Below are 72,089 nucleotides of genomic sequence, written 5' to 3'. Positions count from 1 at the left end.
TATATCTCTCTGTCTAATAGTAGGACAAGCTCTGGGGATCCTCCCATCTTGAGGCATACCTATTTGGACCCAGACCTGTTCTAGGTGAGAAGCGGGCTGGGAAGACTCTGCCTCATGACCATAGCTTGAACCAGGACCAGGAGCCACCACATTTCCTGATAAGAGTCAAAGAATTTAGAAGAAAATAACCAACCCTTCTTTCAAGAGCTTCTGTGTATACATTTCATATGTATTGGTAAAGTCAAAACATACACACTGGGACAATATTGATCTTGCCTTAAACTATTAATTTTGTCAAGTTCAGGATGTGGAGGGTTTCTGCCTCTGAGGAAATGATTTCAGGAGGATTGGGTGCTTCCAATTAGTTTATGAGCATTCATGGAGAGAGGGGAATTTACAATGACAGCCAGTGAAACCACATTTTTGTTGGGTTGTTGCTGCTGGAACCAAGTTTTTTTCTATCTTATTTCCTCTCTACTCCAGGATGTCTCTCTGGTAATAGTAGCAAATTCAGTGGTGAACTGGAAAGCAATATTTCGAGTTACTCCTAGTAAAAATTAAATGAGGGCAGCTAAATAACTAACTAACTAACTAACTAACTAACTAACTAACTAACTAACTGGGGGGGCACTCTTGCTTTCTGAGAGTGAACATCTTTTTTAAATATATGAATCAATTTTTGCCTTGTTCCATTAAACATCTTTGACATATTTAGAGATACTATATAAACACAGCTAGTAATCTTGAATAAGAAAATAATATCCCGAGCCAGGGAGTTTTGTGATTAGGTATTGCTGCGAGGGACAAGTGGGTGGTACCCACATTACTCTTTTTAAAATGCAGCTGCCCTTGACTTTAACAATATGAATGCTTATATTTCAAACCTAAAATTACAATTAAACACTCACCCACACTGCTTTCTAAATTCTTAAATAGTGAATTCAACACTATACATGGGATAGGGCATTTTTATTGGCCTTTTTGTTACAACTCTGTCAAATAATTGTAGATGGTTCTCTCTGTTTATCTTACAAAGAAAAATGGCTTCAAGTTACCTGATAACAAAAGAAAATTAGCCAGTTCTAAATGTTAGAAACGCTTCAGGGATTCAGCATTGGCCTATCTGTCTATCAAACTAACAACCCACTCAATCACTCGCCCACCTTAACCACTATCTGTTATCTTCTGGAAAGGTTTTCATGGCAAATTATGATTTATAAAAAGAATAGTGGGAAAAGATGAAAAAGAATGGATCACAGACAGTTAATATATACAGTGTAACCATAGAAGGGTAATGGGAATATGTGCTCTTGCCTTCACAGAGAGGGAGTTTTGAGAAATGAACATGTTTAAAATTCCATGCTAAGGTCAACATATCACAACTCTTGGATTTGTTTATGAAATCACACTTCTGTCCTAGCTTCAGTATCTTGCCCTGCACCCACATGGGACAGAAGTTCAATGTGACATTTGAGGTATTTGATCAAAGGGGAAGTTACACAGACATGCTACTCATTACACAAGCCATTCTTTGTTGTCAATTCTGGGAAAGGCTCTGGCATCTTTTCTGGCAGGTGGGATTTGAGAATTTTGTCTTTAAAAACATTGGGTTAAATACAAAAGACAAAGTAGCTCCATAGATGAAAAACTAATCTCCCAGTTCCTAATAAATGGTCCATTTATAGATAGTGAAGGAAGGAACCAAGGAAAAGAGAAGTGGCATTGTATACAATATTTAAGAATAAGTAATTAATCATTCCTTGGCAATATTACTCAATATAATCTGAGAAGAGGTTGATCGTAAAATCACTATTGTGGGAGATAACAAGAAAAGAGAAAAGTCAGGAAGAGGGTGAGAAAAGAGAGAAGTGTAATTCTCATGTGGGTGCCACCTGTGGTAGTTTCATTATTAAATCAATCTAGTGCTAATTATTTGTTAGGCATTTATCCAAGAAAGTAAACATGTTGAGTTACCCTGTCAGGCATTATGTTTTCTCAGTTAGCTGGGCCTCTGGCAAACAAAGGATCTTAAAGAAGCATTTTCATCCCACCTTCTGCAGTCATCAGACACACCTTTTATAGGACGTCAGCAGATTCAGGAGTCAGGACGAGGGCATGTAAAGCTCATCGCAAGTGAGGTAAATATGAGTAGGTGAGTACAACCCAACCCTGCCTTTCAAAATACAACAAGTACAGTTAATAGTGACTGTTTAACATTTCTACAAACTAATTGCATTCTAAAGTGGGCCTCCCTTGGGACTTAGGGACAAGTGGAGTCCTTGGGGTTCTCTGAGCTTGGTTGTTTTCTTGCAAACATCTATACACTATTCAAAAGAGACAATAGAAAGGAAAGCAAAAGACCAGAACATCTCCTCACCAGCAATCATCACCCAGATAAACAGAGATTAACACCAAGATTATCACCAGACATACAATCAAGCAGTAAACAATGCCCTAATCAAAGAACTACCAGAGGGAACAAAACAAAACAAAACAAAACCCCCACCCCCACCCCCACCCCCACCCACACTGGCAGGGCATGCCTCCATATATAAACAGAGAGCAAACCCCATTCCATTCTAGCACTGAAGACGTTACCTAGCTGGGTAATGAAATGTTTGCAAGAAAACAACCAAGCTCAGAGAACCCCAAGAACTCTACAGTTCAACCCTGAGCTACACATATTCACTTCTATTAGGGACAAGTAGCACAACAAGCTAATGCACTCTGAAGCAGAGCAACAAGTAGCACCCATGTCAAGATGCTTACTACTGAAAGCGAGGTAAGGTTATTTTGGTACAGGAGATGGAAAATCCCATGAGAACCTTGCCCTAACTCTGGCAGTTAAGATGCAATCATAACAAATGAAATAATAGGGTTGTGCAAAGCAGCCAAGATCTGACTCAAATTTGCAATTCAAAGAGTCAACTCAATTTGAATCCACAATTTGATTAAAAAAGCCAAGTCAGTTTGATTTGAATACACAACTCACATATTTGATTTGATAAATGTGTGCAAGTGTGCATATGCAAAAGTTCACTGAATCTTCAAATTGCTTCAAAAACATCTTCTTCAGTCTGACATACTAAGTTAATTCCATTATTGTATCTGAAGATTCAGTAAGAAAGGGTAAATTGTCTTCAAATCAAATCTTTGCATTATCCAATTAAATAACTAATGATTTGCTGCCCTTTTTAGGTCATCCAGATTTTGCTGCTTAAGGCAATTGCTTTCCCAGCTAGCTCTTCCCCCAACTCCCCTCTTATGTGTGTGGACTGGCAGTCCCTTGTTTAGATCAATTTCTGTCTGATAAGTGCTGTACAGACATTGTTGGGTGTCCCGCCCATCTTTTGACTGTGAGTGAGTAGGGCAAGCATTTAGGCTTTCAGAACTTCTCAGTCTTTCATCTAAACACAATATATTTATCCAAGCAGCCCTACTTTCCCTGTTTTCTTTGATCTGCTTGCTTGTGGAATAAAAACACACATGTGTACTTGACACAGTCTGCTTTTGTTTGGTCATGCACTCTTGGGGAGGCTTTGCTAGATGTTTTCTCAATTTACGGAAGTTCACTGTAATAAAACTTGAGAACTCCCTGTTCCAGAAGTTCAAGACAAGTGGATGTGTGTTATAAGGGGCTTAGAAGGCAGGGAAGCAAAGTAGCAAAACTAGGAGACCCTCCAGAAATAGGAGGAGGCAGACCTTTGCATAAGGCTTATAAAGGCAGGCAGCCAATCCCAAGCCTCTTTGTCTAGCATTTTGTTATTATCCCATTTACCTTTACATTAAAAACTGACTTATAGATTACTCTAAGAGCCGGATGGCTTAATTGCAATCCAGGAAATAGCATGACGTATCCCAGGAATTACAGTCTAACGTTCTCACTCCCCAACTCCTGCTGATTCTATATGGAGTAATCTCTACTAGTTCTGATGGATTGCTATTCTGATTGGAAAGGGGCAAACCAAGACCATAAGTATTCACAAACTGTACACTGAGTTATCAGTTTGCTTGGATCTGGTAAAATTGCAGAGTCTTTCCCTTATCTTATTAAGATAAGTTAATTTTATGCACACGCATCACTGAATGCATATTCAAAAAAAGAGTGTGCATTGTGGAGTGCTTTTTCACCTTATGCTTCACAATGCCATGCAACATGACAAATTCTCTGGCATGAGTTTTGTTTACAATAAGAGAATCTCATGCACTCACAGCAGAAGGCAATAGCTACAAAATATAGGATGCCAAAGCAGCAATAAAAATGCCTCTTTAAACAGCTTGCTCTGTTGCTAATTCCAGCAGGTAAGAAATAGTCAAGTTTGGCTACTGAAGGATCATCTACACTGAGTCCTCTTGACTTTGATCTGTTCCATTCTAATTTGCCATGATAAGAATTACTTAAACTTGACTTTCCTCTTTCCTTCCCTCACCTTTCTTCTTTTATGCTAGATCTTTTGGATTGTAAGTATGAGCTATCTTGTTTTTATTGATCATATGTACACTGCTGAAGGTTTGTATTAAATAACAAAAATAAATCCTGCATACTACGTAATCCATCTAAAAATACAGCTGTTGATAAGTTCTGATCCACAGGCCAAAAACAGAAAATGATCCTGAAGTTGGCATTGCTTATGGAGGATGCCATGTTGTTACTATAACAGGTATTTGAACCAGCTTATCAACCAAACTGAGCTGGAATAAATGTAGAGTAGAGCTAATAGATCTGGGCTACAAAAAATGGCACCAAAGAGGTAACTTTGCTAGTGGTCATTCAGATTTTTTGCAGCGCAGATCTGGTAGCTTTAAGACAGAGTTAACTTGCTGCTCTCTTGGTAACTAGGGTCTCCCACAAATATAGACAAACATGATACAGTTTGATTTCCCAATTTATGGAAGCCTACACTTGAGAGATCTAGGTCTATAGGTTTTGTATTGCAAAATCCACAAATCATGTTGCTTAGAGTGGAATGAGAGATGCAATTTCACTAATGTTCAACACAAGACCTCCCCTCCCATCATGGATAATATGTAGAAGTGCTTATGAGGAGTAGGTTGACATAAAGATTCTGCAGTAACTTTGGGACATCTTTTGTCTTGGAGATAGAACTATTAAAGGCTGCAAATTACATCTGGGGTACAACTCAGAGAGGTGAGGTTTAGTGAACATATGAGGCTCCCTAGAGGAGCTTTGACCAAAGGGTAAGCGCTAAATGTCACAGACTAATTTGAAATCAATATTCAACATTTCAGCATCTGGAATCTACTTGCTAAACGCCAACATTTCCACATTTCTGTTTCCAAACTTGAGATGTCCCCATCTATATTTCATACATTTATAGGATGATAAATGTCTCCTTAGGTTACCTTTTCCTGTAAGGAGAGCTGAGCTTGTCTAGACTAATAAAAGAACTGAAAGGTAAATTAATAGAAGGATAGGCCCATTCCCCTCAGCCACTCCCTGGCCCCTGCTCTTCTACAAAGAAGAAGTGTGAAATTCAACATCTACATGAAGCTGTTAAGTGAGATTATCCATTGGCATAGGGAAAAGTATCATCAGTAAGTACTTCTTTGTTCCAGACTGATAAGTAATGCTGAGATTCTTTCTCAGTGTTTGGAGGTTATGAGGGTCTTGATGGGGAAGAAAAGGTTGTGGGTCAACTTTGGTAAATCCCAGTGGCTATGGGTTTTGAGCTGCACTGGCTCCCAATAGGCTTCTGGGTGCATTTCAAGGTGCTCATCATTACTTATAAAACTCTACATAGCACAGGGCCAGGTAATTTGTAGGACCACCTGCCTCTGATAATTTCTGCTCATCCCATCAGAACCACAGAGTGGGCATGCTCTAGGTCCCTTCTTTGAAACAGTGTCATCTAGAGTGATCTGGAAGATTTGCCTTCTCTGTTGTTGTAGCACTGGATTTGATAGCTCTTAAAAGCTCTTAAAACTTAGTTATTCCCTCAGGAATTGGCCAGGATGTTAGTAGGTGTGTTTGTTTGTTTGTTTGTTTTAGGACCTTGGCTGCATTGTATCAGTTTTATTGTTGTGGTTATTTTTATTTGAATGTTTAGGTTTGATTGTCATGGGTTTAATTATTGTTAGTCATCCAGAGTTGCAGAAGCAAGATGGGCAGCCATATAAATCAAATCAATCAATTAATACATTTTGGGATTCTGAGGACAAACTCACTTGAATGTCTCTTCTTCCAAGCTGAGATATGAAAACTGGACTCTGGGCCTGCTTTTCTAACTTGCTGGCAGAATCTGTATGTGTGTGGAAGGAAGAGATTGAACCAAGAAGAGGACCTGCTCATAACTATTGAACAAGACTATAGCTCCAGAAACTAACAAGGAACCCATGTTAACATCACCATTGCTACTTTGTTAAAGAATTGCATGGATAGGAAAAAATGGAGGGACTACTTTTTCTCCCACTTCTTCGCCCTTCAGCTTTCTAACCCTGTTTCTGGTCTGAGGGTGGAGAAAGGTTAGGACCCAGCTATACCAGTGGTGTCTCTCCACCCTTCCTCTTTTCCCTATTAAACATTGCCTAGGCTACCAGAAAATCTCTAAGAACAGTTATGCCCTCCCGCCCCTCACATTCACTATTCAAACACTTTGGATTGTGAAGAGTGAATAATTGTTTGGCTTTTCATCTGAGATGAGAATGTGATGTTCTGGCCTGATTTCCTGCCCAAAGTATTTCAAATCCTTCCTGAATGAATCTGTCAGCTTTTGCTGAGGTCCCACCAACTTTGGCTAAAAAAACAAAAACAAACAGACAAATAGTTCACTTCAAACATGACCTGAGCAAAGTCTACCAATATTTGGGTATTGGTACATGAAAAACTAGAAAACTAAAATGTTGTCTGAAATATCAGAATCTGAAATGCAAGGACAACAATCCTTGCTTTGCTTCTGTAATAAAGTTGTGTTAATGACAGCTAACACAACTTCTCCCTTATGCCAGGAACCTCACCTGACAATGCATTTAATGAAGGAATCTAAACCTTAAAAGCATTGCTGTGGCTGGAGAGAGGAACATACAGTACTGACTGCTTTGTGAGTTGCACTTTTATATCACTCAACAACCAGTGTGTGTGGTGTATTGATACATTAAACATATAAAATATAAAAACATAACCAATGCAAGAAGAGAGGAAAAAAGCACAACAAATGGTAGGAAGCATAAGGATAATGCTCTAATAAAATTACAGCAAACCTAGCCAACAATCAAACAATGCAAAGATTTAAAAACAGTAAACATGCTGGGGGGGGGGGGAAAAAAAGGGGATTCACCCTCCTCAGTCTAATCTTAACCAGGATTGAAGAGCTGGTCAAAGAGGTAAAAAATCCCACTATAGAAAGTGGGATTGGAGCACAGTCCTATGTATATCCTAGATTTCAGAGTGCCAATTTCAATAAACTTGGAAAAATACTAGGCTAGATCCAAGGATGGAAATCCTCAGATCAAAGGGAATACTGAAGAATAGGAAACTCCTGAGAAATACGATACTGGAAGAACACTCTAATGAGAAAAAAAAAAAAAAAGGAGGGGGGGGACAGCTTATGAAACTATTGTAGATGCACCTGGAGCTTTTGACTGAGCCAACAGTTAAAAGGGATATGTATAGCAGATGGAAGATGGGTTTAAATGCATAATATGTGCAGTAAACGTACCTGCAATTAACTAATATCTTCAGAAAGAAAATAAAAACACAAAAGGAACTTAGGCTCACAAGGAAACTAAAACAACAACAAGGGCTTCTTGGCTATGTCAGAAATAAAAGGAAAGAGTGGGCCAGCTGCTAGGAAAATATGGTAGGACAGTAGCAGTTGAGGTGGAGAAGGCAGATCTCCTCAACCCATATTTTCCTTTGGTCTTCTCTCCGGAGTGGAATTATGGTGAAATGGATGTAAAAAAACAACTGACAAATGGAAGTGGCAACTCAAGTAAATAAAGAGATGATAAGGAACAAATGGCTACCATGAATGAGTTTAAGTTTCCAGGCCCCGTCCTATTACATTTGAGAGCCTTGAAAGAAACCTGCAGATGTCATAGCCCCTTTCTGTGAACTTTGAAAAATCATTGTCAGAGGATTGGAAAAAGGCAAATATTGTTCCTATCTTCAGAAAGGAAAAACAAAGAGGACTCAGGTAACTATAGACCAGTCAACTTGATGTCAATTTATGGCAAAAGTCTCAAACTGACTATTAGGAATTGATTTGTGAACATTTAGACAAGCCTTGTGCCTTCAAAGGAACCTTATATATCAGATCTTATTCCTGTCTGGGTTGGTACTTCAACCTTGAACATCCTTGATTACTTTAGATTAGCCACCGGTCCTGGTGACAGAAGAGGATGGGAGTCTTATCTTAGTGCAAGAGCAAGAAAGCCTGTTCTAAGCCGTATAGTTTTATAAAGCTGGGGGATTTTTGGTTCATACCTCTCACTCTGCAAACAAGGCCAACATATTCAATGCAGTTACATTAGACCAGTGTTTCTCAACCTTGGCAACTTTAAGATGCATGGACTTCAACTCCCAGAATTAAAGTTGCTAAGGTTGAGAAACACTGCATTAGAGCAGTCAACAGCCTTCATGGGAACTGAATTGAGAGATGTATTTGACCTCATTATATTGGGTGGGGTGGAATGGGGAAACAAGGTTTTTACCTTACCTATCATGTTTTTCATTTACTAATCTGAATTTTGTTTCTATTTATTATAAAAAGCTTGTTTGCCTGGAAAAGCCAAATGATATGTTTGAATCATTGTTGCAAGAATCTTTGGATTAACTTGACAAATGGATGAGACAACATTTGATTTCATTAGCTCCAAGGAACCTTTTACATGCCTAAAATATGTGTGCACTATGCATGTTTATTGGTTGGCATCAGGATCATGTGCACATGATTCAAAGCCCTGCGCAAACAGTACCTGCTTAAGCTTTGCCACAGCCTTGTGATTGATTGATTATGTGCCATCAAGTCATTTCCAACTCCTAGTGACCACATAGATAGTTTTTCTCCATGACGATCCATCCCTAACCTGTTCTTTCATGTCTCCCAAGGGCACACTCATCCCCTCTGTGACTGAGTCCATCCACCTTGCTGCTGGTGGTTCTCCTCTTCTCTTTCCTTCCACCTCTAATCCTTCCAGCATTAGAGCCTTCTCCAGAGAGCTGGGTCTTTGCATAATGTGTATGCAAAGTAGCATATTTCAAGCTTGGTCATTGGTGCCTCGAGTGAGAACTCTGGGCTGATTTGTTCGAAGATCCATTGGTTTGTTTTTTGGCTGTATTCTCAGCAGTCTTGAGTAAAACTGAATGAGGGAGGCATTAATACAGCTCAGGCTGCATTCCAGATAAAAAGAAGTTGCGGCCTCAGATTTTATGGTCCAGAGAATATCATGTATCATATATTCTGTTTTTCACACCCAATGAACACTGCCTGTAAATTTAAACTGAGAATGCATGCAGATTAATGTCATTTTAAAAATAATGCATAATAGCGAGGGAGGAATTTTCTTTTCTTTTTAAATGTAGCTGGGACTGTACTTTTATTAAAAGCAGGTTGTGTCATTTCTGACTACTGAGAGCTAAAATGATGACGTCTCTTGGAGGGGCCAGGGCCAGAATTTACTGGCCATTTTTCTTATTTTGGGGAAAGGAATATTTGCTTGTTTTACTAAAGTAGGTGTATATTGGATATTAACACACCTATTTTTTCTTGTTTTATAAGAAACAAATAAAAGCCCTGGAAAATTAAGTATATTGCCGCTGAAGTTCAATTGTGCAGTTTCAGAGTGTTTTGGGCCCAGAAAAAGGGAGTAGGATTAAATTTGGCCCATGAGCCACTGATTGCTTATGTTTGATCCACAGCTTCTCTTGCATGGGAAGAGAAATTCCATTATGCTGGGGGACAGGGGGAAGGAAGAGGCAAAAGAATTGCTTTTTCTTATGACATGCCAGATTGTGCTGATGTGATGGAATGGGGAGGGACTGATTTTTTCCCTTTTTTGGGCGGGGGGGGCTGTTTACAGCTTTTATTGCTTGTTTGCCTTTATTTATTGTATTTATAGCTCATCTATCCTCTGACAGTTCAAAGCGATGTACAGGGAGGTATCCTTTTATTTTACTCCACCAACAACTACTTCTGTTAAGTAAGTTGAGCTAAGAGAAATTGACTGACCCAAAGTCATCCTTGAGCACCATCTGTCATTTTTAAAGTTCATGTGTCTTGAACAGTGACTGGACAGACAGCTGTGTAATATTCTACCACTAAGCTAGCAGGTCTTCTCCTGAATCCTACTCTGAATCTAACATACAGTATATCACATATTGAATAGCAGCTGTTCTAGATAACTTTCTCTGACGCAAACTAACCATTGGGAGATTAACAGAAAATCCAATTAAGCAAAATGTGTTTTCTTTTCTTGAAGGATTTGTAATTATAGCCACACACCAACACTTTCACATTACAGATTCATCCCTGACAGAAGTCATTAAGTGGAATATTTTAATTTGTGTTTCCTTAATAGTTGTAAGTTTTGGAATAATTGGAGATAATATTGTGATCTCTGGAATGTCAAAGTAAATGTTATACAATCTCATTGAGATGAAGAAAAAAGCCTCTCCATTAAGGCATGTGTTGGGCAAATTTACCTGAACGTAGATTTCCCTCACAAGTATATCTCCAACAGTGCCATGAAGTTGAAGGGGTGAAACAGGCAAGAGAGAGACTTGGCTCCCCAGTTACTTTCTATGCAGATTCTTCTCCAGTATTATTATTCTTAGCACAGATGTCCAGTTTTAAATACAATCAGGTTATGAAATAGTATTTTTCATATTATTGAGGAGATATGATACAAAGTTATTGAGTTTATTTATTTATATATCACATTTATATAGCCGCCCATCTCACATTCTGGGTGGCATACACCAATGAAATAAAATAAGAAATAAAAGCAATCATTATAAAAGATTTTAAAAAGTGATTATTAAAATGCAGCATTATCAAAAAGTTAAAAAAATTAAATTTTAAAATATGCAAAGCCCACGGAGAGAGCAGAATATCAATTACAGTGGAGCCATCTAAGTATATCTCTGGTTCCCAAAGACCTCCAGGCCTGCTGACATAACCAGGTCTTGAAGGACTTCCTAAACAACAGCAGGGAAGGGATGAGCCTCACTTTAGGAGGGAGAATGTTCCACAAGGAGGGAGCCACAGCAGAGAAGGCCCGCCTCCTGGGACCCACCAAATGCAAGTCCCTGGCCGATGGAACCCATAGCATACCTTCCCTGCCAGATCTAATGGGATGGGCTGATGTGATCGGGGAGATGTGGTCCCTCAGAATACCAGGCCCCATGCCATGTTGGGCTTTAAAAATCAAAACCAGCACCTTGAATTGGACCTGGAAGCAAGCCGGCAGCCGATGCAGCTTGCGAAGCAGAGGTGTAACATGTGCTCTTCTAGGAGCACACATCTGCCTGTGCTGCCGCATTCTGCACCAGCTGAAGCTTCCGGATACTCTTCAAGGGCAGCCCCATGTAGAGCATAACAAAACTGATCGTTAACATTTGCAAGCCAGTTTAGATTTTGATCATCTAAATAACCTTGAGAGAAAGGCCATACTACCCCCATTTTTCAGAAAGATAAATGAGGTCTTACTGAGGGCATGAAGTAAAGCCACACATGAATTGTAAATCAAAAATATTTATCCAGTGGATGCCATTGGCCATAGGCATTAATACTTCAGCTAATAAGAGTTTGTCTCAGCATCACAATGACACTCCTTGTTGCCTTTCAGGATCAATCCAAGACAGCCAGTTTCTGGGGGACATTTTATCACTCATTTTCCCAAGTAACATTTCTTTTAGCCAGCCTTCTACAACCTTTGGCCTTGGCCAGACTGACTAGTGTTTATGAATGTGCATGGTTATGTCCAGAGGCATTCTGCTGGTACTTCTCTCCTGTTCTTCCTCCTCAAACAGTGGTAGTTATAAGCATAGAGACGCGTGTTTCACACAGCAGCATGCTCATTTTGTTTTGTTTAATTTCTTTCTTTTCTTTTCTTTTTTTACATTGGAGTTTTGGAACTTTGGAAGTATTGTGTTTACAATTGGTATATGAAGCCCTCAGTGAATCAAGCAGAACAGTGAGGAACTTGTAGGATGGATACATGTACTCTGTTCTAAAAAGGTCCTTGTTCTCCTCTCAGTTGTGAGATGGGAAAATGAGCAGGATGGCATTCACTCATTGTTCAACCATCCTTGAATGATAGGCCTTGGAAATCCAGGCTTCACTTCAGAAGTCTACTGACGCATCCATACATATTGCATATAGGGTTGTGTGAAGCAGGTATGCTTCCCTTCAGTGTGATGCCAAGGAGACAACATACTTTGTTTCAGTGAGGTACCTTCACTTCAATATAATAGGCTGAAGCACTAAAGCAAGGCCCTTCTGCATCAATCAGCCCTTCTGCTTCAATGGAAGTGGATGTATATTCAGAACATAGATTTCACAAGTGAAGCAAAATGCCATGGCCATTCTGCAGCTTGAAAACAAGATACCATGGTGCTTCACACAGCAGCCTTGAAGGACACTTTGTCCAAGGCTTTGATCAAAATGAAGCACCTCTTCAGAATTTTGCAAAGTCCCAGTTGCATATTAAAAGGACCATCTGGAACCAATCTACGTTTCTTTGCTAAAATAGATTCACAGCTATTTTATCTTATCCTGAATTTGTTGTGCTAAAAAAGATGCTTTGAATGAAAATGGGCTGAAGCCAATTAGAAAGTAATGCCTTCAGGCTAGCTAAGGACAGTGCTTTCTCCCCAGCCTGTTGAGTCACAAGTACCATATGGAAATTACCTTGAGGATTTTGTGGAGGGAAGCTTTTTAAAACTATATTTGGCTGAGATTTCGTAACAGGGCTCTAGAGAGGTGGAATGTATTTGTTACTACTGAGAAACTAGGGCTGCAACTCAGTAAATGACATTTTTTTGGGAGAAAATTCTGACTACATTGAGGAAGGTTCAATGTGGCCTTCTAATCAGAATCAGAATTGTTTCAGTGGGTACTAGACAACCCATGACCCATTGGGTCATCATTTCAGAGATATTTCCTTACCTAAACAGAGAAACAGAGAGCAAAAAAGCAGTGGAAGTGTGAGCAACTTATGGCTTGCTGCCAGCCTCCCCATTGACTTTGCTTGTGGGAAGCTGGCAGGGAGTATCAAAAATCCATCCTTCCTTCCTTCCTTCCTTCCTTCCTTCCTTCCTTCCTTCCTTCCTTCCTTCCTTCCTTCCTTCCTTCCTTCCTTCCTTCCTTCCTTCCTTCCTTCCCTCCCTCCCTCCCCACTCCTTCCTTCCTTTCCACACATAATATAGGCTTGCACCACTTGCCCTCCCCTCACGACCCTCAGGACAGCCCTGGTGAAGCCTCCTCCTCCTCCTTGGCTGACCTGCGGAACTGCCTGCCACTTTGTTGGGGGGAGATGGAACAAAGGGAACCATTCTGGCGCTCCCCATTCCAGCATGTCCCAAGGGCACCTTCCCTTAAGGGAGGAAGAGGGCTCACCCGTTGATCACTGGGACCCCCCAGCCATCCCTACCTCGCCAGCAGGCATCCAAGTCATTCCCTCGTCCTTCTCTCAACACCCACGACCGTTAAGAGATTTCAGATTTCTGCCTCGTTTCCAAAGCAGCCAATCATTGCTTGCCTGTTGGGCCTTGCCACCAGCCAATTGGGGACAGAGGACAGAGGGAGGTGGGAAAGAGGTCAGGGATACACCCATGACAATCATGTGACCTGGGCTGACCATGGTAGTGCAGCAGTGCAGCAGTGCTGAAGCAGCCACAAATGTCCAAAATTTCAATCCCATGGGAGTAATGGGTCCCAGATTTGAGGTGCATTCTGTAAGTTAGCCCATTTGAGGTACCTTGGTTCAAAAACTGTTGCCCTATAATGCACCGTTTTGCGCAGTTGAAGGTTACAGACACAAGATGTATATGTACTGTATATGTGCGATGACAGAAAGAACTATGGCAAAATGAATTCCTATGGACGTTAATTTTTTTTAGATTTCTGAAAATCAAATGAGGGAATATCATACATTCCATCTTACACACGAACTCTGGATCCACTCTGAATCTTGCTTATTTTGATGGAGTTCACTATCAGGAAAGAATTCCAACCTTGCAGTAGGACCTATTGCTACCTGGTGAGAGGGGATGAGGTGGAGAGAATGCTAGCTGTCTACTCTTCCCCCAGCATTGGGGAGATTGGCATTAGCTACTTCTGCTGCCATAGTTGCTCCTTGCCCTAAGGAATGAATTGTGGCTTCAGTCTTGCAATTTCCAGTTTATGATTTGTGATATAATTTGTGTGTGAAAAGAGCCTTTTCATCAAATTATTGCAAGCCAGAGGGAGGGATGAGTTGCTTGTCTGGAGGATGTTTCCCTGTGTTGTATACATAAGCCTAGTTTCTGAGAAATCACTATTCATTTAAATCACACACACAAACAAGTTTGTCTTACTGGAAGCCAGATTTTTGGATCTAAAAGCTATCCTACTGATTTCTGGTGTATGGGAAAAGATATCCAATTCTTTAACAGCTAAACAGGATTTGTTTTAATTTTTAAATTTTTTATTGGTGAGATATAACACCAACAAAATACACTGGTGATTATACAATAAAAAGAATTCTACATACCCTTTAGTGATTAAAATAAGCTAAACATTTAAAAAAAACCCTAATATAAATAAAAAGATCCATATAGTGACAATTTGGAATCAACATGGGATTAATTCAGTCTTTAAGTTTATTAAATTTAGACCATGTAAAAACATATTGCTCTGTTTTCTCATTTTTGGAATATAAAAACATTTCAAAAATAGATAGCAAATATATATCTTGAATCCATTCCTTAACATCAGGAAGGTAAGCTTTTTTTCCATTTATATAAGATTATCCTCTTCACCAGGGTTGATAGCCAATGTTCTTAACAAAATGAATTCCATATCTTGGGAGTATAATTTAACATCAAGTTTATATCTAACTTATGTTTCTTTCCAAAATTGTATTAAATATAATGGAGCTACAGCTGGACAAGACCAAATCATGAGTTAAAGAACCCTCAAATTTGGTACAATGTCAATACCAAAAGTCTGATGTCCAAACTTTTCTAAACATTGTTTGAGGATTCAATAAACATGAAACAATATTTTCTGCTGAATTAACTTTACCCTTAAATATTGAGTATATTTTTCATTTCTTAAGTTGTGGACATACTGATTTTCCAAGATTGGATATTCCAATTTTTCATTCTACATTTCAGATATATGCTAACCTTCACCCCATTTTTCATGAAAAACTGAAAAAAAATCCATGAAAAACTAAATTATTAATTCACATCAAGCACTGCATCTCTTAAGGATCCTGGAATTGCAGGTGTCTCTGAATGGCCAAAGTGGGCAACCCATATTTCAGAACCTACAAAAAGCCTTTATCCCATTGTTGTGGTCCTCAGAATCCTCCCACCCAGGACTTTGCTACCAAAACACTGCAACAGCTGCTTTATATTTTCCACCATTTGTTTATTTATTTATTTTTACAATTTAAGATTTAACAAGGTGTGTTAAATCTATGAGGTAATGCATACCTACCTCAGGTCAAACCCAACACCAAATACCTGAAAATGAAAAATGGCCAAATACTTCAGCCTCTTCCATTCTGGTGACATCACTGCATCACCAATCATGGTCCAGTGACAAAAAAGGGTTTCTTATCTCTGCTCAGTGACTCCAACGCACAAACAGTGATGTCCTCTTACTCAGCTTGAGCTAATTGCAGTGTGACACCGAGACCTGATTCTATTAATTTCTTATATGGACTTTCAACTATACTTTTCAGTTGCCTGGAGGCAGGGGTGGCTGAGGGGAGGGGGACAATAAAGTCAAGATGTCAGACACAACTGGATGATCAAAGCCCTGACCTTTTAAAATATGTTTTGTGCATGTGGGGCCTTGATCATGTGGTTTGAGCTGCCATCTTGACTTTTTTTTACCTCCCTGTAGATGTCCCTGCCTATAGCTTATTCAAAGGAGCAGGACAGTTGCTTGATGACTGAAAAACTGTTTGACATGAGTCTTGTTTTTGAAATCTACACAGGTTTCTTTTCGCACGTATCCTCAGATATACTTTCCATTTCAGAGTGGTAAATGTAGGTCTTGTTGTTAAAGGAAGGAGTGTATTATAAAATATATTGCATATGAATGCTGTTCATTCAGTTAATGAAAATAAATTGAAAAGGTGAAATAATACAATAATTACTTGTTTTTTCTGCTTTATAGCCTACTTTTTTTCAGAGACTCAGAATATGTCACATGATCATACATGATAAGAAATAAGTTTCAATTTCCAACAGGTTCACAGTATTAATTCATAATTAATTAATTAATTAATTAATCCCTGGTGACCTAAGAGATGCTGTGGCTACCCTTTTGCGGTACCTGGTGGCTGTAGGGGCCTGGATAGGGGACAACAGGCTTCAACTGAACCCTGGTAAGATGAAGTGGCTGTGGGTACAGGGAGCCTCGAGATCTAGGAGTTTATCATCTTTGGTTCTTGATGGGGTTGCACTAACCCAGACAGACTCGGTGCATAATCTGGGGGTCCTCCTAGACTCATGACTCCTGTTCGAAGAGCAGGTGGCAGCCATGGCTAGGAGGGCCTTTGCGCAACTTTGTGTTGTGTGTCAGTTATGCCCCTTCTTGGATTGGGAGGCTCTCCGCACGGTCACTCATGCCCTGGTCACCTCCCAGATGGATTACTACAATGCGCTCTACATAGGGCTACCCTTGAAGAGTATCTGGAAGCTACAGCTGGCGCAAAATGCTTCTGGGTCCAATTCAAGGTGTTGGTTATTACCTTTAAAACTTTTCATGGTACTGGACCAGGTTATCTGAGGAGCTGTCTTGCCCCTGTTACATCAGCCCACCCCACTTGGTCCAGCAGAAAGGGTATGTTGCAGACCCCACCAGTCAAGGAATTTTGACTGGTGGGGTCTAGGAAGACGGTCTTTTCTGCCATGGCCCCCACTCTGTGGAACAACTTACCACCCAAGGTGCAGTGCGCCCCCACACTCATGGCCTTCAGGAAAAGCGTGAAATCTTGGCTGTGCCAGATGGCCTGGGGGCCAGATGGGGGCTTGCGCCAGTGGAATTGGCTTGTGGGGTAATTGATTCCACCCCTCCTCCCCATCATCTTGAATGTTTTTAGTCTTTTTATGTATAGGATCTTCTTATACAGTCTGGCTTTTTAACTAATTAATGTGGGTATTTATATTTTTAACTGTTTTCAGGTTTTACTTTAATTGTGAGCTGCCCAGAGTCACCCTCCGGGGGAAATGTGCAGCGTATAAATTTAATAAATAAATAAATAAATAAAATAATGCTTGGAGAAAGTAAAGGGAAATTAGAATTTAAAACATGCTATATATAATGAAAAAGTGCAACTGGTATACACAAAATTAATAGGTATTGGACATATGTTGGTTAACCACTTCGAAAGTACACAACTACTTTGCTGTATTATTTGTGTATATAATTAATGGCCATTAGAATTATTACAAGATTAAGCATCACACTAATCAAATAGGTCAAATAAGGAGAGCAGTAGGTCATCATTACTCAGATCTTCACTCTTTTGGTTTATAATGTCATGATATCCATAGTGTCTACTAAGCAAATACTTGGATAGTTCCCCAAATTTATAACATATTTCACCTTCTTGAACAGAATTCTAGACTTTTGAGACTGAAATTTGATTGAAGATAATTGAAATGAATTGACTTGTCCTAAGACTTCAGATGTCTTGGTATCAGATTCACAGCCAGAGGGCATCAATGGAACAGGAGAGAGCAGGCAGGACCTAAAATGGAGGAAGGAGAAAGAGAGGTAGAGAGACGACATACTACATTGCTCCAAATTTGAGATTGTCTTCCAGGCATGAAAGGCAACAAAAACAAAAGAAAATGCCTGTAGAAATCAAAGCATGGAACTGTATCATCTGAGCTGAAGAAAGAAAGGCTGCCCACTGTCATTGCTTTAATGTTAAAAACTGTGTTAAATTTAATTTCTTTTTTTGGACCTGCTAGTTAATACTTCATTGTATTTGGTATTTATGTTCTCTGTATATGTTTAATAAATGGTATGCTTTTATACCACTGACATCTCTTTACATCAGAGTTGCTCCTCTAGCATATCTTTCATTTTGTGATTTGCTTACAATCTTATCTTGTCATTTGCAAGGGTATTCTTGGAATCTGGGAAAGAAAAGGGATTTGTTCAAAGCATGTCAAGTGATGAACAGATGGTCATTTCAGCCTTATCTCTAAAGTGAGCCCTCAGTCTATCAGTTACAGAATCAATGAGAAAAAATGTGTAAAACTCCTCCGTAACTAATATAGAGTACTACAGCTTTCTTATTTAGTTTCCAAGATTCTGTAATCTAACCCTTTCTTCCTCCCATTATATGAATGAATGAATGAATGAAACTCTGTGTGAATCTTTTGTCCTTGATCATGCACTGCTGTTAGGGGGTTGATATTAATCTTTGAAACTTAGTACTCTCGTTTTACAAGAGAGGCTACCTACTTTTGTATTCTAGACCGAGACCCACTGGAAACACTGCTGGACTTTCTTAATTTAAGAAAGCAGCAAGCAGCAAGCAGATGCACAGATCACCATCTTGAATTACCATTACTTAAAGATACAACAAATGTATCAAATGCTGCTCCACCTGGTGTTGCCAGGGCTGTACCTTCTGCTGTTCCTATTCCTCCACTTTTGTTATTTCATTCACCAGAATCTTTACTGGACAAATGTAATGAAGCTCAGTATAGGTCCAAGCCTTTCATCACTCAGTTTGAGCTGTATATGTCCAGAAAACAAGTTGAATTCCCCATGGATTGTATTCAAGTGGCCTTTATTTAAAGGCCACTTTATTTAAAATTAACTTTTGTTAATTGGAGCTGCCATGTGAGCAGGTCCTATAATAGACAACAATGATCCCATAATGGATGACAATTGTATGCAGAGATTTAAAGCTGCCTTTGATGATTTTACTGGAAGAGCTTCTGCTAACCAGAAAATTTAAAGGTAGAACCAAGGTAAGCACAGAGTATGAGAATATATAATAGAATTTTAACTATATGTTATTCTTATTTATTGTATTTATATAGTCACCCATCTCATATAAAGTGACTCTTAGTTATAGATGTTCTTTGGAATTGTTTGGTTTATTATTTTGGGAAGGTCTGTCTAATGAACTGTGAGATGAATTAGCTTGCCAAGACATGCTGGACAGTCAAGATGAGCTATTCCAAAGCTGTGTGATTATAGATGAAAATCTGGAACAGCTGAGACACACTAAGGATGGAAAAGAGAGAAATGTTACATCCTTTCTACACCCACTCCTTCCCTCCCCTCAGACTCTAGATGTTACTGGAGTTCAACCTATGCAGTTATGAACAATGAGAAATCCTTTGTTAGTTATAGAGAAGTAACATGTGTTCTTGGATTATGCTTTTATTGTGGCAATTTAGGTCATTGTGCAGTTGCCTGCCCTCCTAAAATTTCTTGTCCTGAATCAGCTGTGACATGCCACAGCTGTGGAATCAAGGTTTACCAGTGAATGCCCACTCATTCCAAGCTGAGAATCTAGCAAATGACACAAGTCTCCCTTTCAAGAGGACAGAAGGTTGGCTCTCAACCAACTAAACCAACTCTGACACTGACAGAGAACACCTTATTCTCCAGGGAATTTTGTACTCTGTAATGGGCTCTTTCAGCAATATTTGATTGAGGAGCAACAGCTAATTTCATTTATACAACTATTTGCCTTGCCCATTCAGACAACAGAACATATAATGCATGTGGAAGCCATATATGGAAGAGTCTACATTCTGGCTGCATTGTTGAACATATTGCTGTCCTTCATTTCATCATAAATGACCATTTAGAAACCTTACAACTGTATTTAACTACTTCCATCCATATTCTCATTGGATTAAGAATGGATTGGCTACTAAAATATTGCCCCCTACCATTTCTGTGACTATACCTTGACTTCTGGAGCTTAAATCCCTGCTATTATTACAAAATACGCCTTTTGTGTGTGCTTGGAAACTTGCCCAAGCAAATGTTGCCAAACATGTTCTTTGTGTACTCGATCAGATGCTATAGATTCTTAATAAAGGTATTGGATAAATTATGTCCTAATTGAGTGGAGGGATAGACCTGAACCTCATCATTTAGGTGACTGAAAAGGGAGAAGAGGGAACTCAGGAATTTTTCTCCAACTATGCAAGGGGGAGGCCATCTATAGACATGGGTGTAAATTGCTAATTCTTTTGCAGTACTGAATGTGAATTGCATATTGTTGGCTAAGCTAGCATATCTTAAAGCCTTTGCATCTCTCAAGAATAAGTGTTTCAAGCTAGGATGATAGCTGAGTTTGGGATGAAGAGAAAAACAAAATCACTGAAAAGAACAAGTCCTTTGCACAAATCAGTCCAGTTTAGATCTAGTTTTGTTTAGGTCTTCCTCAGCTTATATTTCCCTTTTTACTAAAAAAAAAAAAAAAGCTGTAGCTTTAGTCTATGCTGAAGTATCTACCCAAGAGTTAGCTTGTTTGAAATAACTTTTGATGATAAGCTGAAAAAAGGAATTATTAGACTTTCTTCATCTCTTCCCTCTGCTCCTACCTTCTTTGTCAAGAAAAAAATTGTGTTTTGAGAGTGCCTGGAGTTTTGAACTTTGTCACCATTGGGGACTACTACCTGCTGCCACTGAGTTCTGATCTGAAATGCATCCAAAAGGGAATTATTGCATTAAACTGGACTTGAGAGGGACTTACAGTCTGACCTGTATGAAACAGGGCCATGATTATTTAACTGTCTTTAACACACACTATGGAAAGTTTGACTACCTTGTGATGTCTTTTGGATTATCTAATTGTCTCAGTATTTATGAGATTCTTGAATAAGGTATTTTCTGACATCATGGACTTTCACACTATTGTATATTTAGATGACATTTTAATTTTGTTCTGAAAGTCCAGTTGCACATACTGAACATGTCAGGAATGCTGTGGAGAAGCTACATATACACAAACTATATGACAAGTTAGAAAAATGTTATTTTTGTTTTTACTTTATTGCCCTGAACTTTTGGAGCAATAGAATTTTTGCATACAGCATTCAGATGGATCCTGGCATGATGGACTCCATTCTAATCTGGAGTACTTCAAAAACTGTCAAGAAGGTGCAGTGTTTTGGCGGGGGGCGGGGGGGCAGGGGAGGGGTTTGCAACTTTTTACATGTTTCGTATCTGATTTTACTGAACACACCAGAATTTTAATTCACCTAAGAAAGGAATTCTATTTAAGTAGGCTGCTTGGGCTCAAGATGCACTCCAAGATTTGAAGAAAGACTTCACCTCCCTATGCCTATTGCATCATCCAGACTCCAATTATCCTTTCGCTGTTTAAACTGATGCATCAGACTCTGTATCTCATGCTAACCTTTTCCGAGCTGCTACTGAAAGAAGAAAACTTCCTTGTGCTGTTTACTCTAGGTTGCTTGTATCCTCTGAACAGAGCTATGAGGTTTTAAATAAAGAGCTTTGAGCCATAAAGTATGTGTTCCACCAATGGAGATGTATTTTGGAGGCAGCCACTCATCCCATTTACATCTGGAACGATCAGCAGAACTTAGAGCATTTTTAGACTACATTGAAACTCACCAATTATCAAATCAGGTGGACAGAATTTTTCTCTCATTTGAATGTTTAAATCACCTGTGTCTCTATTTTATAAAGCAGAGAAGCAGTTGCTCTTTTTCATACACCTTAATACTGTATTTCCTATCATTTGCTTGCCATTATCTTAAAACCAGAAAATTCTGCTCCCTCCCCTCTTCCATTAACAATACCTCCAGAGATTTTGCAGGTGGGGAAGCATGTTCCTGATCTTATAGAACATGTGTTCTTGCAGAAGAAACAGGGCCCTTTTGTCTAGGCTTGGATGGATGAACTTCAGGAAACCCTAGCTAATACTTCCTCCCTTTTTTCTTGGGATGAGTGACAACTATTTCATAATGGTTGTTGATATATTCTACCCACTTTCAGGGAAGAAATTTTGCAACTTTATCATTACAGTAAAAAAGCTGGATATTTTGTTCTTTTTAAAACTGTGCACCTTTTTCTTTGGGATTTTGGCAGCTGCACATCAGAGCAGATGCAAAAGCATATGTTTCTTCTTTTATCTACCATTGGGTCAAACATGTAACAGCTAGGCCATATGTTATGTTACACCCCCTCCCTAGATCTACAAGGCTGTGGAATACTGCCTCTTGGGATTGATTACTGACCTTCAAAGTGTTAAGGGCTTGACCACTATCTTGGTTACAGTCAGCCTTCTTACCAAAATGGCTCACTTTGTTCCATGTAAGGGTCTTCCTTCAGCACCAGAGACTGCCAAACTGTTTATTGAACATGTCTTCAAGTACAGAAAAATTGTTAATAATTTTTTTGTATCACAGCATTCAGGTTACATCACATTTCTGGAAGGTTTAATTCCAGTTACTTGAGGTTTAGATTAATTTATCCTCTGCTCATTAACCTCAGATGAATGGGCAGAACAAGAGAAATAATGCAACTAGAGCAATACTTGTGTTATGTTAACTACTAGCTGAATTCTTATATAATAACTCTATACTTGTTTCTATTGGCATGTCCCCTTTCTAGGCTGTTTATGGCTTTCACTTCAACTCCTTGCCCTCCAAGACCCTCCTTATGTTCTGCAAGCTTCTATTTTCCTACAAGAGCAAGTCCTCCCTAAGGCACAGGCAAAGCTAGTTATAAACATGCTATGGATTGCCATTAGCAAGAGGGACTTCTGTTGCTGTGGGAGACTGTCTGGCCTTTTCTCCTCCTCTCACCCCTCCAAGAACCTAGAGTCTAAATTTATTGGTCCCTTCCCACTAGTACTTCAGATTAGCACAGTTATTTTTTTCTTTATAGCTACTGGCTTCAATAAAGATCCACCCAGTATTTCATCATTGAATTCTTGTCATGCCTGCTGTGCTCTGCAGACCCCCTTCCACCTCTTTTACTGAAGAAGAATTTGAGGTGGAATGTACTGTGGTGCAGGAAAAGCAGACTGGAATACTTGATTCACTGGAAAGGCTGTCCTGACACTGACAGATCTTGGGAGGGTGTTGCTGTTCATGCAGCCTGACTTGTCCATCAGCTTCATCTATGACATCCTCATAAACTGAAGCCCTCAGACTTGCCAAAGGTGCCTACAGAGTCACCCAACTCTGGACATAACTCATTTCTGCTCCCCCTCCTTTTCCAGTCCACTCTGCATCCTCAGAGTTGAGGGGGGAAGGGGATAGTCAGTGCAACTCTACTCTTCCTGACTATGGAGAGCGTAGGACTAATTTAGACAAGTTACCTGGCCTCTTGTCCCAGAATGGGAAGTGGCTTTCTCTGTCTCTGAACTGTATGGCAGAGGATAGAAGTGTATTATTGCAATCTGAGAAAGAAAGGGGAATTGTTCAAAATACGGCAACAAGGAACAGATGTATATTTCAGCCTTATCTCTTAAGCAAGTCCATGGTCCATTAAGTAGGGAATCTATCAGAAAAAAATTCAAAGAACTCACAGTGGCTCCACTCATTAATAAATAAGGGCAACAGTTTTTATATTTGGTTTCCAAGATTCTGCAATCTAATCCCTTCATCCTGGTGTTAGACCTGATTATTGAGACTATGTGAAAACTGCTTATTTGGGCTGTGTGTTGTTGTTTGAGCTGGACACTGTTACAGTATAGTTTTTCCATAGGAAATTCTTTTAACTTATGATCAGTGATTGGAACAGCTTGCTATTATTATTATCATCTCTTTTGACATTAAATATTTTACACTTGACTACTTAAATCTAAAAAGCAATGCTTCCTCTTTTCCTTTTTAAAAATAAAGTTTGATGCTGTGTATACAGTACCTTATGAGACTGATCAATCTCCCAAAGGGGGGAGGTTGATTTCCGTTATCATATGCCTCAATGCACAGGGCCAGAAAGTTATTTTATTTTTAATCATTTGATTTCTTTTTCTTACCAGTAAGGTGCATAGGCTGGGAGGGGGGGCTGTTACCTGCCAAGTTTGGGAGGAGGATGCCAGGTAAAGGCATCACTGTGGAAGACAGGTGATGGCATCAATAACCAGACCTTTACCTAACCCTAACCTTTAACCCTTTACCTTATAACTCAGCTCTGTTGCTAGAGAAATAACAGAATCTGATTTGGTTTGGGATTGCATTTGGAATATAATACTAGCCCTTGACACACCCACCAGTGTTAAGCATTGGCAGGTGCTTCTCCTTCCGTAGTCCTACAAAATGTGTTATTGTAGAGTCAGGCAACTTTATAAATTATAAATTTATTAGATAGCAGACAGACAGACAGACAGGCGTTCAAGGGCCATCAGAAAAGATTCTGGGGCTGAATCCTGAGTCATCCTTCATCCTCTTTTCAGTCATGTGATCCAGAGTAGAGTATATGCAGACTCTACAAGGCTTACCAGTGCATATATACACAGAAAAACACTCACACAACATAAGAAACACCCACAGAGGCAACACATATGTACCCACATGATTAAACCCTTATATACCCACAGAAGCAACATGTATTACACATCCTGATTAGTCCCTGAGGAGAAAGTACAACATACATACAGCAGAGATACAAAATATTACATTTCATTATGAAGAAAAAAATACAGATTCTTCTTATGGACATTGCTGGTAAAGGGATTGGAAAGAATTCCAGATGTGCATGTGTTCCCCACCTTGTTTATTTGCTTTGACTTTAATGACCAGTCATTCAGAGACCGTTCAAAGTTACAACAGTGCTGATCAAGTGGTACTTACAACTGGTCCTCTAAGTTCCAGCTGTCCCAGCACCCTGAAGACATGTGATTGCAATCCAGGTGCTTGGCAACTGGCTCACACTTACAATGGTTGCAGCATCCCAAGGTCATGTGATTGCCATTTGCAACCTTCTCTGCCAGCTTCCCACAAGCAAAGTCAATGGGGAAGTCAGCAGGGAAGATTGGAAGTTGCTCCTGTAAGTTGGTCCTGCTCCTGCCGCTTTTTTTCCTGAAGGTCCTGGCCATGGAGTATGAGATTCCAGGAATCTCATACTCTGTAGCAGGCATGCCTGCAGCATCCCTCACCCACACTCTGTAGCACCCGCCCACCTACCTGGCTGCACTTGCACTGGGCTGCAGCACCTTGTCAACCAGCTGTGCTTGTGCCATAGCAGCCACTTGTGTGTCCTCCCGCACTCTACAGCAGCCACCCCCACCCAGCCATACTGCACTGCACTGCAGCACGCACCTGGACACTCTCCTACACTCCACAGCAACCCCCCTGCCTGTCCGCTCTTGCACTGTGGCAGGCACCCCTCCCCCCACCCCTGCCCAGCAGCACTCCATAGCACTCACCTGCCCACCGGCCTGCTAGCAAGCCACCCAGGACTTGCGACTTTCTGCCGGCTTCCCTGTTGACTTTGCTTGTTAGAAGCCGGCAGGTGGTTGCAAGTCGCGGTCATGTGAGGTCCTTGTTTAATAAGCCAGGATCCTCACTTAATGACGGCAACAGGGTCTGCCAGGATTGCCACCACCAAGTGATGTGGTCATGTGACATCACACTTTACAACCACATCACTTAGCAACAGAAATCCTGGTCCCAATTACCGCCAATTACCATCATTAAGTGAGGACTACCTGTAGTCATAGCTCTTCAGGGAGTCAGGTCTTTGTGAAAGAGTACTGGATTATATACTTTTTGGTATTATCTGTTTAATACAAATTAAATATGGGGAAGCAGGCAACAGTAGTGTTGTGGTTAAGAGAGTGGATTAGGGCTGGTGAGATCCAGGTTCAAGTTTACTCTCAGCCATGGAATTCACTGAATGATCTTGGGCAAGGCACTCTCAACCTACACTATCTTCTAAGTTTATTATTTTCGGGATACAATGAAGGGACCCTAACACTAACTCCTTGTAACCTCTGAGCTTCTTGGATGAAAGGTAAAGATATACATCTAACAGAGAAATAATAAATGAGATGAATACTCAGTTAAAGTACAATGGAACCTCGGTTTACGAACTTAATTCGTTCCGTGACTCTGGCCGCAACCCGAATTGGTCGCAACCCGAAGCAAATTTCCCCATAAGGTTCAATGTAATTACCGTTAATCCGTTCTGGCGTGGAGGACAGGGAGGCGGCTATTGCTTGGAGGGAGAGTCCCCCTCCCTACGACCACGTGTCAGGGGCGGAAAGTGGCCGCGGACGTGTCAGGGGCGGAAAAATGGCTGCGGACCACGTGTCAGGGGCGGAAAAATGGCCGTGGACCACGTATCAGGGGCGGAAAATGGCTGCGGAACATGTGTCAGGGGCGGAAAAATGGCCGCAGACCGTGTCACGGGAGGGAAAATGGCCGCATATCCTGTTCGTACCCCGAGGCGGAGTTCGCAAACCGAAGCAAAATTTTGCGGCCGGAGCTGGTCGTAACCCGAAAAGTTCGTTAACAGAAGCGTTCGTAACCCAAGGTTCCACTGTAATCAATACTTATATAAACAAGCCGTTTCTAACCATCGATGTCCATTGGGAAAACTTCTTTAGTGATCAAGATAGAAAAATGGAACATCTCAATGGCTACAATAGTATAGAGCCACTGTATCAAGCCCATCTATTATTATTAGAAATAATTATTTAAGAATCATCCATCAGATACATTTCGTCCATCAGTCTAAGTAACACAACCAGGAAGAGACAGCAGGTGCACCACAGAAGGTGCTGATCAGACAAATTAATCTCTGCATAAGAGGTAGTAGGTATTATTAATGCTTTTTTTGCAACTTCCAATATGGAAAATGCTTAACAAATTTGACCTTCCCACATTCATTCTGCAAAGTAGATTAGATTATCTGAACCATAGGTTTTTAGTAAAACTAAAGCTGAGCTGGGAAATTAAATTGGATTTACCAGTTCAGGTAAATAAAGGAGATTGTATTTATCTTCACAGGAAGTTTCAACCAATGATACACTCAAAAGAATTTTGTTTAACTTAGGTTCTACAAAACATGTTAATCTAAGTTGTACTTCTGCTCCTTGCCAAAATATGGTGGTTAAACCCTGTGGTATTCATATCTAAAAGCTGTGAAGGATAGCCAAAGTGCCATTGCCACATGAAATGGAAAAGGGGGATTTTTATGGGACAGGCCATAATTATTTCTGGAGCAGGAGTCAGGCAATTATCTCAGCTCTAGCCTAATGAATGGCAGAGCAGCTGCACAGGCTTGAGAATTCAGCTGAGAAACCAATAAAGAAGCCAGGTGAAGACTGGGAATCACCGATATGTTCTTTAAGCCATATTTCATATATTTTGATTTAGATGGTATTCTCCTTTTGCAAGAATCAATGCCAGATAATAGCAAATCAACCAGATGTTTCAAAAAGATGTATTTTCAATCCCTTTTTTAAATAAATCCTAAAGAGATGTTGCCTTTCCCCCCCATCTTCGTTAATCTTTGGAGCTCCTAAGATTTTGTGCTTAGTTCATAGCAGCCTATTTAAATTATTAATGTTGTCAAAGTTCATATTCCTAACCAGGAAATCCTGCCAAGGTTTATGCTTCTCTGGCTGGAGTGCTCACCTGCGATCAAAAATCTCCTCCTCCCTTTCTCCCCCATCTCCTTCCCTCCCTGGCAGCAGAAATATCACTTGGCAGTATTCTAATCAACAGAGACCCAAGAAAAAAACACATTCCAGACTGGCAAAATTATCAGATTGTTTATGGGAGCATCATCAATTTGAGCGGCACAATCTCGCAATGGCTATTTCACAAGCACAGCCCAACTTAAGTGACAAAGTGCAATCACAATGCACATGACTGGTACTTTAATTCTATTCCAGCTACGTCACATATACAGCATGATGTGAATCATCTAAAACAGTGATCAAAAGCTGAAACTCATCCATACTATTCATCTAGGTTAAGAAGATGTGCAGTAGAAGTACAACATTCTGGACTTTGCTCAAAGCCAAACTGTGACATTTTGCTCCTTGAAGCTGAGCTCAAATGATGCAAAGACCAATGCTTTGAAAAGCTTTCTTTTAGAGTTCAGTCACCACTTCTGGTTTTCCTCCCCTTTCTGCTTCACTTCCAGAAGATTGCCCAAACAATGAACACAGTTAAATAGCATGACTGTCTTTATTTTGATTGTGATCAATGATTTCAGTCAGAGGGTAGGCAACTTTGAGTTGGCCAGGGATTACACAGAATTTAGGAAAGGTAATGCCTGCAAGGATGGAGCAATAATATAAAGTGCTGGAGGAGCAATAATACAAAGTGGTGGAACTTGGATTTCGTGTATTTCCTGGACTTTATTTAAAAAAAATAAAATAACATTGTTTACATGTTTATTTCCTGCTTCAAAATGGCAGAAAGAGCATCTGATCTTCAGCCATTGTAATCGGATGGGACTCCAGGTTCTGTAAAGGAAAAAAGCAAATCCAAAAACAAAAAATAAAGGTTCAATGTTGCCCAAGGCCTGAGATAGACTATCCCCAATTTTGATTATTAGGCTTCTTCCTGTGTGTATGGTACAGTTTGGGATGGAGAAAAAAATCATTTGGTTTATATTTTAATATGAATTTATATAATTTCTAATTTCTGGGTTATCATATTGATCCTTTTCTGAATTTTGCAGTGCAGATCTCCAATTAGAAACACACATAAAATTGACATCTTAGTGTTAAAATGTATTATAGAAGAAAACTTGCATGGCAAAATTCAACATGAATATTAAGAGAAATGGGCAAGAAATTTCATGTGGACTTTTTTTAAAAATAAGAAGTGATGCCAAAACATGGCAAACTGAACTAACATTGGAAAAACTAGAAATTGAATCTTCTTCTGTCAGTTCTTAGAATAGTTCTGTCAAATGTGTAATGTTGACAACTATCTGAAAATTACTGTAATATTTGAATTTAGGTGGATACAAAAATTGTTTAAATGATTGTATCTTCTTCCTAATTTCAAAAATTACATACTGATAATACATGTAGAGTGACAATTCAGCATCAATCCAAAATTCTGCTTTGCTCGTCATGTGCTGCAGATATATGTTAATCATCAAGGTATTTGTGAATGGTGAGAGTGATCTACAGTGGTTTTAACACACTTATTTTTTTTCCCTCCCTTTTAATTCTAGTGACTGTAACTGTTACTATTTTACAAAGGCCCACTCTTTTTCTTTCTTATCTCTTGATTTTGACGAGCAGACCTGAAAATGTCAGCAATAACATGGGGGGAGGAGCAGATGATAGAGGTGGGGGGAGGGCGGGATTAGAAAAAGGCACCCAATGTAGCAGGGGACAGTTCATGATGCATTGGTAAAAGTAATGGTTCAGTAGGAATCCAGCTGAACATACTGCACATTAACAGGTCAATAATATTTCTTGTGCTGTAAAGCTGTATTGTACAACCTCCATACAGATTAAAGCCCACTCTTTGGTAGCCTCCACCATAACATTTATGTCTTGGCAAAGCAGTTGGAGGATTAATTGTGGCTTAATCTTGATATTATCCATGTAGTTCAATAGGCTTTGGAGTTTTGTGTCAGTCCCAAAGGAGTTCTCTAAATCTTGAAAGCTTATACACTCCAATTCTGAGTTAAATTTCTAAGCTCTCATATATATTTTTTGAACAGTTATTGAGATATCATTTTAAAAGATATTTAATGGATATTTCTGTGGGAATTAATTTCCTTGTTTTATTATAACTTGTATTTTTGTAATTAGACTTGGATGCTATTTTTGGCAAAGGGTAGGTTCTAAATGCAATAAATAAATGGCATTTGCAAACACTGGCATATGTGTAACAGAGGGGTAGTGCAATAAAAATCTGTGCAGGCATAAATCTTAATATTGATTTTGATTATACAAATACAGGTAGTCCCCGTTTAACAACCACTCATTCAGCAACCGTTCAAACTTAGGACGGTGATGAATGAGTGGTACTTATGACCAGTCCTTGTACTTATAGTATTTGCAGAGTCCCTGCGGTCATGTGATCGCGATCTGGGCGCTTGGCACCTGGCTCACAGTTACAATATTGCAGCGTCCTGTAGTCATGTGGTTGCCATTTGTGACCTTCTTTGCTGGCTTCCTACAAGCAAATTCAATCGGGAAGCTGGCAGAAAGTCACAAATGGCAACCACATGACATGCTCGCTTAATGACCCTTGGTGATTCACTTAACAACAGCAACCTGAAGTGCCAGAATTTCTGTTGCTAAGCTGTGTGGTCACGTGACATCACACTTTATGACCATGTTGCTTAGCCATGCAAATTCCAGTCCCAAATACCATTGTTAAGTGAGGAAATACCTGTAGCAGGAAAACAGAATTAGATTCCACAACAACTTTTCATATCTAAAAGTTAACATAAGATGAATCCATCATATCTGAGGATTCAAAAACACAAATACCATACTGTGCTCTATGCTAAAAAGTTCAGATTGTAATCTAATACAACAATGGAGTTATTCCTCTAATCATTTTGATTATCCCTTTTTAATCCTTTTTTTCAAATGTATGATAAAGTTTCTGAGATGTAATTTTAGAAAAAGAATTCTTAACCATGTACTGAGATTCCCATATGAGTTTTGAAAAAAAAGGTGTTTAGCAGAAAGGACTTTCTTGGGTGCAAAGTGAGCTTTCCACTTCACTGTCCATTGGTACATTTCTCCTTGTGACCTGGGAGGCCATTCCCCCGCTAGTATCACCATTGCTTTGGTGATAGAAAGCCTGCCCTCATGACTATTATATTGGCGCAAAGATGGCTGGATAAGTCTAGAAGGCACCTTAAGTCACTAGCGGCGATATTGTCTAAGACTGCAGGACATGAGATTTCGACAATATAGCACTGTACGGTTCACTCTAACACGATTGTTACGTTCTCTACATGTAGTATTTGTGCCTGGGGGCTGATGTGCACTATACCATGTTCCACAGACTGTGAAATTCCAATGGATAGAGCAGTAGGCAAGGTTCGCCCCAAAACTTCACCTCCTCCATTTCCTCCTCAGGGAGTTTCCACTGTAAGACACTGATAGCACTTAATGTGAAACTACACTGATGTTTTGTCACCTTTCCCAAAGTGAAAAAAACAAGGGAAGACAAAGCCTCCATGTTGGGAGCACCTTGAAGTGCCTACTATTTCATCTGTTCCTCACATTTCTCATAGTAAAACAAGTTGATGGGGGAAAAAATAGGCCCCTTACGTATATTCTTCTGCAGCTAACTTTATTATGATAAGCAAACATTTCTGTTCAGCTTTTTAGAACTGAACTTTTTACACTGTAAAAGTAAACTGGAATCAAGCCACTGCTGTTCAATGGCAAGTGAAGCCTCAAAAATGACTTATAAAATGATATGTTAAAGGTGGAGAGTGGCTTTACACAGCTCCAGAATGTTCTGCAGAAGCCCTATAGTTGTTTCTCAACCTTGGCAACTTTAAGATGTGTGGACTTCAGCTCCCAGAATTCCCCTGCCAGCCATACTGGCTGGGGAATTCTGGAAGTTCAAGTTCTTGTATCTTAAAATTGCCACGGTTGAGAAACACTGCCCCATAGGAAAGCATATTGTGTCTTCCTAGAATTCCTTCTAAATGCTATGAGGAAGGACATGATGCAAAATTTACACAGATAATAGAGACTTCCGTTTGTTTGTTTATTTCTCATATTTATATATGTTTTGGGACTCATGACATCAGTGTCAGGATTCGCATTACAATCCTACAAATATTTGCTTGTAGCTACTTCCACCTAAGTCGTTAGGGTGAAGCTGTAGTGAAATCAAATATACACACTTTAAAGCACTGGCACCTAGTCTGTATTCATGCAACTATGTCACATATACAGATTTGTAAAGGATGCCAATCACAGCGATTAGGAATTTGGAATAGTATACATTGGGTATGATCCAGACTTCGCCTCTTGAAAATGAAAGGTCATTTTCTATTTGTTAATGGTTTGTGATCTTGCCTATGAATCTTGCAGGTAAAACCAGAAAGGAAGCATAATTTGTGCTTCCCACTCCTTCCTGCGGTCCTTTTCGCCCCTTGAAAATCTACTCAAAAAGGTTGAAGAACTAACTTGACTGGCAAGGGAGATGGCACTGGAGGCGACAGGGAAGATGAGATTCCAAGGCAGGACTGGAATTTTGCTAAGAATTCCATTGCAAGATATAAATCCTGGAACCAACCTATTGCTTTTATTTGAGTTGGGTCATTAGAAGGGCACAACTTTGTTGTGGCTTGGTCTTCCTTAGCTATTTTATTTGACAGCCAGAAGTCATGATCATATCTAGCAAAGAAAATACTTTTTCATGTACACGAGAGCACATCTATGGATGATCATAGAATAATTCCTTTTACAGATAGTCCCCAGGTTCAGAACACCCAGGTTACAGACGACCCATAGTTAAGAACAGAGCCCACTGTAGCAAAATTCAAGTTAAATACACAACGTTTCGAGATAAATATACAATGGTTCGAGTTCATTACACAATAATACAGTATTATACAATAATACTGTTCCGACTTACATACAAATCTGACTTAAGGACAGACCTTTGGAATGCAACTCATTCTTAAACTGGGGACTACCTGTACCTGTTAATATCTGTGTAGAAATATACAGTGAAAGCCTGTTGAAATACAAATAACTTTTTTTTAATTGAAAAGGTCCTACATAAACTGTAGTACTTTAGCATCAAGAAGGTGTATGTATGAATTTGCTATAATGATGCCAAATGAAATTCTGTTGCTTCCTGATTTTTATAAACTTGGGGTATACGTACGTATTATTTCTTTTGAACAGAGATCAACCCGCATAGATGTTATTGTCTCTGAATGATTTGAGGATTTATATATAATTGGAGACTATTTTATAGTTTGTGAATCAGGGTGTTTTTTATTCCCTGTAGTAATTTTGTACTTTCAATCTGATTCTATTTGTTTTTAATATTTTTATGTATTTATTTAACAATATATCAGTAATTATTGCAGTTTCACTTTACCTCTAGAAAAACCTGTCCACAATATAAATATTGTGAATATGAATAAATGTTGTGAATGAAACAAATGAATATTCTTTCATTTCATTTTCTACCTGTGACAAAAGACTGAAAAATTGATTGATACTCCAACATATGTGTTTAGAACCTCCCAATCTTGAGTTCCAAATCTGCCCATCTGCCTCTTTTACTACTCAAGCAGCTATTCAAGCAGCATGGTTGGAGGATGCGTTAAGGCACATAAACCCTGATGCTAGTCAATCGTTTTATTTTCCAAACAATTAGAGAAATAAAAAAGCAATGCCTTTCAGCATACATTGAGCAATCCTATGTTGGTTGACCTTGTTGACTATAACCACAGAGAACTGAATATGAATGAAGAAATAATTATTGGGGGAGGGGATGTTAATTGCAGTTACTATTGCACCATATTTAAGCTTACAAATTCAAGGACACATCAATAACTTCTTTCTGAGAGATGGCTTAATAAAGACAATATGATTCAAACTCAGTTTAAAAAGATGTGGTTGTTTCTAAGGCTGCACAACTGTGCAACACTACAGGCGAAATCCCATGGCCCCTGTGACATTTCTAGCAACCCAGAAATGGAATTTATTTCTTTAATTCACATGAAATGTTTATATTCCACCTTCTAGTGCTAAAACTGCATTTCCACACAGCGGTAGAGACAAATAAAAGCCCTTCTCCATTATCTCTAAATGGAGGTCATGTACAAGGAAACCAAGTTAATGAAGTAGTATGCGTGTCAGGGTATTCTAGGATGGGGAAATGACCAGTTTGCATTTTAAAAGACCATGTAGGGAAAAAAGTGCTTTTGGGTGTCCAAAAAATGTAAAGTATAATCGTATAAGGCAAAAGCATATATTAAACCCATGAGAAATGAACCACATTTCATTAGGTATGTTTATAAATACTGCAACTACCCCAATCTTAGAATCTGCTCCTGTGGGACAAATTTAATGCTTGTTGCTGAGTAAGCTTTTCCCTTACACGTGGCCACCTCTACTTACTGGGCATGGATACTACAAGATAGATATGTTTTCACTTGCCAAGAAAACAGAAAAAGAGTTCCAAAGGCACTGAAGCTTCAGTAGCTATGGATGAACAGAGAAACACATACAAGACTGTCTCCTCTAAAACAGAAATGCATCACCACACAAACAAAGAAAGGGTACAGGTTTGCATAAAATCTGCATATGCTAATTTAAATGTATTACTACATCTACATATGATGTTTACTACAAATACAATATATCTTGCCATACTGGGGAAGAACTTGCTCTGTGTGTCGTCCGAGTATAGGTAGGTCTCGATTAGTGCGGTTAGTAAATCCCACAAAATGGTTGCATTGTTTGAAATTGCACTATTCGAAGTGATATTTTTATGGAAAATACAGTAATTGGTTCCAGCTCGATGGATGTAGGCAATGAAAATTTTTAAACATAAATGTTTATATGTATATTACTGAAATATCACAGAAAAGAATAAAAAGAATATACTTAGAATTTAAATTTATGGTTAACAAAGTCGCAGCGTTCAATTTGTATCGTTTTCGTCTGACAAAATCTTCCTTTGCTCCATTTTGCACATATGAAGATTAGCAGCATTTAAAACCCAACCACAACAGCACGTATGCTAGCCTCAACTGCACATGCGCTAGCCTCACCTTAACTGAATTTTGGGTTACATTAAATGAGACCTGGTATCACTTTACAATTTGCACTAAACTGAATATCGCATTAGTAGAACTCTCACTAGTCACAACCTACCTGTGCTAACAGTTAATGGGCAACATTAAGACTCTTCCTTGTTCTTCACATTTAAACAGACTTGGGTTGTTGAGCTCTTCAGTGGTTATTTGTGGCCCCCTAGATGCCTGCTAAAGTACTATAAACATTTAGTCATGTGGTTTGTTAGCATAATAGGATAGTGAATTGGATGTTTTTCATTTGCACACCTTCCAAATATATTGATTTATTTTTTAACATTTTCACTGGGGTTTACTGTGGTCATAGTAACTTTTTAACTCCAAAACAGAACATGCTTCAAGCAGAATATGGCGCTCCATATAATAGTGCACAGAACCATCCTGGTTCCAGAGATAATGGGCTTTTGAAGCATAAGAAGAGATTCAAGAGAAGAGAAAGAGGAGAACTTCTGTACAACTGTTGGTAAGGGTGTCACAGATGCTGTAATAACTTTTTAGCAGTAAATGTCACATAAAAAAAAGATCTGCATCCTATCCTATACATTAATATGGTATGCTTCAGGAATGGGAGCCCTGATAATTATTTCCATAAATTGCACAATAATCTATTAACAACAGCATACTTTGTAAGGCATAGTACTGTGTCATATGAATTATGCAATCATAATTATACAGTCCCAAAGAGAACTTTGATGAAAAGGAGCTCCAAGTAGGATTCTACAAACACTGCCATCTGCAAGGACACAAAACAGCAATCACACAACTCCTAAATGGAAGTTTGTATTTGTTTGTTTTAAATAAATGCTGCCCTGTTATTTCAAAAGTACAAACATGCTTATGAACTTTGTTAAAAAAAAACTTTTTGAGTAAAATACAGACAAACCTACTTTGGTTCCTTAATTGGTTTAAAATAATGGTAACTGATAAAATAATTTTAAAAGATAAAAAATATTAAAAATTTCTTTGGAAATATGCCCCAGTAAACTCAGTGAGGCCTACTCCAAGGAAAGAAAGTATATAACTACAGCTAGTTATAGGCCCATTTAGGAAGTTCTGTTGAATTTCCGAAAGACACGAAAAAGTTGTATTGCAAGGATAGGGTTGCTGGGCAAGCTTTGGATTCTTAAGACCTTTTCTTTCAAAGCCACGGTGAGAGCTTTCTGCAAACTGCACATTTCCCACTTTTCCTCGCTGGATTTTTTAAAAAAAAAAAATAATGAAGTCTCTTTCAGATTCCTACAGAATGTAAGGAGCCAGTGGGTGATTCTTGCTCCGTTTGCCTTGTCGTTATGCCCATATAGGAGACAGAAGGAAAGAAGGGCTGAGGAAATAATAACTGCAGGACAAATTATACATAGGACTTAGGAGTGAATGCTGTTTCACTTGGGAAAAGTCAGCAAACAACAAAGTAAGCCAAGATAATACAAAGCTGCAAAGTCTAAAGTTTAGAGACCTCAATGGGAATTTGCCAAACGGTGGTTTCTGCTATCACCATAGCTATATGACCTTCTGGCAACCTCACGGGGGCAAAAAGTGTCGTAGTTGGAGCTGATTTTTACACATTGCTTTGAACCAATCAATTACTGGTTTGGCTTTGGGTACCTTGTGATTGTAGAATGGCTCAAACGTTATTTCATATTTAAATTCTGCCATCATCTCCTACGTCTCACCCAAAGAGGTAACAAATTCTCTTCTTCAAAGTTTTAGAACTTCTGAGTTTGAGGGCTCCTCCTCGTGCCTCCTAGTTCTGAGGTGATAGCAAACCTCTGCTCATCCTCCACTGCAACGTAACTATGCCAGGGGATGAATACAGACAGCAATCAGCAAACGCTCTTAATCTTTTCACTCAGTGTCATAATACCTGTTAAAAATGGTCTGGCTTGATTTTCCTAGCTTATATGAGTGGCATGCACGAAACTCTTGCCTCATCCCTCAGTCACCCCACCTTTCATGTGAACCATTGCTCTCCTCCCCACCACCAAATAAATACTCTACACTGCAACCTACAATCATGGTTAAAGCTAATGTGAAAAACACCATGCCACCATGCTATCCTTCCAGCATCACAGTTAGCAAAGGCTTTTAAACAGAAACAGAGGAAATGGTGGTTTTCCCCGTAACAATTCCTATATAGCAGTGTTTCTCAACCTTGGCAACTTGAAGATGTGTGGACTTCACCTTCCAGAACAGAATTCTGGGAATTGAAGTCCCCACATCTTCAAGTTGCCAAGGTTGAGAAACACTGCTATATTCTGACAAATGGCCGGGAATATGCACCCAATCTGTATAGATAATTTAGGATAGGGGCATATAATATATTTGTTTTATCTTTTGTGTGAACTGAAGGCAAAGGGATATTTGTTACTACAGGAGTTGTGGCAGTTTAGGGGCAAGACACTGTTTGAGGCCTGTTGTTTTTAACTCTTACTGGTTGGTTGGTGGGAGAACTGCTCATGGTGTTCCCTGCTTGTTCTCAATGTTTTAAAGCCAACAGAAATAAAGGCAATGGCTTCAAATTGCTTTCAGAAGGATTTTGGGAGTGGAAATTAAAGAAAAACTATAGCGGGTAGAAGAGTTCAGAGTATTGTTGTATTTGAGTCTTTCTCAACCTTAAGTTAATTTGTTCATAGAAGTGAAGGTAACAAGCATATGACCCTAAAGGTGATCTTTTCAGCTTAGACCACTACTTTGGGACAGACCCCATACAGAGACACATCAACAAGACTCTGCAAAGTATTGGGAGGAAAGGCAGACTCATTCCCATACAGATTCCACAGTGGTTTTGCAGTTCCCCAAAGCACTTTCTTTCTTTTTAAAGGCCTTAGCTCCCCAAATGTCCACTGTCTGAAAGCACAGCATTAATATTTAACTAAAATTAGCAGACAGAAAACAGGAGAAGTTACTTAATCAGGGGATCATTATGGATGTAAACTGCCTAGTAAATGCCATCAAGATATCCCAAACCATGACTGGCCTCAGTCAAACCTAAGGACGTGTCTTACCACCACTACCCCACTCCTCCCGCAAAAACCGCAGCTATGGCAGAATGATCACTGAAGATGTCATGTACATTCACAAAAGCTTTCAAGCAGCCTGAAAAGGGAAAGGAAGTAGAAAGAAAATCAGTAAACAAAGACTGGACTGCATTCTGCAAAGACTAGAATAAATTCCAGGGGACATATTTGTTTATTACTTACACATGGAAAGTACCAAAATCAACCCCTTTAATAGTCCTATAACCAGTTGCTCCAGAGCCACATACAATTCTCAAAGCCTTGATAAAACTCCTAGAGCCCCTCTAAAAATTGTCACCAAATCGTAATGTTTAATACAACAGAAGGAGGAAATGAGTAAATAAATGAAGAAAAATCATATTAACAATATGTAAACAAATTTGATTTAATTTACATTCAACTTTTCATATTGAGTTTTGTTCTGCCCCTGCACTTTGCTGAATGCTATGACACTGGAAAGCAACATAACCCTCAGTCTAGAAAAGACTGCTTTGCTTCATCTTTCCCAGCCTGGTACCCTCCAGGCTAATGTTGGCCAGCATATCTGGAAGGCTAAACCAAGCTAGTCCTTATAATTCTGTTTCTCTCCTGACTGTTCAACTGTTTATTGATGGGACTATAATAAACTGCTGCAGGTGTGGCTGAGCTTTAAGGTGATGAAGCACAGCTTGTCATAGTGTATTTCCTTCTTAATAGCTTCTAGGGAATTGTTCATATGGAGCAGCTGTACTTGTACATACTGTTTTGTTAGGCTTCAAGTGCTGGAAGAAGAAGAACATTGAGTTTCATTTCTTAGCAGTAGTAGCTGGGATTTTGCATGAGGTTCTCTCAAATTTGTATAGATCATCACAGGCCAAGTTTATACCATCACCTCCATTAAAAGAAAAAAAAAAAGGTGAAGGGAAGCCCAAGGTCATGATGCAAATCCGCATCAAGGACATCAAAGAATTCTAATTCCCCAACCTTTTTTTCTGCTGAGACCAGGAGGTTTTTCTTCTCCATCATTACTCTGCCCTCCAAAATATTCAGGTTCAAATTAAAGACAAAATCTTAAGGATGGACAGGTTAATATTACATATTTTTTCTGCCCAGAGTCCATTAAAGTTGGGCAGCTAATGAATTCAAATAAATAAATTCAAATAAATAAATAAATTCAAATAAATAAATAAATAAATAAATATTCTTTCTCAGCAACCTTTCCCTTGATTTCATTAGGATCTACTGCCCAGCAATTGCATTTACGATTCCATCCTAAATGTCCGAGCTTATCTTTAGCAAATAAGAAATGCTAAATTTCTATTATTTTAAGATTAAAATATAGTTTTTATGAATGCAGGTTTCACTTCTATCCTTAATGGTTAAAAACTGTTCAGATTATACTTATAGTAGACAGGGATAGAATAAAAAGGACCCAGTGTACAGGGGGAAAAAAGGTACCCTGGAACACAGAGACACCCCTTCCAACTTCTGGATCCTGCAGAAGGAATTGTCTCATCTTGAAAGGAGCTGCTGGCTAAATTCAGGGTCCCCAATCCTAGAGTGATTTTCAATAATAATCTGAAGATTTGATTGGTTTTTTTTTCCTGCTTGGCATACGTTAAAATAGGTGTTTGAATTCCCGGCATGCTGACAGATTGTCAAACCTCTCATCTGAACAACAGCTTGGCAAATTTAAATGATACATAGATTGCAGGGGTTGAGGCAAGGTGACCCAAAAACTGAAATCAGGATAAGTTGCCAAGGTCATGCCAGATGTTTTGGTTTAGCAGATACATTAAATTTGTTCATACAGTACATACAAAGGTCACTGTTTAGAAGGCATTTTTAATTATTACATATAAAAACTTTCAGAATTGACCATAGCAAAGTGTGGCCGCATTTTAAATGCAAGTATTAAGATTTTGCAGCAAATGAATTAATTCAATTATTTAATAGACTGCCAATTATCTGTTTGGGCTGCTTTGTTTCCAAATAAAGTTGCCTTGAACTGGAGAGATTCAGCAGCCACACAGTCTTAATTAAATAAACAACAGGGCAAAAACAAAGCCATTTTTGTTCATGCTATCACCTTTTGCAGATGTTACATTCTCTTTATGGAAACGACAAGGTTAGACTTTCTATTTTCTCCAGTGGCTCCAAATTGAAGGAAACAACATTTGTTAAAAAATGACAGCCTGAGATCCTTTCAAGAATGGCCAAGGACATACAATGGGCTAACCCGCCAAAGATCCGAACCAGGCTTTCATTTTGTCCCGAATGCTTGCATTGTGAGAACTCAGTCTGCAGAATCGTGGATACAAATAGCTTGCATTGGCTAATCTCAAAATTCATAGCCAGCCTAAAGAGCTAAAATCTGCCTCTGTCGCCCAAACGGGTTGGATTCGCACACACAGAAGTCATTCACCCTTTTGCAGCGTGGCGACGACATTCATACACTTTCGGGGATCTGAAGCGTGAAAATTTCTCATCCTACAGTATTTTGACGCAGGACGGGTGACACATCGTTGCCTGCCTGTTTCGCGATCTACCCAGAGCCTCTCGCGTCTTAGGGTCTTGGATAAAGTAGTACACGAAGAAATGGTTCAACCCAGCCCGGCTTTCAGTGGCCGAAGAATTTAAGTTTTACCTGGCCTCGGAAGCACGGTGAATCAAGCACAGCCCGAGCTCCCGCACGCGGAGGGTTAATCTTAGGCGCTGCGATCCTGCAGGGGCGACCCTCGCAATGATAACAAACGATCACGTGGTGAATCAAGCGGAGGGGGATGGTTGTTTCACCCCTCCTTCCTCTCCGCGCGAACGTCACCCCACCTTCCTGATCACCAGGGCGACGGGTCCATCTGGGCGCGCGTCAGAACAGTCCGTCTCTTGGCAACGGCTGGATGTCTCTCTTTCCCTTCTCATTCAGCCTCACGCTTGGTCGCGCGTCGCTCTGGCGTCAAAGTGACGTCAATGGGTCTGTCTCGGTTTTCGAGGTGGGCGGGGGGAGGGCTTCCCGCGTGTTCCTCTGCCCCCGGCGCGCAGAGAGCTCGCTGGCAGCCGGGAGAGCAGCAGCGGCAGTGCCACGAGTAGCAGGAGCAGCGGCGGCGGCAGCTCGAGAGCCTGGCAGCCAGACGAGCGCGGAGGCGGCAGCCGCTTGGCAGCCGAGCTCAAGGTACAGCTTCGGAGCGAGTCGCGCGGGCAGGGCTGGAGCGGATGCCGCGAAAGCTTGTTACGCGGCTGCCTTCTAGAGAAATTTTCTTTCTTTCTCTTTCTTTCTTTCTTTCTTTCTTTCTTTCTTTCTTTCTTTCTTTCTTTCTTTCTTTCTTTCTTTCTTTCTTTCTTTCTTTCTTTTCTTCCTTCCTTCCTTCCTTCCTTCCTTCCTTCCTTCCTTCCTTCCTTCCTTCCTTCCTTCCTTCCTTCCTTCCTTCCTTCCTTCCTTCCTTCCTTCCTTCCTTCCTTCCTTCCTTCCTTCCTTCCTTCCTTCCTTCCTTCCTCTCTAACCCTCTTTGCGAGTCTGATTGGATTCTCGCTTGGCACCCAAACGGACGGGTGGCTTGCACCCCAGATCCCGTCCCATTCCTTTTTACTGGGACTTGTGTGTCTCTTGGACAGCTGATATTTGGAGAGGGTTCCCAACCCTTCCCCCTTCCCAAGGATTTAACAGACCTTTTTTTTTTTTTTTTTTACTGTCAGTTTATGCATATCATTTCTAAGATGCCTTTATTTTCTAATTAACTTCGGGCTCTGACCACAGAAAGGACGGGAAACTTTCTATTGCCTCAACTGCATTAGCTTTGTCTCCGTGGAAAGTCCAGAGCGCCAGTTTCTGAAGTAATCTGGAAGCACCTTAACAGGGCGAAAAATTCAATGTAGCTTTTGCCTCTGCAGGTACAAATTGCCATCTTCAAAAAGGAATGCTTGTGCAGACATACTTCTAACTGGTGTTTGCCCCCCACCAAACTCAAATCATGGTGATCATGTCAGATTATACAGCTATTCCCACCTCAAGCCAAAGCCAGCAAAAGCCTCTTCGGGTTGGATTTTATGATATTGAGAGGACCTTGGGAAAAGGCAATTTTGCTGTGGTCAAACTGGCCAGGCATAGAGTAACCAAAACGCAGGTGGGTGTGAGAATGTACTGTCTTGCTTTGTAGCGAAAATTAATCCTGAAGCATTGGGAGACTGTGCTCAGTGGAATTAATCAATTTTCACAAATGTAGAATAAACCAATTTACAGAAAGGGACTCCCTGGAGTGGACAATAATGAATAGAATATAGTTGAAGTAGCAGTAGTAGCAAATTATTATGCACTTTGAATAGTTCCCCAAATGAATTTAAAACTAAAACAACTCTAAATCATAGAGGAGTCTTTTGTGGTGTTGATTTCGCAGTTATTGCTGGCTTAATTATAATATTGTTATTCTACTATTTATTTCTTCCTAAATGATTGCTACTTTTCAGTATGATAGTGTTATGCAATTTCTGCTAAAAAATTTTTAGAAATCAAATGTCTACAATTAGGTGTAAATGGCTACAAGCTTCATTGTTATAATTCTACATTTGTATTACTTGAATATTTAATTATAACATTTGGAAAATGCCAAAATTACAGTTTGAATCTGGATTATACAAAGCATGGAATGTCAAGAAGCAGAAATCCCACTATCTAATTTCTAAATATATTTTACTTAAGAAACAAATGCATTTTTTAAAAAAGAGATTTCTGATTCCAACTAAATAGGTCTAAAGTTGTACTGCTTATATATTTTCTTGTAAGCAAGGCCCACTGAGTCTGTTGGTACTAAAATTCAATATTTTAGACTTTGCATAACTTTAATTTTGCATGTGTTGTATATTGTCTTCCTTAAAATATGCTAACAAGAAGTTTGCATAGTTTTATATGGCCTCAGCTTTCTTATAGATGTGCTTTGTTTTTCACAACACTTTTTAGTATAACTTGCAGCAACATAACATATTTTACAAGCGCTCTGAGTTTCCTTTTGTTTAAACCTCAGGTTGCAATAAAAATTATAGACAAAACACGATTAGATTCAAGCAATCTGGAAAAAATCTATAGAGAGGTTCAGATAATGAAGCTTTTGAATCATCCCCACATTATCAAACTGTATCAGGTAAGTGATGATTTCAGACTACTCCCTGCCTGTTAAACATATCTCAGGCTTTTTGTGCCTAATGATCTTGATTCCATTAGAAGATGAACAAGCATTTTACATATTATTTCAGATCTAAACAATTTAAATAGTTTAAATTTGAGTATATTTTCAGATGTCCTGAGCTCTCTGAAATTTAATTCTTTTTGTTTTTAATTATATTTGATATTTATGAAAACGTTTTGTTTACACTATATGCAAAGTTTTAAGAGAAAACTTCAAAACTTGATTCATATTTCTTTTTATGTTAACAGTTTAAAGTACAAATTGAATCTGGACTTAGTTCCAGCATATATGTTTTGGATCAGGCTATCACTAAGAAGTTTCCTTAAAAAATTATTTTTTTAAAAAATGAAGTCAGAAAGGAATGCTATATAATTTCGTTCTAGTTCACACTTACCGTATTTGCAGTTCATACATTCTGTAAGAAAGAGGGCAAATTGGTGTGTAATGCAGATAATAAATTGCAGTCTTCTGATAAACAGAATTGATCTTATATGAATTACATATTTCATAAAATTACTGTTTGATAGAAACACTTTAAAATCCACATATCATTTTAAACAATCTGTCTAATAAAGAGGAAAGGATATGTTTAAAAAAATTCTTAAAAATACAGTAGAACTAAAGTTCTATATAACATGTAAATTCCTATCATAAACTAGCCAATAAACATTTTGCTTTTTAGGGAATTGGAGAGTAACTTAAGAAATATAAAAATTATAGCCAAATACACATTTATGTAGAGACCTTATTTTTAAAAATGACTACTACTGCAATATTTGTGTATGTCATTGGTCACCCTACATGGCAATGTAATATGCCTAGAGATTATTTTGATTTAACTTCCAGAGAAGAGGAAGTATTTCAGGACTTTGAAAATAATTACTCTCATTGTTTTAATTGGGCTATTTGAATAAACAAGTAGAATGGTTTTGGGAGCTTTTTTGGATCTTCCCACTTGCATGTTACATGGCTATTGATGCTGTGCTCCATGCTTCCCTTTGATGGAATCTGAGCAATAGGAATTAGGTGAAATGCCACTTTGGGGGTGGAAGGATGGTGTTGACTTGATTTTAACAGCACTGTCTAATTTTAATCTAGCTGGCCTCTTTCCCAGAACTTTTAAAATGCCTTATTCCTTCCTATCTCTCCCCCCTACCCCCCAATATATACACATATGTTTTTGTTATGTGTAGGATGCAAGTGCCTTTTCATGCCTCTGATATTTAAACTTCCTTAGACAATGTTAGAATTTATAGCTCTTGAAATAATACACATTGCTCTGATATTTTTACGGATGTTGGGGACAAGTCAACACCTCCATATTAAAAAAAGTGCAGCTATCCTTGAGGGAACTTCCTTTGGATGATTTGTATTTATGATTGGAGGCAGGATAATAAGAACTTTCACTGACAAATAGTGTTTAGAAACTACTGTACATATTAGGTGTTTTTAAAAACAAATCAAATGGAATGTCCTTCAAAAACAAGCTGATATTGGAAGAGCCTTTCATATTTTGATGGCAATGGATGTTGGAGAATATATTTAATGCAGATAAGAATGTTTAACACTATATTGGAACAGCCTTCTTCAATGTAGTCCCATACAGATGTTTTGGAACTGCAGCTTCCAAAATGCTCAGGTATATGTTCTAACACATCTGGAGAACTTCATGTTAGAGAAGGCTGTACCAAATAAAGAATTATACATTGTCGAGTATAAATGAGGTGATTGAATAGCTTGTTTGTTCCTTATTGTATGTTTCAAATTCATTTGTCATGTATTTTTTCCAAGTCAGATCATGAATTGTATTAACTGGACTGAAATATATGTCTTATCATTATATGTGTTTTAGTAAATATTAATTAACAAAAGAAGTTAACATCATTTAATGAGGAGATAGATGTCAATCAGATGTCTGCATGCAGAAATGTGCAGAATTTGGGTTCAGGGAGGGAAAATTAGGTTTTCCTGTAAGTCTTCTCTGTAAATTAAATACTGGTAAATGCATATTTTATGCTACTATAACTTTGCTTCATGTTCAAAGGTATATTAAGCATTTCAGAAGTTTACATCTTTGATGTGTGTTTTTTTTCTGTCTCATGTTCATCAGGTTATGGAAACAAAAGATATGCTTTACATTGTAACCGAATTTGCAAAGAATGGAGAAATGTTTGGTAAGTTCTCATGGCAGCTTAGCGGTGAACACTTATTTGCTTCTCATCCATCATTTAAATAAGTGGGCCTCTACCACTCTGAATTAGACTGGGGTGACAGAAAGGTAGAGGATTACAGAAAGAAAGGCAAGCCAGCAAAAATCCTGCCCCTGCTTCCCCTCTTGTAGAAACTTTTGCTAGATCACAGACCATCAACTGAAGAGTCATAACTAGTTACAACTCTGGCCATCAGAGATTGGTTTATACTTCACACTAAATGAAAAACAAACAGAGCATATATTGACTTACTATTTTGTGTGAACCAGTCCCATGTCTGATATGGATTGAGCTGCCAGATAGAAACATATAACTTAAGTAGCTACAATGCAGATAAGTAAGGAGGTTTATTTGTAGATGTTGTTTTTTAGGAGGGTATTGAAGCTGAGATTAAAGCGATGACACTTAATTTCTGCCCTTTTAATTATGTTTGACAGATCACTTGACTACACATGGGCACCTGAATGAACATGAGGCTCGGAAAAAGTTCTGGCAGATACTTTCAGCTGTAGAGTATTGTCACAGCCATCACATAGTGCACAGGGACCTCAAAACGGAGAATCTACTGTTAGATGCTAACATGAATATCAAACTTGCAGGTGAGAATGCTGTCACTGCAAAACAGTAGTGTTTCCCCAATTTTTTTCTCATTAGAAGTTTATTATATGCTACCCCAGCAGACAGAACTTTGAAATCTACATTTGAAAATCAGTTAAGTGGACTTGGTAGTGTATGACAATTGCCAGAATAGATACAGTATAATTTTACTTATCAGTGTATTATTAATAGATACTGATGTTCTATTCATCTTCCTTTTCAGACTTTGGGTTTGGAAACTTCTACAAATCTGGTGAACCTCTTTCCACTTGGTGTGGAAGCCCACCTTATGCAGCTCCAGAAGTTTTTGAAGGAAAGGAATATGAAGGCCCTTACCTTGATATATGGGTAAGCTTTAAATCCCATATTAGCCATATGGTAAGATACCAAAAGAATCATACAGGGTACTTCACTGACTGTATATACTGTTCTGTTACTGACAGAGCCTTGGTGTGGTGTTGTATGTCCTTGTCTGTGGTTCTCTCCCATTTGATGGGCCCAATTTACCATCTTTAAGACAAAGGGTGCTGGAAGGACGATTCCGTATTCCCTACTTCATGTCCCAAGGTGGGATTTCTATTTTTTTCTAACTTTAATTCTTTCCTGTTTTATATCTTATATTTTAATGTTTTTAACCATTTTGAACATACCATTATTTATGCAGTATTATAACATTTTGTGTGAACAGTTTCTTTAGCTCTGTATTAGTTAGGAAAGCATAATGTTCCTTTCATTACATTCAAAAGCATACAGTAAAACCTGTATAAGTAATAAGAATTTTCTTTAAGAGAAAAAGGTCTTAATTAATAGATACTATATTTTTAGAATTTATTTTAATCTATCAATCACCAAGTTATTCTGCCATTAGCTGAATCATTATCCATTGATTCTAGTATGTAAATAAGCTTCTTGTGCAGCTTATAGAACAGAAGAATTCCCATAAAGTTATGCTCGTAGAATTGTAAAAACAACTGAAGGTCCCTACAGTTTTGTGAAGGAAGTGGAAAATAGCTGTGAAGATAGACTTGTCTTGGGTTTTTGAACAATTGTTTTGTGCTTGCTTCTCTGTGAATAAGGAGACTTGAACACTAATTTAACTTTTAAGTTACTCTGTTTGCCCTTAATTTTGTAGTAAAGTTTTGCTGTTCTTGTCTTCCAAAAAAATCACCAGATTGTGAAATGCTAATTCGACGGATGCTGGTTGTGGATCCTACAAAACGAATTACAATTGCTCAAATAAAGCAGCACAGGTGGATGCAAGCTGACCCTTCTCTTCAGCAGCAGCACTCTTTGTCCTTCTCCATGCAGAACTATAACTCTAACCTAGGAGATTATAATGAACAGGTCCTTGGGATCATGCAGACTCTTGGCATTGACAGACAAAGAACGGTTGAGGTGAGACATTGACTTCTTACTCTGAACAGCCACGGCTTCTCTTAGACCATATAAGGCATGCTCTTTAGAAAAGGGGCACATGTTTGCCAGTTGAGTATCAGTGTGTTGCTAAAAATGCATTCCTGTGCTGCTCATATAATTTTGCATTTGTCTGGAAACTCTAGAGAGGATGCTTCTCAAATCCTCAAGCTGGCATGACATTTTAACATTTGAGACCAGAGAATGTTTAATTCTGAGAATTCCAATGTTTATCAGTCCTGAAGAAGCTCACACAATCCCTACTTTTGCCTTTATGACAATGGCCAAACTGTGCTTCTTGAAGTACATCTCTTCTAGCCAGTAATTTTAAATATATTATTTTGCAGTAAACTCTTGGGGAGCAGGGGGAGAGTGTCTTTCCATCAAAAGAAGTTTCTAGGGTTAGCTTTAGTGAGTGGATGGCTATTCCTTTTTAAATATATCTGTGCACTATAATTAGTTTCTGTCTCCATTTCCTGTAGTCTCTACAAAACAGCAGCTACAATCATTTTGCTGCAATTTACTACCTTCTTTTGGAGCGCCTCAAGGAGTACCGTAGCAATCAATTGTCCCATCGTCCAGTAAGCAGTCGCCAGCAAAGACCAAGAAGCTCAGACTTCAGCAACCTTGAGGTAAGGTCATATATAATCATACTTAGGTCAGCTAAGTTAGGTCAACTGCCTTCTGTATGCAGTTTTTTTTTCTTCTCCTCCTCTTAGAGCTGTACCATAGCTTAGAGGGACGGAGGGAGGCATCTTCCTCATCTTTTTTTTTTTTTTAGTCTTGTGACCAAAGGGCATATTTCAGCACTTCTGGCACAAAACTTATTTCATTGCAGGCTAAAAACAAAGTTCTGAATTCTAATGAGTTTGTAGAATAAATTATATAAGTGTTAAACCATTTACTGTAAGAAATCTTATACATTCAGCATCAGTGTGCAGAGCTGACAGAGTTAGGCTGAATTCAGGCATTGCACTTAACATTTTAATCTCTAGTTCATTCTCCTCAAATATAAAAACTGAACTCAGGACACGTGTTTATTAAAGGACAAATTAATTAGTTCTGGCACATTTATCTAGACTGCTGAATTTCAAACCAAAATGTAGCTGGTCATTACTTTGTTTTGAATCATTTTAGCTGCCTCAGGATAAAATTGCCAGCGAGAACTTGAGATCATCTCTGCTATACCAGCAGCCTCCGAATCTGATTCAGTCCCCCTTGCAGACAGATATGGATTGCGATCTGAACAACCCATTACAGGTTGGTGCTTCTGGTATTCTGATTTAATATTTGATTAGAGGCCATCAGGAGAAACAGGAATTCTAGAACAAAAGAGGCCTAGAACATATTTAAAGATCTATTCTTTATTTTTACCCTCCAATGTCAATCTATATGTTATTACATATAGCTCCTTGGAAAAAATACTATAGAGGCACAAGATAAAGACTATTCAAGAAGCTAAGACAATGAATAGAATATACTGGGAAAGATACAGCAAGGAACAAACAAAGCCACTGTATTATTCCCTTTATTTTATTTTATTTTTTTACTTTTCAGCCAGTGTTTTTTCCCATGGATCCGAACTTCAACAGCCTTTTTAGGAATCGCTCAATCTCTCCAAACAGCCTCCTGGAAACTACAATCAGTGAAGAAGTAAGGCAGGACAAGGAATTGGAGGAAGAAATCAAAGCTTTCAATCCAATTTATTTCCCCATCAATACAAGTCGAAGACATACACTGGCTGGAGTAACAACTCATTTTTATCAGCGTTCTCCACCATGTAAGTGCTGTGAAGACAGGCTGCAGAATAAATATTTAGAAAAGCACTTTCTCTTTGTATTGAAATTTTCAGTTAGGATTGGTATGTTCCTTCTTCATCTACTGTCACGTGTCTTTGTTCATAGTGTACTCTTTAAGTAAGCTTAGCTTTGAAGAAAATCAGCTGTCATAGCCTTTACTTTCAATAAACCTATACTTGTCAGAGTTAGGAACTGTATTTGCCTCAGCTGTATCATATTCTGAGGTAACATTTCTAAGAAAATTGAAATAGTAGATGGGGTAAAAATGTTGGACCTCCTTTCTTTCCTCCTTATGCAAAATGCAAGTATTATCATAATGTGTCCTATTGTATTTAGATGGTGAGAAGAGTACTGCTGGATGATTCTTTTGACTAATAAAACACCAATCTCTTTATCTATGTCATCTGGGAATATTTACATTTTTTTCTTTTGATTCCAACTAAAATGTTAGCATCTAACATGTAGAGCGTTCCAGGCCACTGCAAGAAGTAACATCATCAGTGTCACCCATTCAGCAACAGCTAACAATGACAGTGCCCTAGTTTGCTTTTTCCCCTGCATCCTTTCCTCAGCGATATAGCTTCTGGATATTTATCTTGTGCCTCTACAGGTTTCTTTTTCCAATGAGGCTTAATTAGCTATATATGGGTTTACATTGGAGCGTAAAATTAAATAGGTTTTTATTTTTCTCCCATTCCCTGGTTCTTCAGAAAATCGGCTCTTGTTCTTTAGTTGATATCTTGAGCTCTCTGTGTGTATATGTTTACCTATAAGTCTACTTTTTGCTTTTTCCTATCTGGCTGCACTATTGGAGTAGGATGTTTTGGTTACTAATACTGTGTTCCAGGTAGCATTCATTCATAATTTTTAAAAAGCTAGTTTGAAAATGGGAATATCTGTTAAAAAAGTAGGATTTTCTAATTGCTGCCATGATTTAAATATCAGATTAGTTCCTGCAGTCCTTCAAAGCATCAACATTATAGTTAGTGAACTTGCTAGAGCAAGGATCTCCTATTGTTTTTATTACATGCTTTAACAATAAAATTGTCCAATAATCTTTTACTCTGTAGTTATAGTAGCATTGAATTGAGTTGCATACTGTTTGACCTCAGCCATAGGGCTTTTGTTAAGGATAGATCTATTGTAGGTGAAGAGGTTCATCTTATATCCCACACGCTTGTTATTTCCTGCATCAGTTTCACAAATGTTCCCTTCTGCCTGTCTACTCCTTTTATAGGTATAGTCATTTCCTCTTCCGCAAGCCCTACAGAAGGAACCAGTTCGGACAGCTGTCTCCCTTCATCAGCAAATGATGGCTCTGAAATGCTGAGCAGCTGTTTGGAAAATCAGATGAACCTTGGTCACACAACCACAGCCAGAGTTACATCGTCATTCCTCACTTCCCATTCAGATACCCCAGTATTGCAGACTCAGGGCTGCAGGGGTGGTACGTCTCTATTGCCTGTCAGTTTTCAGGAAGGAAGGAGAGCTTCTGATACCTCATTAACTCAAGGTAACTCTTTTCTTACTTGTATACACATGCCCAGACCCACCTAGGCCTACAGTAGGTGTTTTAGACATTTGCCTCTATTATAAGTGTACTGTACACCATGTTATATTTCCATTTGCAGAATAAAATGGAACTGTGGCCATGCTAGTATTCATAAAGAGACCTGCCAGTTATTTATACGTATGCAAAAAGAACATACATGTGTGATAGAGGAATGTGTATGTAGGAGTGTATGTGATAAAACGAGATGATGCTCTGTGGTTGTCATTCAGAGTTGCTTAAGTGGGAAGGGAGCGGTATAACCTTAAAGACAGCTGTTTGCTTAAGACAGGCATTATTTACCAGATCGTGTGTTTTTCTTTCTTGCTCTACAGGCCTGAAGGCATTTAGACAGCAGCTCCGAAAGAATGCTAGAGCCAAAGGTTTTCTGGGACTGAATAAAATCAAAGGCCTTGCTCGCCAGGTGTGCCAGTCCTCCTCTTCTCGGATAGCACGGAATGGCCTGGGCCCTTTCCAGCATTCTCAGCAGAATACCTGCATATACAGCAATGGGGGAAATGGTAGCAGCAGCAGCAGCAGCGGTGGAAGTGGCAGAGAGAGCAGGAACTTGCTTGAAGAGGTGCTTCAGCAGCAAAGGTGAGCGCACAGCCTCTGTCATGAGAAATGCTCCTTAGCCTGTAGCTTTTGCAACAATATGAGTATGCACTGACCTTGGGCTCTCTTTGAAACTAAAGGCATTGTTTATTTTTCATTTTATAAAGATTACGGAGAGGTTTGTTGACCTCTGCATCACTTTGTGGAATAGAATGCTCAGATTTAAATATACTGTAATGAAATCAAGTCATTGGGTGAGGAGTGTTTCTGATATTATTAGCTGGACTTATATGGGGGGGAAAAAGACTGTTTTAAGATTTATTTGTAATATTTGCATGCAAAGACAGATTTTTCTGCTCTTACATTGTTTTTCCATTGCATTATGATAAGAATCTTGTGAACCCAGTGTGCTTGGGAATGTATGTTAATCTGATCAATATTGCTAGGCCAACCATTTGCAAATTTAGGGTTTTTCTGTATTGCCTCTATGTGTGTTGAGCTTAATATGCATAGGCCCACCCATACATTTTGCTTGGATAAGACATACATATTTTTGTTGCTATGAGCTGCAAGAACCTAGAGAACAGACTGGATCAGCAGGATCCCAGTCCCTTACTTCACATATGGTTGGAGTGTTTTTGTGGGGCTGTGATAATTTCAGGAAAGTTGCTGCACTCTTGACTGAAAAGGAGTTAGAAGAATGGCAATGGTGGGTGAGAACAACCATTAGAAACTGATAACAAGTGGATAGCTTCTTTACTTTCTCTTTCTTCTATTCAGGATGCTCCAGTTACAACATCACCAACTGACTTGTCACCAGCCTTCTCAGTCACCCAACATCCTCTTGCCTGACTCTTCAAGCAGTAAAGCATCTAAATCCCTACTCCTGTCTGAACTGCAAAGTGAGAACTCATTAGAGCTCGCTTTTCATAACACTCAATTTCTTCAGCCTCACCATTTTGGAGTTGGTGTCTCTCCAGTAACTTCAGCTGCTCACCTTCTCGATACCCATCTACATATTAGTAGCAATGTATCTCCAGTTGCCTCCATGTTTTCTCAACAGAATAGTTTTACTGTGCAACCTCTGAGCTACGACACAGTTACTTTACAGCATGGGGACTGTGAAATGGAGGACCTTACTTCAAACCAGATGGGGAAGTTTGTCTTAGTCAAATGAGATTTTTCTCCTGTTCTCTCAATCATCTCTTTCAGGAGAAAGTGGTTTTATTATTAAAATCTACAAATGAGAGATTTTATTTTGCTAAGTGAATATCAGAAGCAATAACATGTTTGAAATATGTGAAGAGGCCATTCATATGAAGAAGCTCATATCTTTATAGAACTGAAAAAGCAATACTTAGGTCTTTTGGCTTCAACTATTCTTGCACTGAACAAATATAATGAGAAAACCTTTTTGTTTGGTAGAAACTAATGAGGGGGGTGGGAGACAAGGGAGAAATAATGGTTTTCTGGTACTGTATTAAAGTCAGCTCTGCTGTTATGTAAGATTAGATGGTTGTCTGGTTCTATTGTAGCAGGGAAATTATTTTCAAAGAAGTGGTTAGTATTATGGTATTCTAATTCACTTCACTTGTTTATGGATTTGTGAAGATGATTACCTCTTATAAAAAAAACGATCAGAGAAACAGTAGCATTATGCATTGTAGAAAAATAATGCTGAAAAGCATCTCTACTTTTTATGTTCATGATAATGAAATGAACACCTTTCAGTTTTTCTTCCCTAGTCAGATGATTATAGCTTGATAAAACTGTGAACGTTTTGCTTAGTAACTCTCTTGTAGTAGCTAAAAAGAGTTTGTAATTACTAGAAGCAGTTAACATTAGAAGCAACACTGGGGATTTTGTTCCCAGACTACAAATTGTTTCCTGTCTTTGTTTCTTTTTAGCAAGAGAAACTTATGAATATATTATGTATTGGCATGGAGTTGCTCGTACAGTGCTTTAGGAAATATTAAGGTGGAATGGCAAGAGCTGTTGGGGTGGGAAATAGAACAAAAATGTTTTGTTTTCCTTCTCCAGCCATGGCATCACTTTGAGGGGGCCCACTGGGCATGCTGTTTTATAGTGCTGTACACATTTATTGCTGCTGCTAATGAAGTTTTTATGCATTTTGCTTTCAGGGTCCAAATTGAACTGACTTGTTGGGGAAAAGTGCAATATTTTAAAAATAAAACAGTTATTTTGGCAGTTGAAAGAATAAGAAAGCACAACAGTCGTTTTTGAACAAACTAGTTATAATGGGAAGAACAGCACAACTTTGGGGTTTTGTTGTTTTATATCTGAACAGATTGGTTTTTTAAAAAATGTAGATGTTTTTTATGTGTGGTTTAATATGCTCTGTTGTATGCACACATATAGGAATTGGAAATCATTACACACTACTTGATAGCTTTTTGAATAAGCTCTTTTTTTAGTTTCATGATATTTGGTCTCTTACCATATGGTGGCTTCTGTCTGGAAGCCAGGCATCGTTTGGCGCAGGAAGGGAAGGTGGTGGCCGTCCTCCGTTAGTGGGTGGAGGAGGACAGGGAAGCGGCCAGATGTCAGGAGCAGGTGAATGTGTAGTGAGCCCTCTCGGCTCCAGGTTACCATTTGGATGCCTAAAACTAGCTTCATTCTGTCTAATTCTTTAAGGACCCATCTCTCTGAAAGTAACTCGGGTGCCTTCAAGTTGCTACTGCTTTGTGCAACCTGCAGTGTTATATATGTAAAAAAGAAAAAAGAAAAAAGTATTTTTTTAAACAAATAAGCCAAAGATTGTCTGTCAGATGGGAAGAGAGGGCGGGTAAGGAGATATCTGTTCTATGGCTTTGTCTGTGACTCTTCAGTTTCGTTCATTCATATACAGTGTCTGCATGTCTGGGACTTTGGGTTCCTGCTGCTGCTGCTGCTTTGCAAGATCTTCAAGGTGAAGCTAAATTAGCCTGTCTAATCTTCTCTGATTGGTGCCTTTCAGCAAAGAAAAAAGTAAGATAAAATAGTTTATGTGAACATGCAAGGTGACAGGGCATGTGGTTTTGGAGGGTGACTTCAAGAAGGGAACCAAGGTCATCCCAAAGCAGCAGCGTTGCCTTCATGTTCATAAAACAGTTCCATGTGTTATTTTAAGGACAGTGGGCTTCTTTCCTTTGGAGCTTTCTCTTTTATCTGCCATGGATCAACAGGCCACAAAAACAATCTGTTTGTTCTAAGCAGTGACAAGCACTTTACTTCTAGAATCTCCTCCCCAAATGCTAAAGAATATGCTTTCAATTATTCGGAGGTAGAAAAAGGTCATTTTCAACATTTCAGGGTTTGTGCGTCTCTCTTCTTTTCTTTGTTGTGTTCTTGACAGTACTGTTCCGCAGACTGCAATGCAATAGATTATTTAAAGACACTATGTGATTGGTTCAATTAAGATGTATAGTTTTTATTTTTTATCATGACTGAGAATCATTTTGTTTCTTATGTTAAAATGAGAGATGTACACCAAATAATTAGTTGTGTTTTATTTAATATTTAAATAAAAAGTTGTTTTAAAAATAATTTGTGATATGTCTTACAGTGCTGCTTTTACTTGAAAAATAATGTGAAATGTGAATGTATCTTTGGAACTCAAATCTGGACCTTGTTTCAGAAATCTCAGTTTAGGTATCCTACACTCCTATCCTCAGGGATTAACAAATGGCTCTTTTTTTTCCCTTAAGTCTCGATTTTATTTTATTTTTTTTGAAAAATGGAACTGCTTGATAACACTATTTTGCTTTTGTTGGTGGTAAGATTGAATTAAATTCCCAAATAAAATTGGACATCCTTTTGGGTGGGCAGGAGTGGAGAACTGAGTTTGTCAAATTTCAGACTAATAGGTTCAGAGGAGCTTGTATGAGAGTAGCGTTTTGCAGGTGGCTCCAAAAATGAAATGTGTCCACTGAGAGAGGGGCAATTATAAAAATGAAATATGAGAATATCCTTTGTTCCCATTCCACATCAGAGTGGTTCTTAACTAGATATTTTATCTTAATTCTTAACTGAATAGATTAAATCATGTAATGCAGGCATAAAGTTTGCAGCTCCAGAGGGCCCTGCAGGAAATGGATTATCTGGAACCTTTTCATTCTGATTTAAGACCAGGATATAGTATAGAGATGGCATGGAATCCAACTGTAAATTGGCAAGACCAGGACTGGGATGGAGATGGTCCATCCATCCTGGACTTCCTTGATCACCTTTGACACATTGATCATGGTATCTTCTGGAGCAGCCTTGGAAGGCTTTGGAACTGAGGACTTTCCATCTTTAGTTCTGTATTGGATTGTATTTCCCATACAGAATGGTGCACAATTTGGATTCTCTTGAACTCTTAGCTCCTGCTTGAACAGGAGGTAGCCCTGTGGGTGCTTCTGCACAAATCCATCTTGTATGCTAAGTGTGCTTCTTTTTGGATCAAGAGGCTCTGCTCACCGTCATTCATGACTTGATCACTTCCTGTTTTGACTACTGCAATGGGGTCTATATGGGGCTACCCTTGAAGACCATTCAGAAACTACAATTGGTCCAAAATGCAGCAGTGTGGGTAGTTAATGTGTATGTATATGTAACACTTCTACTTCATGAGCTGCAATGGCTCCTTATAGGTTTCTGGGTACAAGGTGCTAGTTGCTATCTCTAAAGCTGTTCATGGCACAGGGCCTGGTTATTTGCAGGACCACCTGTCTCAGATTGTTTCTGCCAATCCCATGAGATTTGACAAAATTGACATCTTTGGGTCCCTTCTATGAAACAGTGCCACCTAGTGGGGCTCAGGAGGTATGCTTTCTCTGTCATGGTGATTGCTTTTTGGAACAACATGACCACTGAGATTCAGATGGCCCTGACCCTGTGGGCCTTCTATAAGGCCTTGCAAACCTGTTTCTTCTTCTAGGCATTGGGCTAGGGCAGTGTTGTCCAAACTTGGCCACTCTAAGATGAGTGGACTTCAACTCCCAGAATTCCCCAGCCAGCATGGCTGGCTGGGGAATTCTGGGAGTTGAAGTCCACTCATCTTAAAGTGGCCAAGTTTGGACAACACTGGGCTAGGGCCTTGAACGAGCCTGTCTTCTAACTGTGTTGAGAATATGAATCTGATTGGGGCTAACCCTGTTATGTCCTATTGTGTTTTATTTATTTTTTATTTATTTGTTTAATTTATATAGCTGCCCATCTCAGACCAGTGACTCTGGGTGGCTAACAACAATAAAAACAATCAACATTAAAAACAGTACAAAAAATAAATATCATATAGATGCAGCCAAGAGATTTTTAAAAACCGTTGATGTCAACACAACCATGAAATGGGCCCTTCACATATTCGGGGCCCCAGGCCTGGGCACAAAGCCAGGTCTTCAAGGCCTTCTGAAAAGCCAAAAGGGTCGAGGCCATCCTAATCTCAGGAGGGAGGATGTCCCAGACGGCAGGCGCCACAGCAGAAAAGTCACGTCTCCTAGTCCCTGCCAGCTGACATTCCTTGGCTTGATGGGACCCAGAGCATGTCCAACCTGCTGGACTGGATTGGATGGGTGGAAACAACTGAGAAAAGACGGTCCCTAAGGTAACCCGGTCCCAAGTCATGAAGGGCTTTATAGGTGACAACCAGCCCCTTGAATTACACCTGAAAACACACCGGCAACCAGTGCAGCTCCCAAAGCAGTGGGATTACATGTGCCAAGTAGCCGATGCTATTTGCAACCTGGGCAGCTGCATTCTGTACCAGCTGAAGCTTCCGAATGCTCTTCAAGGGCAGCCCCATGTACAGCGTGTTGCAATAGTCCATATGGGAGGTCACAAGGGCATGAGTGACAGTGAGTAGAGCCTCCCAGTCCAGGAATGGGTGCAACTGATGCACAACCTGAAGTGTGCAAAGGCCCTCTTAGCCACAGCTGCCACCTGCTGTTCTAGCAGGAGCCGTGAGTCCAAGAGGACCCCCAGATTGCACACCAAGTCTGTCTGGGGCAGAACCACCCCATCCAGAACCAAAGATAGAAGAACCTTTGTACTGGAAGGCCCAAACACTCAAAGCCACTCAGTCTTGCTTGGGTTGAGCTGAAGCCCATTGCACCCCATCCAGGCCCCTACAGATTCCAGGCACTGAGATAGGGCATCCACAGCATCACTCAGACAGCCCAGGGAAGAGATATAAAGCTGGGTTTCATCAGCATACTGATGATACCTCACCCCGAACTGTTGGATCATCTCACCCAGCAGCCTCATGTAGATGTTAAATAAGAGGGGCAAGAGAACTGAGCCCTGTGGCACCCCACACAGTAGGGGCCATACACTAGACCTCTCCCCTTCTATCAACACCGACTGGATCTGACCCCGGAGGAAGGAGGAGAACCACCACAACACAGTGCTGCCCACTCCCAACTCCCAAAGCCGGTCCAGAAGGATACCATGATCAATGGTATCGAAGGCCGCCAAGATGTCAAGAAGAGCAAGGATGGAAGCACTGCCCCCATCCCGCTCCCACCAGAGGTCATCCAAGAGCACGATCAATGCCATCTCAGTCCCATATCCCGGCCTGAATCCTGACTGAAAGAGGTCCAGATAATGTGCTTCATCCAGAGCCCTTTGAAGCTGCTACGTGACCACTTTCTCAACAACTTTCCCTAAAAAGGGGAGGTTGAAGACTGGACGAAAACTATCCAGATTAGTTGGGTCGAGCGACGGCCCCTTGAGGACGGGGTGTACCACCGCCTCCTTGAGAGCTGGCGGGACCACCCCTACCCTCAAAGAGGATTTAACCACTGCCCAGACCCAATTACACGTCCCCTCCCAGGCAGCCTTGACCAGCCAGGAGGGACACGGATCTAACACAGAAGTGGCTGAACTAACAGCTAGAAGAGCCCTGTCCACTTCCTCAGGTTCAACAGGCTCAAACTCCTCCCAGATAACCTTGCAAGACTCAGCCCTCGTAGTCCCCACTAGCCTTGCATCAAGCCTGGAATTCAACACAGAGTGGATGCAAGCAACCTTACCTGCCAGATGCTCAGCACATTCCTCACAACGGCCCTGAAGGTAGACCCCCAAATTATTCCCTCTGAGGAGGGTCCGGGTCACCCAGAACAGGGCTTCTGGGCAACTATCTGCAGATGCAATAAGGGCGGAGAAATAATTACATTTCACTGTTCTTACCGCTAAGAGGTAGGCTCTAATTGCGGCTCTAGCTCGTGTTCGATTGTCTTTGCTCCCCGTCTTCTGCCAGAAGCACTCTAGGCATCTCTTAGCCCTCTTAAGCTTCCTCAGCTCTTCCATATACCATGGAGACCTACGGGAGGTCACTCAGGCACGATCCGATCCAAAGCTGTGGCCAATCTCTTGTTCCATGCGACCACCGAGGCTTTGGTTGGGCCATGCAGCAGACTTCCTGGAACAACCCCAAGCGCCTTCTGAAACCCAGTTGGGTCCATCAGTCACCTGGGGTGGGCCGATCTAATAGGCCCTGCCTCCTTGCAGAGAGGTGGTGGTGCCAGAGAACTGGAGGCTCACCAGGAAGTGATTTGACCATGACAGGGGAGAAACCAATACCTCCCCCAATTTCAGAACATCTGCCACTGCTCCGATAGAAAAACCAGGTCAGGCGAATGACCACTATTATATATCGGGCCCTGGATTACTTGGGATAGGCCCATGGCTGTCATGGTAGCCATAAACTCCTGGGCTACCTCTGACCTCGTCCCCAAGGAAGGCAGGTTGAAATCCCCCAAGACCATAAGCCTGGGGAACTCCACCACCAATCCAGCTACAGAGTCAAGGAGCTCAGGCAGGGAGGTTGCCATGCAGCAGGGATGCTGGTACAGTAGCAACAGTCCCAACTGATCCCTCTTAGAGCCCAACTTAACAAATAGGGTCTTGCACCCAGCAATCTGAGGAGCAGCACCCCTGAATGCCTCCCAAGTGTTTTGGATGACTGCCGCCACCCCACCACCCCTACCTTGGGGTCTTGGCTGGTGCCACACCCGGAAACCAGCTGGGCACATCTCAGAAAGGGGGACTCCCCCCTCCTCTCCCAGCCAGGTCTCTGTAATACATGCCAGGCCAGCTTTCTCCTCCATGATCAAGTCATGGATGAGGATGGCCTTATTACAAACCGACCTGGCATTCAGTAGCAGCAGCCGACAGCCCAGGGCCTTGAAAGTCTGCCAACCTCTGGGATTTTTGTTTGATTATTTCTGTTCTGTTCTTTTAAACCTGTGTTAACTACCCAGAATTGTATTCACGTGTTGGGCAGTGAATGCATGCTGTGCCCCAGCAACATTATCAATTATAAGAATTTGTCCCACTTTTTCCAGAGGCATTTAAAAATATCTTTAATAAAGAAGTAACTTTTTATAAACAAGACAACAAGAGTTTGACAGACATTCTGTGAATTTATTGGATGTTTAAGGTAACTTTAAGGCATATATACTTTGTTGTATTATTGATTATATTTCATGAGAAAAAATGAAAAAGTTAACTAAGAAAATATGGGGGAAATATTAAGAAGCTTTTGAGCACATATGGAAGATGACTTAAGCAGAATTATATAAAGCTTTTCTGACTGATAAAGAGGAACTTCTTACGCACTTGAAATAAAATATTCATTGAATCATGTAAAGCAAAGATACCGGGAAGGAAGTGAAAGACCTAATAAATTACTAGCTTCTCAGCTGAAACAATTGCAACAATGTAGCATTATTTCAACTATCAAAGATGTCCAGGATAAAACATAATGTTGCTCCCCCCCCATCAACATTTATTTTACTCTCAGTTATACAATACTGAATCAAATGTAACTGAAGAAGAAATTAATTGATTTTTGTATAGAATAGCTCTCCCTAAAATTACACATGATCATGCTGCTTATTTAGCTGCACTTTTATCTCTCCGAGAAATAACAGATATCACATAATCTATGGAAACAGGAAAAACTCCCAGTTTGGATGGTTATCTCATGGAGTAATATAAGACCTACTGAGTTATTTGACCCAATACCATCGGATTGATGTCTTTTAAAATATGTTTTATCCCATTGTCCTTCAATGAGACTTATATAATTCTGATTTTGAAGGCTGATATTGTTCCTATGACTGTGCTAGTTATCGTCCAATATCCTTGTTAGACGTTGATGCAAAAAAATTGAATGTAACCCTGGCATGTACATTACAAATGATAGTCCCTTTGGTTACCCATTTGGTTAATTAATCTGGTTTAATTAAAAGATTGCCAAGTATCTGATATTAGAATATTAGGTTACTAATTGATATTTTAGATATACAGTGGTACCTCGGGATACGAACGCCTCTACTAATGAACTTTTCGGGTTACGACCAGCTCCGGCCGCAAAAATTTACCTCGATGTGCGAACTCCGCCTCAGGATACGGTCATTTTTCTGCCCTGACACGTGGTCCGCGGCCATTTTTCCGCCCCTGACATGTGGTCCGCGGCTGTTTTCCCACCCCACCGCATAGTGCCCGGCCATTTTCCCACCGCGCTGCACAGCGCCCGGCCATTTTCCCGCCCCTCACGCGTGGTCTGCAGACGCCAGAACGGATTAACGGTAATTACATTGAACCTTATGGGAAAATTTGCTTCGGGGTGCGACCAAATTCGGAGGGCGGAATGGATTAACCAGATTTACATTGAACCCTATGGGGAAATTTGCGTCGGGTTACGACCAACTCGGGATATGCCCAGAGTCACGGAATGGATTAAGTTCGTATCCCGAGGTACCATTGTACATCCCTAAAGCTTTAAATACCTGGTACAGGTTTTGTTGCTTGTGGAAAATGTCTTTGATAAAATGCAGTGGAAATTTTTGTAGAAAGTCTTGCCTAAATACTTGTGATGGAGGACTTGGATGAGGAGGTTCAAGGTCATGAAGAGAAGTATCTCCTCAGCCCACAGCCTGAGCGTGTGAAAGCAAAGAGGATGAGACTGGCACCACCCTAAGGAATTCATAGTGTTTAGTTGCAGACTTTGGGAGTTAGAGTTAGTCTGGTGAGATTCTGTCTAGCAGGTATAGGCTAATAAAGTAACTAAGCAATTCCAGAACCGTCTCGTGGAGTTTCTTGGGCTGAACCTGACAATACTGTATAGAATTCCTCCTTTTTTATTAATTCAATGTGTGACGTTCTGTTCTCTTTAATAGGGCTTTCACAATCAATATTAAGACCTTAGTTGTGCCTGGTTGGAAACATCCCTATGTTTTGCACCAATCAGTAGTTTAGCTGTCAGATTTTGCACCAATTACATTTTCTGGACACTTTTCAAGTGTTGCCTCACATACAGTACATTGCATTAGTCAAGTCAAGCCATAACCAAAGCTTGGATGACTGTTACTAAGTCAAGTCAGTTCAGGAAGGATTACATTTGTTACATTAACTGTAATTGTGTTCCTGGCCACAGATCCCACTTGCAAGTCCAATAATATCTGTGGTACCAACTGAAGACAATATACATAGCTCAGGGTTGAACTGTGGAGTCCTTGGTGCTCTCTGAGCTTGCTCTCTGAGCTTGGTTATTTGATTGCAGACGTTTCATTACCCAACTAGGTAATATCATCAGTGCTAGTGAGTGTGGGGTTTGCTCCCTGTTTATATACAGTAGTTTGCCCTGGCAGTATTGGTAAGGGTATGGTTTTGTGTTGCCCTTCCAGTGTTGGTGGACATGTGGAGAAAACCACACCCCCACCAACACTGGCAGGGCAAGCTACTGTATATAAGCAGGGAGCAAACCTCACACTCACTGGCACTGATGATGTTACCTAGTCGGGTAATGAAACATCTGCAATCAAACAACCAAGCTCAGAGAGTACCAAGGACTCTACAATATCTGTGGATCAAGGAGTACTCCCAAACTCCCTGTTCCTTCTGGGTGAGTACAGAGCAAGCTTTATCTCAATCACATGTTTTCCCCCCTTGCCAATAGCCCCTCTGTCTTGTCTGTATTTAATTTCAGCTTCTCTCATTCAGCCATTACTGAAGTTAAGCAAAGTTCAAGGATATGGATTACTTTCTGGAGTTAGATGATAAGCAGCAGTAGAGCTGAGTATTATCAACATGCTGTTGGCACACAGTTTTAAAGCTCCAGATGACCTCAGTGCTGTCATGAAGAAGCTAAAAAAGATAGGTGATAAGCTAGAACCCTGAGGGACACCATAAGTCAATGACCTAGATATCAAATACTAGTCTTATAGTACCATCTTCTGGACATGGCCCAGTATGAAGGACCAATAGTTTCAGTAAATCAAGCCAAGTGACCCAGAAGAATATGATGGTGGACAGTATAGAGAATTCCTGAAATGTCCAGGAGAACTGTACTTCATTGGCCTAGTTTCCAACATTAGTCGTCCATCCAGGTAACCAAAGAAGCCTTGAGTGAAATGGGTCCAGAAAATCAGTTTCATCCAGGTGCATCTAGAGTCCAGAGCCATTTCTTTCTCAGTCACATTGCTAAGTCTTCTGGGTCAAGAGAGAGCTTTTTAAATGCATCCATTTTTGCAGAAAGGTATTAAGAACACTAACGAAGCTTTGGAAGATTCCAAGTCCTACTGCTTCATAGGAATGATACTTCTCTACATATATCTCTTAGATTAGTCCTACTGTATATGTTCTGAGTTTTGGCTTTGTCAGAAGCATACCCAGTCTAAACGAGTAGCTGCAATATTAAGTAGAATATTATATTAGATGATCCTGCAAGATATTCCCTCAGTCTAAAAAAAATAACAAAAATCACAGATTATTTTGATTGACAGAGATATCTTTATTCAGGAACAGCATCCTTTGCTGGCCTTTACCTTATATTCCCAACATTCCTATTCCACTTCATGTATATCAGTGTTTCTTGGTCTTTCCTATTCTTATGGGAAAAAATGAGGAAAATAAAGTGTGAATAATCAAGTGAACTCAAAAATCATTCGGGCATTTTATTACTATAAGTCAGTGTTAAATCCCCAGCAGGTATAAGTAGAAGTAATGATGTAAAAATGAAAATGATATTCAAACTATTCTTTGTGTTCTACCCATGAAATATTAGGTATGCAATTTGAATCTGGTCTTTGAAAATTCAGAATTGAAAGTGGAAGCTAACTGGCCTTGGAAACATTCCTTGTCATTTATTAGCTTTGATTAGGTCAACAGTAGTACCTGTTGCTGGACAGGTGTTGCCTGGGCAGAGTGAGCCTTGCTAGACTAACCCCCAGTTTGGATCACTGTCATGGCACTGAATGTGGGAATGCTTTGAAAATGAATTAGATGTTGTAAGAAGCACAGGTGAGAGTCAGTTTGGTGCTAGAAGCCAGGAGATTGTGAGTTCTGGTCCCACCTTAGGCACAAAAGCCAGTTGGAGGTCCTTGGGCCTGTCATACCCTCTCAGCCCTAGGAAGCAGGCAAGGGCAAACCACTTCCAAAATCTTGCCAAGAAAACTGCAGAGTCTAATCCCTGTCAAAAATGGAGAAGGAGAAGGAGAAGGAGAAGGAGAAGGAGAAGGAGAAGGAGAAGGAGAAGGAGAAGGAGAAGGAGAAGGAGAAGGAGGAGAAGGGGGGGAGGGAAGAGGAGGGGAGGGGAGGGGGACAAAGAGGCACAGATTTTGGCTGCCTGCCAGAATGTTAACTAGTTAAGCAAAGTAGATTTACATTATGCCAATTTTGAAAATACAATACTGGTTAACTCTACTTGTTTCTGTGGCCAAGACAAGACTTACCTGACTTATTTCTAAAGACCTATATGGCTTATTGGAACCCTAACATTTGAAAGACTGCCTTCCCCTATATTAGCTTGATTAGGTTTCAAGGTTTTTGGTTGAAGCTCAGCTCCGGAATTTTTTTAATTATTTTTTTTTTAGGAGAATGTACGGTCAGATTCAGCTGGCATGGCATGGCACGGCACGGCACGGCGAAGGCACTGCTTAGCTTTGCCTAGTCAATTTCACCGCCCAGGTGCGAGCAGAGGAAAAGGGGAAGTGAAACCGCGAACTGATTACTGGCAGGTGGCTCAAACCGCAAGCGGATACTTTGTATCAGCACGGCTTCCCTCAGGCGCTGCAAACAAACGAAAGCGCAGAGGCTCGGAAGCAAGGCAATTAACGAACGATCGAGAACTCCTGGTTTTGCACGCAAAGAGGCAAACCCAACAAAGGCAACAACAGCACAACCCATAGACTGCAACCAGAAAGACAAAAGCACCGGACTGAATCTGCCATTTGGGCGAGGGGGATTACGGTGGGTAATCTCTAACGGGAACGGGGAAGCTACAAAATACCATGTAAGCTATGCCAAACCAACCCTGGCTTTGTACTTACTTACGTTATGCTTGAGTAAACTTCTTTGCTGAACACACGTGTCACGAGAGTTTCTCTGAGATGAACGGGGTAAACCTTACATGTATATCATCCTCCAAAAATACAAATGGCATGACTTTATAATCTTTTTGGCACCAGATATTAACATTAAAAATACGTTTAAAAAACATTTTAAAAAATTCTAAGACATTTTAAATAGTTATGCACTCACAGCTTGCTTTTTAATTTTGTAGCTTCTGAATTTATTGGACTGCTATGCAAATAGTTGTTTTTATTGCATTTGGTAAGCTGAATGTATTTAGTTTTCTTATTGCATTGTATTTTGAAATATATTTTTATATTCACCTAAAATCTGACAGGATGAAGGACAATTTAAAATTTTAAATACCCCAAAATGTAAAATGTGCTAAAGTTTCTTAGCCTTTCAGAAATATTACAGGATTGTTTGTCCTTGGTTTTTGAACTCAGGATTAAATCGAAGAATGTTCTAAACAATAATTCTAAATTCCATTGGCTGAGTGTTTTCACAGAGAATGATACATTCTCTGCATACACAAGATTGTTGTTGTTGTTGTTGTTTGCTGAATTACCTTTCCCTCATGTATATGTATAGGATGAACAGAATCCACCGAGGTATGGATGGAGTCTGAAGAACTGGGTCCACAGGAGACCAAAAAAGAAAGTTTTTGTTGCCCTTTTAGATCTTCAGCACAAGTCGCTTACCAGACTACAGTTAACTGGTTAGACCAGTACAGTAATGGTTGGTTGGCAGGTCTAGATGTATTCAAACCATGCCCATTGTCAATGTGGGGAGAAGTAAGTTTGTAGTAGGGCAGCTTTAGCTCCCTCCAGAGCTGCCACTGGCATTTCATCAGCCCCTGCATGGAGTAGCTGCCTTCTGTACATCATCAACTACAGTCGTCCAGCCTTCAACAGAGACAGGGCTGCAGTGCCAACATGGCAGGAGCCGAGGCACCAAGGGGAGGTCTGTGTGGAGACTTCTGTCTCTCACCAGGGACTAATCATAGGTTAGCCAATGAGTGTTTGCTTGAAAAGAGGTCTTTTGTTCTCAACAACTGTCAAGAGGAGATGTTGGCAGGCTTTACTTGTGTCATCTGTTTTTGCATAAGTATTTGAACAAGGTCTTCCAAAGCTTTAGTTTTTCCATACACTCATGCCTCTCCTGTTGCATAACCAGAAGTAAAAATTGCCTGTGCATGCCTACTTTCGGCAGAATAATTTCTTGGGCTGCATGCCACTAGGAAACCAGGGCCGACACACACGATGCTTAACTCTTTGGGGACCTGCTTACTCTGGCTGCGTGTAAATTTTGCTTTTAAATCTGGGCTGATGAGCTTTGCAGTTTTACCCAAATTCTTTTAGAAAGGCATGGATGAACAATGCAGTTTGTCTGATCGTCTTAACTGTGATCTTTTCTCTCAAGTCATTTGGTGGCTGCCTAGAAGCATTTCCTTCTTGCTTTGTACAGTATATTGGAATATTGTTCAGTTATTCAGGAAATCTAAATCTGATAAGTGTTTGGCATGCATTATAATACAAACCAGAAGCGTTCATTATTTGGATCCAAGGTGGGCAAAAGAGCCTAGGAGCTAACATGGACACCCTCCCTGTAGCTGTCAGTGGCTCCTTAAAGGAGCTGTACATTTTCCTGGTCCTGTATGGTAGCCATGTGGCTTTATTGCTGCCTCCTTAATGCCTCTTAATTTAAACATGTATTTTGTGAGCACTTTTGGTTACTGAGAGAAACCAGGAAAAGTCAACGGTCCTTTAAGGAACTGTGGACAGGTACAGCAAGGGTGTCCATGTCAGATCAAAGGCAACTTTGCCTGTTTTGAATCCTAATAATGCACACCTCTAGTACAATAACATATATGTTTTGAAGTGGTATGAATCTGAATATTTTGGGGGAGGGGGCAGAAGAGAGAATCAGTTGGCATGAGTGTGTCTCAGTAGACATCTTTTCATTCTCCCAATTCAGCTCTGAAAATGAGCGTTCCTTAAAAAGGAAAGATCCAGATTGACTGACTAATTTGTGGAACAGTTCCAAATTCTCTAGGTCAGTCTGAAATCTCTCATCAGAAATCTGCCTATGGATGAAAATGGAAATGCCAACTAGTAATGCATATGTAGTTCTCAGAGTTTCCAGAGCTCTAGCATTCCTCCTGTTGCTGGAATACAATTTGAAGTATGACATTAGCCAAAAAGAACATTATCCATGATGCCTAATTAGTTATTTAGGTAGCCTATTTCTCTAAATCTGTGAAATATGCTGTGAAGCAATTAATTTTTCCACTTGCGGATAACTATCATCTGTAAATGAGATTGGGACTGCAAAAATCTTGACAGCCATTAGATACAGCAACGAGTCATATTAAAATTTGGCTCTTTGTTGCCCTCTACTGGTTGCTAATTTTTGCAGTCCAGATCTAGTAGCCCTAGGATTATTCCTTACAGTGCTTCAGTGGGAAGAAAAGTATGATGCATAATTTGCACTGTTCCAATAGCTGAGCATCATTCTACTTCAGGAGTGAGGTTAGTAAGTGATGGTGTCCTTTCAACTTCAGTGTAAGGCAAGTTAAGGTCAGTGACTGGTGGATTCCCTGTTTGCACTCTCCCTCCCACAGGATCACTGGCTGACAGGAAAAAGAATGACCAAATGCTGTTCTTAATGGATGCTGGGGCATTCCTGTGCATTGGGTGCCTATCAAATGTTCAAGTGACAAGTCCATGGCATGGATATGCCCCATGTCATGGACCTGTCAGTCAGACTATTTTAAGGCACAGGCATTCCAGTCTTCCAGATGATCAATGCTCCCATATCACAAAAAAGACATAGCGCATAAGTTTGTTGGTAAATGTGGCTGTGGGACCCACTGGGATCTGTCAATTCCACCAGCACAACCAGAAACCTGCCCTGTCTACTCCTCCCATACATTCGCAGAAGATATCAGCTCTGTCCTGTCATAAGCTTGCCACCAGAAATAGCTGGCAGATGCAAGTCATTGGCCCAACCCTAACCCTAACACCAATTGCCACCATAGCAACTTCCATCAAAACCAGAGAGGATAAGTCCTGGTTGGTAACAAATGACCAGGAGCCTATCTCTGACCTTGGGGCCAGGGCCACCTGAAAATGCCAATCAAGGACCATGGAGAAAACATGCTTTAGAATGTTCTGGAATCATGTATTGTGATGTAATAACATCAGCCATTACTGTGGTGTCTCTGCCAAAGCTAGAAGCAACCATGGGTACTATTCCTGCCACGGTTAGGAATACCTTGCAGCAAATGGCCAAGAAGTCCTTCACTGATCTCATGGCTGTTAGCATTTGGAAGGAGCCTCTGGAGTGAATAGTGAAAATCTTGTTTTTTAAATAAAGTCTAACACAGGATCTACAGGATAAGCCTTGTGTGCTGCACAGAGGTCATCAGTGCAATGGAGGGATTATGAGAAACACTGGGCATCTCCTTCCTGCAATGGGTGGCTATGACCAGCAGCACACAGAAGTAACCCATAGCATGCACAAAATGCACTACAGTAGATGAATGGCAGCACCCCACCACCAAAGGAATGAAGAACAGAATATGGCCTGCAAAACCCCATCTCATCAAAAGCAGTGGGATATCTCAGGGTAATGATTCATAAAGAATCAGTGACTCACAGCTGGCACTTGTTACTGGCTTAAATCTGTTGGCAGTCCTTTAGATAATTACTTAGATAGATTGATCAGTCTTTCAAAAGACCATGAAACACACATTTAAGAACAGATCTAACACTCTTGTGGAAGAGCACTAGATCTGCGCATATAGGATGCCTGCATAATGCTGAACTGTACTTCATGAAGCACCAGTCAAGTTTTACCCAGACAAATCCCTCTGTGGGAGCCAGATGTCCAGCTTGCTTAGCAACCCAAAATAAAATCCCAATGGAGGGCAATGCCCATCAAATGAAGGGAGATGACATTCCCCAGCAGCCTAAGATGGCCAGGAGGGGCAAGGCACATCCCAGCCTCTGACTGTGGCATCACCTACATTATAAATGAAGCACTGATGTCCATTTTTGTAACATGCCTTGTGCCAGGAGAAGGGGAGAAACAACACTTTACAACTGAAACAGCTAAAAACAAATTTAGACTGTGTCCTCAGTGGGCTGGGGTTGAGCTGAAGGCAGCATCATGAGGATTAGAACAGTAGAGGGGACAAGAGCATGAATCCCTGATCATACCAGAAAAAAGAAAAAGAAAAAAAAGAATTAGGTTTATAGAATCAGATGAAGCTGTGATAAAATTACATGCTACCTCAGTCATGCAGAGTCCCCCAGCTATACATTTGCCTTAATATGATGGTGAGGGGCTACTCTATAGAAGTATTTGTGTTTGTTTGTTTGTTTTCTCCAAGCAAGGTACCAAGACTAGAAGTTGGGGAATGTAGATTGGGAAAAGATTTTAAGGGAAGATCACTAGGTAGCAATGAGTAATGTGCTTCCCCCAGCTGACAATTCCCAGTTTTCCATTTGCCTCAACAAAATGCAATTTGGAAATGCAGGATTGCTGAGTGTATTCATTTATTTAAATGGGTATATCTTGATAGAGCATCAGTAATGTCCTCTCTCTCCCCTAGTAACAGACATACAGTCATGCCCCCACTTGCACCTAACCATGGTATGAACAGGTCTTCATCTTATCCTTAGCCCATGAGTGAGATCAGCTTAAGTCATTCTTAACTGTATAAGCTTAAACTGGGTCTTTCCCTTAAGCTGACAGCAAAGGAACCAATGACAGCTGCAAGGTGTGTAAAATCTATTACACTTTGCCACCCATTACATTGGAGGTGAAGTCAGGTGACCAATGATGGATCAGAAAGGAAGTCTTTATTGGCTTTATGAAGACCCTGGTCAGCCTTCTCTGCCACTACTCTACTCTTGTCTCCTTTTCTATGGCAACAGCCCACCTATGAAATGATTTTCCTTCCCCTCATGAGATGTGATTGGCCCTCACCTTGCTAGCTTTTCAGAAGACACTAAAAACTTGGTTTTTCCCCTGGCATTTAGGCTGGAATGTTAGATATGTCTGTCTCAGGTGGTGGTATGAAGTTTTTAATAGCTGGAATATATGTGTGTTGTTTATTTCTGCTACTGTTAATCATTTTAATGTTATGTTGGCTGCCCAGAATTACATTGGTGAGCTAAGCAGCCATATAAATTGACTGACTGACTGAGTAGCTAACTAACTAAACAAAGAGCTGGACACAGTAATGTTGAGCTAGTAGTCCTTCAAATTTGTGCAAGAACAGTAGAGCTGTTTTGTTTTTAGCACAGGTGGTCCTTTTCCATTCCTCTGGCAACCTAACTGCCATATAGATCAGTGTGACACATGTATGCCAAGTTATTACATCTCCCATGGAATGGTGGAAGCAATCTATGACTGGTAAATTTAAAGAATGGTGTATCAGAATTGCACTGTAGGACTAACTCTTCAGACAACAGTACTGGATGGGCTTTAAGTCTCCAGCCTTTGGTGCTTCACCTGAAGGCTGAGATAGCATGACAATGGAATGACAGCACCAACTGTGTCCCCAACTGCCTCCCAAACAGAAGACCAAGAAATCTGGAAGTCAACACTGTGGCCTTATAAAGAAAAGAAAGGCAGGAAGGAGAAAGACATTCTAAGTAATTGTGACTAAGCTCCTTTGTGACTCCATCTGTTTTTAAAAAATGGTTATTCAGGTAAGGTTAGAATAGACAGAGGTTTCCAGGCAGACCTGCCCCATTCCTGCTGCAGTGCAATGATTGACAGAAGTCTTTTCCCCAGGGGCTGATGATTGCTGAAGAAGGAGGGCAGCAAAGCTGGAGAATTGCTTTGATGTCCCCGGACTGAGCACACTTACTCAGGACTGTGCCATTTAGTATGAGTCTGAACAGAGGTGGCAGAGGCAGAGACAATGCAGGTTGCAACCATCACTTTTGGCTGACTCAAGAATAGGTAGATAGCCTTTTAACTCAGCAGTGGGCAAAGGTCAGCAGTCATCTGGATCTTTCATAAAGTGAAGTGTGTAAAACATGGTGACTGCACCAAAGAAGCCTAGTCTGGGAGCAATTGCACCAGTAAGAAGCTTTATTCACTAAACTGCTCCATGTTTTTAATGTTAGTATAAAGTGGATGGAATTTTATGAGGTGCTCATAACAGGCATTTCCATATATTATCTATCCAGTCTCAGTATATGGATTTTTTCCTTAAATCCTAAAGTGAAAGCATTAGCAATAAACATTCATTTATAACTTATTTCTGGAAATAAACCATACAGTTGGGTAACAATGGGATAATAAACTAGACTAAGGTCTCTGCTATCCACAATCAGGACATTTTTCTCTCTGGACCTTCTTTGTTTATTTGTTTGTTTTTGTAATACAAAAAGAAAACTGTAAAATGGCAATTTTACATATTGCAAATTAAAGAAAATAAGTTCTAAGAGTCTTGGGATTGTCAAATTCCCATTGATTCTCCTGCACAGACTGATTCATAATGTACATTTTCTGACTGTGATTGACAGCTGTATTTGCTACTCTGTGCCCCCTTGAAAAAAGGAGAATGTGTGACTCACCTCTTCATAAAGATTTCCTAGCAGTAGTTCTTTTAATAGCTGATTTAAGGTTGTCATGATAATCACGTCTTTCATAATTGTCAAGATGTGATGGGGCATGTAAAAGCTTACTTTGATAACTTTACTAAAACTTTGTGTATATATGTATGTATGTGTGTGTTGTGTGTGTGTGTGTGTGTGTATGGGGGGGGTCTTCTAGACTGCATTTGGGTATGTGAAAAGAATGGTGGTTTGATCTGGAATAACTTTCAGCTGCCCCTGGAAGTGGTGTTCCAATATTTCAAATTTCAGAATGATTTCTGGAGAATACACAGAGACCCACAGACACACACACAGACCCCCCCCCAAGTTATTTTTATACTTTGTGTATGTGTATGAGGGTGCATGCACGGACATGTGTAGGTTGTTTCTTCTTAATCCAAACCAGTTTTTCCATTCCTAATTGCAAAGTGAATAATCTGGGTGTGGTTATTACCCTCCTTCAGCTGGTGACAGCTGCTAGCTGTACAATGGTTTGAGGTATGTGACAGTGAGCTCTTAAACATTTCCTGTAATATATAAATTCACAGAAGAATTCCTGTGTAGGTTGCTACCAGCTGTTGCTTCCTTAACATCCCCAAACACCTTTCTTCATGTATTTTTAGCAGATTGAAATTCAGTAGCAGTAACTCCACTGCCTCTGAACTGGAGCATCTCCATCTGAAGTGTAACGCTTCCTATCAGATGCTTCCTTTGCAGTTAATCAAGTCAGACAGTCCTATATAAGTATCTCTGTTCTTTAGGGGATTCCTGGAGGGACTTTAGCCTTATTTAATCTCTTGCATATGATGGTATTTGAAAATAAGCAGTTGTACGTTCAATCAGTGACACCACAGGCAGGGGTGGGTCGGGTGTGACTCCACCCTCGCCTACAACT

General features: G+C 39.9%; 1 protein-coding gene and 1 long non-coding RNA gene across 2 annotated transcripts; one reads left to right on the top strand and one right to left on the bottom strand.

The window, feature by feature from the left end:
- Nucleotides 1-17,690: 17,690 nt before the first annotated feature.
- On the bottom strand, nucleotides 17,691-40,838 carry LOC148215141 (uncharacterized). Its single transcript, XR_015796799.1, has 2 exons — nucleotides 40,584-40,838; nucleotides 17,691-17,931 (listed from the first exon to the last, which is right to left on the bottom strand). It is a non-coding gene; the product is annotated as an uncharacterized LOC148215141 (long non-coding RNA).
- Nucleotides 40,839-40,964: 126 nt separating this feature from the next.
- On the top strand, nucleotides 40,965-54,783 carry SIK1 (salt inducible kinase 1). The gene is made up of 14 exons (XM_007438401.3): nucleotides 40,965-41,108; nucleotides 41,825-42,057; nucleotides 42,952-43,068; nucleotides 45,224-45,287; nucleotides 45,761-45,922; nucleotides 46,144-46,268; nucleotides 46,364-46,487; nucleotides 47,092-47,315; nucleotides 47,816-47,965; nucleotides 48,471-48,593; nucleotides 48,891-49,113; nucleotides 50,370-50,645; nucleotides 51,017-51,278; nucleotides 52,017-54,783. Exons 2-14 carry the CDS (start codon nucleotides 41,905-41,907, stop codon nucleotides 52,411-52,413), a joined length of 2,400 nt encoding a protein of 799 aa, XP_007438463.2. The 5' UTR covers nucleotides 40,965-41,108; nucleotides 41,825-41,904; the 3' UTR covers nucleotides 52,414-54,783.
- The last annotated feature ends 17,306 nt before the right edge of the window (nucleotides 54,784-72,089 follow it).

The sequence above is a fragment of the Python bivittatus genome, unplaced genomic scaffold, assembly GCF_059951505.1.
Source record: "Python bivittatus isolate LINGU-HERP-01145 unplaced genomic scaffold, Pbiv_v1 ctg000350_np1212, whole genome shotgun sequence".
In the NCBI taxonomy this organism is placed as follows: domain Eukaryota; kingdom Metazoa; phylum Chordata; class Lepidosauria; order Squamata; family Pythonidae; genus Python; species Python bivittatus.
The sequence above is the reverse complement of the archived record's forward strand: the minus strand, read 5'-3'. Positions and strand labels throughout refer to the sequence as shown.

Coding starts and splice junctions, on each gene's coding strand:
- SIK1 (XM_007438401.3), top strand. CDS start 41,905: ATGGTGATCATGTCAGATTATACAGCTATTCCCACCTCAAGCCAAAGC. Junction 46,269..46,363: donor GCCCTTACCTTGATATATGG/GTAAGCTTTAAA, acceptor TGTTACTGACAG/AGCCTTGGTGTGGTGTTGTA. Junction 50,646..51,016: donor TGATACCTCATTAACTCAAG/GTAACTCTTTTC, acceptor CTTGCTCTACAG/GCCTGAAGGCATTTAGACAG.